Source organism: Myotis daubentonii, chromosome 3 (genome assembly GCF_963259705.1).
Source record: "Myotis daubentonii chromosome 3, mMyoDau2.1, whole genome shotgun sequence".
NCBI classification, from domain to species: Eukaryota; Metazoa; Chordata; class Mammalia; order Chiroptera; family Vespertilionidae; genus Myotis; species Myotis daubentonii.
The window spans coordinates 99,041,129-99,113,217 of NC_081842.1; positions in this window are offsets into that span (position 1 = coordinate 99,041,129).

Genomic DNA, 72,089 nt, shown 5'->3' on the forward strand with positions numbered 1-72,089 from the left:
AGGAGAGAGAAAGGGAAACACCGATCTGCTGGGATGGAGCCCACAACCTGGTCATGTGCCTTGCTCTGAAATAGAACCAGCAAATTTTGAGTGCATGGAGGACACCCAAAGAACTGAGCCTCACTAACCAGGGTTATGTTGTTATTTTTTTATACCCACCTAAACTCAAAGAATGCTGGAATGGAGTCCTTGTGTCCAATACATACTTTCATTTTTACAGAGTGTATTAATTGAGAACACAACACTGCTACTAGTGATACCCAGAACAGAGCTTAGGATTTGAAAGGCAAAGCAAGGTTTTTTATCCTAGGGTCATGTCCTGCAAAGCTGAAGAATGATATCTTAGACCAGAAGATTTAAGCAACAGTGTGTACAATCTATACTAATAAAAGGGTAATATGCTAATTAGAGAGGACATCCTTCCAGACAAAGCCACAGTGGGTTTTAATCCAGACCCTAGTACAAAGTAGCTTTGGACTCAGAGCAAATACAAAAAATTTCCATTGCCAATGGTTCATGACATGTAATATGAGATAATAATTGTACCTATTAAATTTTTTGGAGGTTCAGGTGACCAAAAAACATGAATTTCCTCCTGCCTTTGTCAATATAAGAAATGTTCAAACCTGTAGATAATTGTTATAGGTTTATTTGAGCCAGATTGACAAAAATTGTGGGGAAGCCTATGTCTGTGGGTTATGCATATATGCATACAAGTTCTTTGGTTGATCTCTTCCTACCCACCAATGCTCCCCCACCTTCTCTCAGAGATTCCCCAGTCTGTTCTATGCTTCTATGTCTCTGGGTCTATTTTGTTCATCAGCTTATTTTGTTCATTAGATTTCACATATGAGTGAGATCATGTGATACTTGTCTTTTTCTGACTTATTTCGCTTAGCATAATACTCTCTAGGTCCCTCCATACTGTCTCAAAGGGTAAGGGATCCTTCTTTTTTACCACTGCATAGTATTCCATGGTGTAAATGCATCACAGCTTTTTTATCCACTCCTCTACTGATGGGGACTTGGGCTGTTCACAGATATTAGCTATTGCAAATTGTGTTGCTACAAACATAGAGGTGCATACATTCTTTCTGATTGGTGTACAGGTTATTTAAGATATATTTCTAGAAGTGGGGTCTGCCAAATGGCAGTTCCATATTTAATTTTTTGAGGAAACTCCATACTGTTTTCCAGAATGGTTGCACCAGTCTTCATTTCACCAGCAGTGTACTAGGGTTCCCTTTTCTCCACATCCTTGCCAGCACTTGTCATTTATTGATTTGTTGATGGTAGCCATTCTGATAGGTGTGAGGTGATTCTTCATTGCTGTTTTAATTTGCATCTCTCTCATGATCGGTGACTTCGAGCATTTTTTCATATGTCTCAACCATCTGAAGGTCTGCTTTGGAGAAATGTCTATTTAGGTCCTTTGCCCATTTTTTAATTGGATTGTTTGTCTTCCTTTTGTTAAGTTGTATGATTTCCCTGTAAATTTTGGAGATTAAACCCTTATCTGAGATAACATTGGCAAATATGTTCTCCCATGCAGTGGGCTTTCTTGTTGTTTTGTTGATGGTTTCTTTGGCTGTGCAGAAGCTTTTTATTTTGATGTAGTCCCATTTGTTTATTTTCTCCTTAGTTTCTTCTGCCCTCATAGATGTATCCATAAACATATTGCTATGAGAGATGTCTGAGATTTTGCTGCCTATGGTTTCTTCTAGGATTTTTATGATTTCATGACTTACATTTAAGTCTTTTGTCCATTTTGAGTTTATTGCTTTGTATGTTGTAAGTTGGTGGCCTTGTTTCATTTTTTTGCATGTATCTGCCAATTTTCCCAACAGCATTTATTGAAGAGACTGTCTTGACTCCATTGTATGCTCTTGCCTCCTTTGTCAAATATCAATTGAGCATAATGACTTGGGTAGATTTCTGGGTTTCTGATCTATTCCATTGATTTATATACCTGTTCTTGTGCCAGTACCAAGATGTTTTGAGTATAGTGGCTTTGTAGTATAACTTGATATCGGGTATTATGATCCCTCCAACTTTGTTCTTTTTTTCTCAAGATTACTATAGCTACTCTGGGTCTCTTTTGGTTCCATATAAACTTTTGGAGTATTTGCTCTAGATCTGTGAAATATGCTGTTGGTATTTTGATAAGTATTTCATTGAATCTATAGATTGCTTTGGGTAGTATGGAGATTTTAATGATGTTAAATCTATCAATCCATGAACAAGGTATATTCTTCTACTAGTCTGTATCATCCTCTATCTCTTTACTCAAAACTATAGGACTGTAGTTTTCTGAGTACAAGATTTTTACCTGCTTGGTTAAGTTTACTTCTAAGTATCTTAATTATTTTGTTCCAATGATAAATGAGATTATTTGTTTAGTTTCTCTTTCTGAGAATTTATTATTAGAGTATAAAAATGCCAATGATTTCTGGGTATTAATTTTGTGTCTTGCTACATTGCCAAATTCACTTATTAATTCTAGTAATTTGTGGTGGAGTCTTTAGAGTTTTCTATGTACAATATCATGTCATCTGTGAATAGTGACAGTTTTATTTCCTTCTTTCCAATTTGGATGCTTATTATTTTTATTTTTATTTTTTAAATGTATTTTTTATTGATTTCAGAGAGGAAGGGAAAAAGGAGAGAAAGAGAGAGAGAGAGAGAGAGAGAGAGAGAGAGAGAGAGAGAGAGAGATGATGATGAGAGAGAATCATTGATCAGCTGCCTCCTGCACACTCCCCACTGGGGATCAATCCTGCAACCCAGGTATGTGCCCTTGATCGGAATTGAACTTGTGACCCTTCAGTCTGCAGGCTGATGCTCTAGCCACTGAACCAAACCAGCCAGGGCTTGGATGCCTTTTATTTCTTCTTCTTGTTTGATTGCTGTGGCTAGGACTTCCAGTATTCTATTGAATAAGGGTGGTCTGAGCAGATATATTAGTCTTGTTCCTGTTCTTAGGGGAAATGGTTTTAGTTTTTGCCTATTGGATATCATGTTTGCTATAGGTTTGTCATCTACGGATTTTATTATGCTGATATATGATCCCTCTACTTCCACTTTGCTGAGAGTTGTTATCAAAAGGGGTGTTGTATTTTGTGGAATGCTTTTCTGTGTCTATTTATATAATTATGTGATTTTTGTCTTTCAATTTGTTTATGTGATGGATCTCATTTACTGGTTTGTTAATATTGTACCAGCCTTGCATCCCCCAAATACATCCCACTTAGTCATGGTATATGAGCTTTTTAATATATTGCTGGATCCGATTTGCTAATATTTTGTTAAGGATTTTAGCATCTGTGTTTATCAGGGATATTGGCCTGTAATTCTCTTTCTTTGTAGTGTCTTTATCTGGTTTTGGAATTAAGATAATGCTGGTCTCATAAGAAGAGCTCAGAAGTGTTCCTTCCTCTTGGATATTTTGGAATAGTTTGCGGAGGATAGGTGTTAGTTGTTTATGAGGTTTGGTAGAACTCCCCTGTGAAGCAGTCTGGATGAGGGCTTTTGTTTGCTGGAAGTTTTTTTTTTTTTCTCATTACTGCTTCTATTTCATCAGTTGTTATTCGACTATTCAGGTTTTCTGATTCTTCCTTATTCAGTTTTGGAATTCTGTTTTTCTGGGACTCTCAGTGGGAACCCCCTGCAGCTGAGATATCCCTCTGGACCTTCAGGTACTGTCTATGGGAGCCCAGCCAGCCTTTTCATGCCTCTGCCCTTCCTGCCAGTCTCTATGTGGTCTCTGCTTTCCATCCTTGTTTATCAGGGTTCTCTCCAACTAGTCTTCAGTTGATTTTTCATGGTGGTTTTCTGTATTTTACTTATATTTTCTGTTTGGTCTTGGGAGAGTGTCCGTGAAGCTTTCACTTACTACACTGCCATTTTTAATACCCGCCCCCCCAAGAACCCTTTTTAATTCAAAAATTTTAATTTCAGAGCATCATATGTGGTTACTTTAGGTCTCTGAGTTTGTAAGGCCACCATGCAGGCCTCCTCTGAGCTTGTCAGGTTTAGTATGTGGCCCCTTTTAGTACACATGTCCCTCTTTTTATCATAAACCCAACCTGTTGGTTGAATAAGAAGTTCCCATGTTTCTAGAAGGCTCGTTCCTAGGAAGTCTCAGTGTTAGCATTTGTCTTTCAGAACAGGATGTGCTGCTGGGATAGGGCAAGACCATAACCTTGGATTGAAGTCAAGGCCAAATTTTTATCAAAAATGAAAAGTAGGTAAATGGGAGGCAGTCAAGTCTTATGGGCCTTTATTAAGAAAAACACTCTGGATCATTTCTAACCCATAAACTACCATGATCCAATGAGGAGATAGGAGTGGCTGGGCCATTAGGGAGAGGACTATGGGAGGGGAATGTAAAGGAGAGGTGCAGCTGAACCTCATGAGCAGAAACCAGTTCATCAGCCGCACCCTGACCCATGTAAAGTCACAAGCACAAAAGGCCCCGATCCCAGGCTCAACACACAGGGTGGGGGAAATGAGCAGGAATCCTGAAGTTTGAAATGTACGGATATTGCTAAGGCAGAATCCTTTGAAAGGACTAATAAAGAGCTAGCAAGGCATTTATCTACCCCTAGACAAAGAAGCTTCCATATCAACCTGCTTGGGTCCCCTTTCTGCAGCTGGGAGATTTTCTGTAATAAACCTTTGCATTCACTCATCTCTTTTTCCATGAACTCATGCTTCAATATTGTGAGACAATGAACTTGGATCCAAACAGAAATTTTAGGCATCACCCAGTTTTGTTACCTGTCTCTTTTCTATATTTTGCATCTAGTATAACTATTAATTATAGTTCAAGGACTCATCATACACCTTTTCAGTTTTTATAATCTGACCACATGATGGATTACTATTTACTATGGTCCATCTACTTCTCATTGGAAACACTAAGCTACTGTTATTTATCTGATTCTCACTACTTGTATATTTAAAGCTGTAACCGTAAGTTTTAATCAGGGTCAAAGCTGTAAGAACATAGTAATACTATAAATTACAATTACTATTTAAATTTCCAGAGACCAGGAACACAATAAGAGTTTCATAAGTAAAATTTCCTGCATCTCAGTAGTAGTTATAGAGGGCAATTTTATCTTTTTGTTTTCCATTTTATAGTCATTTCAGCTTCTATCTGAATTAATATAGTTAGTAGTCTTTGTTGGGTTAGGGGGGAAGCACATTCCCATAATTAGGTTCTGGCATTTATATATATACAATTCCTTTCTTAATATATATATATATATATATATATATATATATATATATATATATATATATATATTTTACTATCTTCCTACAACTTTCCTTTTTCTTAGTTTGCCTTTTTGTTGTTGTTGTTGTTCAGAAATAACCAACTTATTAGGACAAACTACTTTCTTTTAACTTCTTTTAAATATACTAGAGGCCTAGTGCATGAAAATTAATGCACTGGAGGGGGGCGTCCCTCAGCCTGACCTGCCCCCTCTTACAGTCTGGGAGCCCTCAGGGGCAGGAGGTGACTCAGTGATCAGGGGAAGGCGACACCTCCATCACACCTCTGCTGCTGCCACTGCTGTCAGAGCAAGGCTCTGCCAGCCCTAGTTACCTTAGCCTTGGGCCAGCCCTGGGAGGCTGGGCAGCCGCCATCTGAGGCTTGCCGGCACCTCGGCTGGCCCTGGGTGGCTGGGAAGCTACCATTTGAGGCTTGCCTGTGCCTTGGGCCAGCCCTGGGCAGTGGCCCCCACCAGCTGCGGCTTGCCTGAACCTCAGTGAGTGGGGGGTGCAGGAGAGCCCGAGGCCCCACCAGGGCTGAAGGGACTGTGGTGGCAGATGCCCCCTGGTGGCTCTGAGGGGACTCTAGTGGCTGGCACCTCCTGACGGGGCTAAGGGGACTCCAGCGGCAGGTGTGAAGAGCTGCCAGCCCTGCCCCGCTATGGGCAACAACATCTTTGTGAGGTCATGATGGTCAATTTACATATTACCTCTTTATTATATAGAATATACATTCTTTTCTTTCCTTTTACAATTGCACTTCTAGTAAATTTCAAAAGAGAAAACATAAAAAGAGATACAAATTTATTCTATACCAATGATTAATAGTTGGGCTGTATGCACAAGTTTGAGAAAAACAAAAACAAAATACCCAAGCATAATTATTATAATACTAGAGGCCGGGTGCACAAAAATTTGTGCACTCAGGAGGCATCCCTCAGCCCAGCCTGCCCCCTCTAACAGTCTGGGAGCCCTCACAGGATGTCCTACTGATGTCCCTGTGGGGAGCGGGCCTAAGCCGCAGTCTGGCCTCCCTCTGTGGAAGGCAACTGGCCAATCAGGTATATAGATACTTTCTGAAGGCAGCACAGACTCCTTCCTTATTTCTTTCCTCTGTGGTTGGAGAATAGGGGACTAAAAGCTGGAGACAGAACTGTGGCTGGGCCTGGGGCTCTTGTAGGCAGCAGAAAGAACGAGAGGGCTGGGGAAAGTCTAGACATGGTTTTCTTCAATTGTCCTCCCTTCCTCTGGGCCCCTCGCTCTGTTCTTTCCTTGTGGTGGACACTTGGGCCTCGGACTGACAGGAGCCCAGCGACAGTGGAGTTCAGCCCCCTCACTTCTCAGCTGAACATACAACCGCCTCACATTCCGAGTGGAGCTGTTTTCAAGTGGCTAAAGTGCTGGTAATTCATGCCTTCTGGCCTTTCCCCTCTCAGGTTTCCTCCTTGGGTCAGTTGCAAACTTCACCAAGACACTGAAGCAACTCTGCCCTGGTAGTTCTGCATCTGCCCCTGCCTGGGCCCGGCCGGGCACTCTTCCTTGAGGTCTCTGGGTCCACAGTCTGAGCTCAGGGAGGTCACCCAGAGCCCGTTGCCCCGGACAGGTGGGGCAGGGGGGCTAGCTTGAAGAGCTGGAGGAAGATGGCAGAGTAAGAGTTGGTATGAACCAGCGCCTGCTTAGCCAGACTTCCTAAGCTCCCCACTGGGCCCAGGCTGGGCTCCTTCCCCACACCAGGAGGATCCCAGCTGAGGTCCCCTCCCTCACCCAGCACTCTCCTCCCTGTTCTACCACTGGGGGAAGGGAGCAGCTCACCTGCTCTGGACCCTGCCAACATGGCAGGCTGAGGCACAGGCAGTGCAGCCTCGGGTGCTGGTGCCTGAGAGCCTTCTCCACCTCTCTGAAGCGTGGGGCTGGGTTGCAGCACCTCACAGCTGCCCCTGGCACCATGCATGGAGACACCGCTCTGAACTGAGCCACTGTCCGCCCAGGACCTGTGGTGGTTGGGGTGGCCTCGGGCCCCCATTGGCCCCCTGAAGCCAGACTGGTCTTGGCCAGCCACCTCCGCCACCTGAGAGCTGCATGTGCCCCATGGGCCTCATCGCCCTCATGAATCGCTGTGGTCCAGCCATCCCATCCCAGGAAGTGGCCATCCCGATCACCACGGCTCACTCCCCAGTGCAGTTGGGCCTGCCCAGCAAGCATGTAGGCAGGAGCTGGGCCTCTGAGGGGAAGGAGCAGGGATGCGCGGGCCAGGGCAGAAGTGGGGAACTTGGCGGTATAAACACAACCCCGCCAAGTCGTGCTGGCTCCTCGTGCTGCATTTCCAAACCCCTGAGTGCCCCTGCCCAGCACTGTGCTCTCGGGGCTGGAGTGGGGGTGAGGGACCTGGAGTTGTGGCTTGAAGGCAGCCCTCACTGGCTTGGAATCGCAGTGGTCGATCAGGGAGAGATGCGGTGTGCCAAATTCTCTCTCTCTCTCTCTCTCTCTCTCTCTCTCTCTCTCTCTCTCTCTTCCAGAGAGGACCCCGTGTCTCCGGCTGGCAGGCAGGGGTTCAGGCGAGGCAATCAGCATCGCTTGCCTTCACCTGAGCCACCGCCCACCCCTGGGTTGCACACGGGAGTGGGCCCCGTGCCCGGCAGGTGGGCGGGGCTCAGGCGAAGGCAAGTGATGCAGATCACCTCGCCTGAGCCCCGGCCCCAGGTTGCACACGGGGGCTTGGATGGCGGCTCGTGCTGTCCTGCCCTGCCTGCAGTATGCAATTAGCCGCCATCTTTGTTGGCGGCTAATTTGCATATCGCTCTGATCAGCCAATGGGAGGCATAGTGAAGGTATAGTCAATTACCATGTTTGTCTATTATTAGGTAGGATTAATATTAGCAAAAAGATAAAGACAATCAAATAAATAAAGTTCAACATCAATTTGTATGTATACAGGCCTTGTAGAAGTCTTGGGATAGCTGTCTGTCTCTAATGTTAGCATCTTCTCATCTTCCAGAAGTCTTAGATCTCTGCTATAGGTGGAGGTAAGTGTCAGAGACAGGGGCAGATGTCCATTCACGGTTAAGCCCCTGATAAGGTCCCTCCCAACAACGTTGAAGAAAATCTTTAATGTATTTGCCAATGGACTAAAATCTCCTGGTTGTAAGTTGGTGTCTTTGAAGTCTTTGTCTCCTGAGATTGCATTGTGAAATGAATGTTACTGATTTCTAAGTACCTATAAGCTGGTTAATTAGCCCTTGATAATGCAGAATGTCTCCTTTAAGTTTTGCTTGTATTTGGAAAACAAAAATATAAAAAAATCAGCAATAATTTGAACAAAGTCATAAGAATAATAATTATCCTCAGATCAACCAGTCCCATAACCAATGTTTTTATCTTGATTATTTGCCACTATTTTTATGAATTCAATTATTTCTCAGAGTTTTATAAATCATCTAGTTCAAACATGTGACCTGCTTAGAAACCTATAATTTAGAGGAAGTCAGGGTCCTTGTCATGGATCTTTCTAAAGATGTAACATATTTGCAAATGCATTAGAGCAAGCATGTCAAACTCGCTGCCTACGGGCCGCATGCAGCCCACAATGAGTATTTTTGTGGCCCAGCCAATATAACAATATGTAAGAAACATGTTAATAAAAATTTTGTAACTTAATTTTTACAATATCTTGTTATACATAATTATTAATAACGAATTGCACTGTTCACTAATGACTGATTTCTATAATCTTGTTGCATTCATTTTCCTTATGAGTCTTACGCGCAGGCGCACCATTTCTCTCCACTAATACTAGCAGTGAATATTTTAGCAGCCGATTGCCACATCATTACTCTTGAACTGACTTGTTTGATGTGTGCAACAGGAAAGATTTCACTTTTAGAGAATAAGAAAAATAGGTTTATTTTTGTTATGCTTATTAATTTGTGCAGTTATTCAGTGTCTGGTAAGTTAATGTTCAAGAAAAAATTTTAATTTTTATTAAAATGTTCTATTATTTTATATTAATGATTACTCATTTATTTTAGCCCTTTGTATTCAGCATGTCTCTATCAAAATAAACGTTTCTATGAAAACTGAAGCTTTTTTTTTTTTTGCGGCCCACATAAACTTAAACCTTATTTATTTGGCCCATATTAGCCTTTGAGTTTGACATGCTTGCATTAGAGTAAAACAATGACTGTCTACAAATGACGAAATTTTAAATGCTGTGGATATTGGCCTAATTATAATTGATAAAAACAAAAAATAGCTTTGCTTTTCTGTAAGATATAATATTCCAAGATAACAATTTCTTGGTAAATAATAATTATTACAAAATGACATAAAATAACTATATAAAGCCCATATGTTTATATTTAATACACAATTCTAATATATGAAAAACAAATAATATGCAAGATTTTAAAACACTGCAAGTGGCTTCTTAGAAGTTTTCACTGAGCTTTGGAAACAATTCATAAACTCTAAATGTGTGAACCACAAGCACCCAGAGTGCCACTCTTGGATGCTCCTGAGGGAAACATCATTCTTGGTTTATCTGGTGACATTGACAGGAAACCTATTACCCCAGAGACCTTCCAGTTTGAACTTGGCTCTGGATCTTTGTAAGGTCCTCCCTTGAGCAGCCTGAAATCTCTAGAACATCAATTTTAATAAAAATATACAAATGGAACATAGTTATTATTTTTTTTAGGCAAAACTTTCTATGAAATTTCAAGCTTGTCAAAATAGGCCTTATTTGTTTTAAAATTTCTCTTTTTAAAGAGAGAGAACAAATCCTTGAGATATTCTAGGGGCATATTGGAGTAACTCAAAGCTAACTCTTGGTTTAAAAAGTTTTTCAAAATTTAAACTTTGGGAAGGTTGTCAAACATATTTAACCACAAGAACATGGCATAAACTTTTTGTATCCCAGGTAAAACAATACACTTTATAGTAATAACTCTGAAAGGTGTCAATCAAATTTATAACAGTTTTTATTTTTTAAATTTTATTTAATTGTTTAAAGTATTACAAATAGTAATACATATGTCTCCTTTTTCCCCCATTGACCTCTCCCTGGCTTCCCCTAACCCCCTCCCTCAGCCCCCACCCCCTCGCACATGCCCTCACCCCCCACCCCCCCACCGTCTTGCATCCATTGGTTATGCTTACTGGTATATGCATGCATACAAGTCCTTTGGCTGATTCCTTATCCTCCCCCAACCCTCCCCTGCCTTCCCACTGTAGTTTGACAGTCTGATGCTTCTCTGCCTCTGTATCTATTTTTGTTCATCAGTTTATAATGTTCTTTATATTCCACAAATGAGTGAGATCGTGTGCTATTAGTTTTTAATACCAAATATTCTGTTCAGACTACAAGATTCTGCTTAATATTTAACCTCTCTCGGCCAATAAAATATTACGCCCTAGTAATGCTACCCAGAGGCAAAAAACACCAAACATACTATACAGGTGAACACATGTTACATAAAGGCCATACACATAAATACAATACACATAATCTGAATTACTAATTTTTGTAGAGAAGGGACCCAGTTTGCTGATATTTTCTTGAGGATTTTAGCACCTATGTTCATCAGGAATATTGGCCTATAATTTTCATTCTTTGTAGTGTCTTTATCTTGTTTTGGAATTAGGATAATTCTGGCCTCATAAAATAATCTTGGGAGTCATACTACCTCATGAGTTTTTTGGAATAGTTTGAGAAGAATAGATGTTAGTTCTTCTTTGAATGTTTGGTAAAATACACCTGTGAAGCCATAAGGTCTGGGATTTTGGTTTTTGGGAGTTTTTAGATTACTGCTTCAATTTCATTAGTTGTAATCTGTCTACTCAGATTTTCTGATTCTTCCTGATATAGTCTTGGAAGATTATATGTTTCAAGGAATTTATCTATTTTGTCCAGATAGTCCTATTAGTTGGCATATAGTTGTTTGTAAATCTTCCTTTAATCCTTTGTATATCTTTTTTTCCTTGATAAGTCAGGTAAAGAATTTTCAATCTTGTTTATCTTTTCACAGAACCAGCTTTGGGTTAAATTGATCTTTTGTATTATTTTAGACTCTATTTCATTTTTATTTATGCTTTGATCTTTGTTATTTCTTTATTTTCATCACTTTGTGCATTGTTTGTTATTCTTTTTCATGGTTTTAAGTGTAAAGTTAGATTGGGTATTTGACATTATCCTTGTTTATTGAGGTAGGTCTACCAGGCATATTGGTTAATGTGGATTTTGTAATCAAAGAAAACACAATAATTTCAAAAGAAACATCAAAAGTGCTTTATTCAAAGTAAAGTCCATTGCTAGCTACAGATTTCCCCCATCTTTCAGGTAATTTGTGGATACCATCCCAATAGAACTTTTCTTGTTTTGAGGCAAACCATTCAGAGACCCAATTTTCCACTTCTCGGTACATTTTAAAGTGCTGCTCAGAAAGTGCGTGTGCCATTGATCAGAACAAGTGGTAATCTAAAGGAGCAAGTTCTAGTGAATACAGCAGGTGGGTTAATACTTCCCAGGCAAAATCTTTTAATGTGTCTTTAACTGGTTTTGAAGTGTGTGATGGTGCGTTATCATGAAGCAAAATTACTTTGCGGTGTCTTCTGGCACATTCTGGTCGTTTTACAATGAAAGAATGGTTCAAATTGATTATTTGTTGTCGATAGTGATCAGTATTAAGGCTTTCACCTGGTTTTAGACGCTCATAATACACTACACCTTCCTGATCCCACCAAACGCAGAGCATTGTCTTCTTTCTGAAGCGATTTGGCCTTGCAGTCGATGTTGATTGTTGACCTGGATCAACCCATGATTTTGTGCATTTGGGATCCTCAAAATAAGTCCACTTTTCATCGCCAGTCACAATTCGATGCAAAAAAGGCTTTCTTTCATGCCGCTGAAGCACCATTTTACTGATGACTTTTTGGTTTTCTATTTGTCTTTCGTTCAGTTGATGTGGCACCCATTTTCCTTCCTTTAAAATCTTTCCCATTGCTTGTAAATGATTGGAAATTGTTTGCTGAACAACGTTTAATCTTCCTGAAAGTTGTTTTTGAGTTTGACATGCATCTTCATCCAATAATGCTTGTAATTGTTGGTCTTCAAACTTTTCGGTTGACCTGGACATTCTTTGTCTTTCACATGGAAATCTTCACTTTTAAAGCGTTTAAACCAGCGTTCACAAGTACCTTGAGATGGAGCATGTTCACCATAAGCTTCCCAAAGTATACGATAACTTTCAGCAGCACTTTTCTTCAAAATAAAGTAATGAATTAAAACTTCCCACAAGTGCTTCTTTTTTTTTGGCACAAAATTTGACATTTTTAAGTGTAAAAATATCTATGATGTTAACACCTTCAGCAAATTTGACATATGAAGTTTTGAAGCTTGTTGTCAATACAATAAAATAGCATACATATCAAATCACATATATATCAACATATGTGTAACTACATCTATTGAAAAAAATCTGCATTATTAACCGGTACACCTGGTATAATGCTATGAATTTCCCTCTAAGAACTGCTTTTGCTGTGTCCGATAGATTTTGGGTTATTGTGTTCTCATTTTTATTTGTTTCAAGGTATCTTTTGATTTCTTCATTGATCTCTTTGTTAAACCATTCATTGTTTAATAGCATTATTTAGCCTCCATGTCTTTGTGTCTTTTTCAGTTTTTTTCTTGTGATTGATTTTTAGTTTCATATTATTATGGTCAAAGAGGAGTCTGGATCTGATTTCAATTTTCTTAAATTCATTGAGACTTGTTTTGTGTTCTAACATGTGGTCTATCTTAGAAAAAATGTTCCAAGTGCACTTGATGAGAATTTATATTCTGCTCCTTTGGAGTGAAATGCTTTCTAAGATAGCAATTAAATCCATCTGATCTTGTATGTCATTTTAGGCTGCTGTTTCCTTGCTGATTTTCTGTCTAGAAGATCTATTTATTGATGTCAATGGGGTTCTATAATTTCTTGTTAATCATCTATTAGTTTCAGTGTTATAGAAAATCAGAATTATTTCCCAGTTGGTGTGGCTCAGCGGTTAAGCATCAACCCAGGAACCAAGAGGTCACAGCTTCATTCTCTAACAGAGCACATGCCCAGGTTGTGGGACCAATACCTAGTAGGGGGTGTGCAGGAGGCAGCCAATCATGATGTTCCTCTCTCATCAATGATTCTCTGTGCCTTTCTCCCTTCCTTTCTAAAAGGTAAATAAAAAACATTTAAAAAAAGAAAATCGTAATTATTTGATCCAATAAATATGTATTATGTCATTTCCTATCTGAATGGGAAAGATTAAAACTAATATTTTTGATGTGCCAAGAATTTGATAATGCCAACTCATTTAATCTTTAGAACAATTCTATGAGGTAACAATAATAACACACACCATTTTGTGCGCATATGCCATGTCCTGACATTGTGCTAAGTACCTAATGCTCTGCAATTAATTTTCATAACAATGCTCTGAAGGACATCCTGCTTTCATTTCCACTTTATAGAGAAGGAACTAAGACTCTGAGAAGTTACATAATCAGTCCATGGTCTTATAAGCGGCAAGGGGGTAGGAGGGAGAGGATGCTGAAGCAGCAGAACCTGAATTTAAATTCAAGTTTGTCTGAGGGCAAATGACATACTTTTTTGCATACATCCTGCCTCCTTAGCTCCTAGCACCTGCACAAAGCCTGATTCGCACTAGCCAAACATAACTATTAGTGTCATAAGTAATTGCAAGAACCAGTGTGGTGTAAAAAGAACATGGGGTTTAATGTCAGAGAGCATTGGGTAGAAACCTTGCGTCACTGCTTTTTAAGTAACTGAAAATTTTGTTTCATCATTTCTGCAACTTGGTTTCCATTTCCCTAAAATGAACTTAACCATAGATATGTTATATTATGAGCATTGAGGTCTATTAACAATCCTTAACCTAGTGCCTCTATATTCTGTAGTATATACTAAATTGTAGTTTTCATTATCTATGTGTCTGAAGTATCAAATGCATTAAATATATTTTATATATTACCATAATTGATAAGTACTTCTGATAGTTTATATTTTATTATTAGGGGCCCAGTGTACAAATTCGTGCACCTTGAAAGGAACTGTGGGCTGCGGTGGGCACAGAGGTGGGTCTCGGCCCATTCTCTGTGCCCCCACCTGGTTCCCTTTCTGCCAGCAGCCCCACTCCCACTGACACCACTTCCATGTGCTGACAGCACTGGCCCCGCTCACACCTGCTGATGGTGCGGAGTGATTGGGGTTGTTGCCAGTAGTGGGTGCGAGCAGGGCCAGTGCCCTCAGTGGGTGTGAGCAGCAGCTGCTGCCCCAATTGCCCCTCAGGATCAGGGGGAGGTGGAAAAGCCCTCAGGGGGGATTGGGGCCAGCAGCTGCCACTTGCACCTGCTGATCGCACTGAGTAATCGGGACCTGTGCAGGGCACCTGCAGTGGGTGTGAGTGGGGTCAGCACTGGCAGTGGTTGCGAGTGCCAGGCGGGACCATGGTGTGTGAGAGCAAAGAATTTTCAGTAACCACCAGAGGCTTGTCCCGATGACAGCGACCGACGCCCTGACTTGGTCTGGCGCCCCCACTCACCTGCTCCACCATCTGCCATGGCCGATACCCGCCATGTTCTGTGCACCCCCTGGTGGTCAGCACATGTCATAGTGACCGGTTGTTCAGTTGTTCTGCCGTTCAGTCTATTTGCATATTAAGGTTTTATATATATAAATATCTTAATCACTGAGTTTTTGTTCTAAAGTCTTGTTATCCCATCCATTAAGTTCTTTAATTTCATTCAATCAAAGGAATTCTCCTTTGATTTTTTTTCTCTAATTAGAAGAGTCACAATTACTTGTACATAAAACATTACCAAATATGTCAAGTATACAAAATGTGCTTCAATGAGTTATTTTATGAGTAGGGGGTGTGAGCTTTCATGAAAACGTTTTAAGAAAAAAAATGTATTTATATTATAAATATATATGTGTATATTTAAATATATTTATAAATTAGAAGTTTTACAGATGCAGAGTATTTATGAAAGTATTTTCTAGGATTAATTATTCTGCCCAATTTGTAATAAATTTATTCAATAATCACTTAATTCTTATTTATAATATTTAGATTACAAATAGCTTGTAAATTCATACAGTATATCATATAATCATATATTTTCTTCCCTCATTTGAACTACTAATACTATTTATTGATTTAGCCAGCTAAAAATAAGTATTTCAGACCTCCAATATTTATTGGCATAGATCTTGATCTCATGTTGAAGTTGTGTAAAAGTGAAACATTCTGTTGAAGCACCTGGATGTGAGATAGCAATTCCAGAATAATGGGTATTTAAGTTAATTCTGATAGAAATATTTTTTTAGACAAGCACCTCATTCTTTTCCATAACATATGGATCAAAGTTTCTCTTTATAGCTCTGGCAATTCCAGCAAATGTTCTAAGCACCTACATTCATTTCTTACTATTTTCTGCTTCCCATTAGTGAATAGTTCTCAGTATGTTTAGTACTAGAAGATTTAGTACTGAGTAGTTCTTGTTACCATATCCTCTTAGGATTTTTTGACATTCAAAATGATGTTCAACTACAACACTGAAATCTTTTTTCTTTATGCCAAATTCCCAGTCTATAAGTTATACATCTAAAAATGAGTTATCCAACATGTTAGGGCACCATGCTTTATAGATATTTTGTAATGACAAAAAGGCTTTCAAGATACAATGTACAATGTCTGATAGGTATTGTCTTTCAGAAAATAAATGTCGGAGAAAATAATCTCATTCAGATCTGCTATGATATCTGATATTTTAAAAACCCTTTACTATAATTAGCCGAAACCGGTTTGGCTCAGTGGATAGAGCGTCGGCCTGCGGACTGAGGGGTCCCGGGTTCGATTCCGGTCAAGGGCATGTACCTGGGTTGCGGGCACATCCCCAGTGGGGGATGTGCAGGAAGCGGCTGGTCGATGTTTCTCTCTCATCGATGTTTCTGACTCTCTATCTCTCTCCCTTCCTCTCTGTAAAAAATCAATAAAATATATTTAAAAAAAAATAAATAAAAACCCTTTACTATAATTAAATGTTTTTTTCATGCTAAGTGTAATCTTCATTCACTTATTTGTACATTTATTTTCTGACTTAATTTATTTGTCCAAGGTTATTGATGGCATTAAATAACAACAACAGAATTCCCTCCTCTATATCATAACATTATTTTCTATACCTGTGGAGACATCAAACATTTTCATGGCTTCCATTATATAGCTGTTGGAATTTCTTTGTAAATGCTTCCATATATGATCTTAATTAATAAAATGTTATTCTGAAATTCTTTAAAAGTTTATCAGATTTCATTAGACCCTTGTTAAATAAATCTTGTATTTTTTACATACTTGTCATTTAGTGCACTTATTTCAGGGTTCTCAGGTCCAAGGACTTTCTTCCAGTGAAGCTGGAGATTAATAGAAGGATGGACACAGGAAACCACAACCTGTAACTAGCAAGTAAAAGAGGAGGGCAGGGTGGATGGGAGACATCTGTAATATTATCAACAATAATATATATATATTTAAAAAAAGAACAGAGAAGATGAAATATTTCTATGAATGAAGTTAATATAGTTAGAATTAAAGTCAAAGACATACTTTTGAATGTATATACATATAAAATTTATAAAATTTATATATATATATATAATTTTAGAACTGTTGTGACAAATTTCAATTTATAAAACTGATGCAGCAGATGAATTCCCAAGTAACAATGGTTTCATTAAGTTTTTAAAAGTAGAGTTTATCTATTAGAAAAGAATCAGTTTGATTTTGTAGTGTTTTGGCACTAGATTATTTTTCTTATGTACCTTTTCTATCTTTTCTCATTTTGCTTATCCACTAGTTTTCTTTTAGAAAACAGGTGGATGCTATTGACATACCTGTTTTATTAAGATATTTTTATATACTTTAAAAGTTGAAGCATGTAGAAAAATATAAACTGACATTTACCTAAATTCCCGACAAATAAGACCATAGAATTCGGCAAGGATATTCTCAACACTCTCAATATAAATTATTATAAAATTATTTTACAGAACTATAAAAAGGCATTATCTATTATGGTATTTATTAATATGCAATGATAATTTTAAGTAAACTTAAAATCATAAATGCTACATTAATCCTTTAATGCTTAAATTTTACTAATACAGAAGTTTAAGGTTCTGTGATGCTTTATGTCATAAGAGTTCATACAATGTTATTATCAGAAAAAGTTTATTATGTAGAATTAAGTATAATATTAGTCCAGAATGAGACAAGAAATGCTCTCTTCTAAATGTTTGAAATTAAACTCTAGCTTCCTTTTCACCAAACTTTGGTTGTGCATATTGTGTTCTCAATGAGTCATTTGGGTGATGATGAAATAATGGATTAAAAATATGTAGTATTTTATAAAAGAGAAATTCCACCAATCCCTTGTATCAAAATTATACACTGTTTGTAGAAACAAAATAAATATATTTTTCTTTAAGCATGCTTAGTAAAAACCATGAAGCTCAATTATTAAATTTTCTTGAGCATGTGTACAATTACTTCAACTCATATAAAAACTGTTACAGTCCAAGAAGTGGTTATCCACCATTTAAACTGTGTAACTGCTGCATGCCATTCCTTCTAGGCCTGCTTCCATTTTTATATTCTCACTTGCGTAATGGTATCACCAGAGAAATTAATTTCTATTTCCTCATTCTTGAAAATGGATCCTCATATCTACAACATAAAATCGTTCTGAGGATTAAATTGAACACTGCGTACCACATATTCAGGGCAATGCCTGTCATATAATAGGATAGAATGAATGGTAGATTTTATCCTCTGTCCACCTACTACATTTCAATACATAATGCTATCATATTTTTTATTAAGAATATGTGAGAGACATTCTTTTTGCAATCTAAAAATTTCCTTCTTTATAAAGATAAAAACATTATGATTCTGTACAGATGTATAGTAGCTTTTAAATAAGAGTGAACATTTTGATAGGGCTTGGGAAGCAGGACATTAACTTCTGGGGATCTGATCAGTTCTTTACATTAAAATAGCAGCATCATAAATAGCAACTGCTTTTCAGAATTGGACTAGGATGTGCTTCTTGCATTGTCAATTAAGACATGTACGCTATAGTAGCACAGCTTGTGTTATTTTTGCATTTTCTAAAAAAGGATTTTTTCAAAAGTAGCATTTCAATAATATTTTAAAAGTAGATTCTTGTTTCTTATGAAATTTAATTTTTCATTGCCACGAAGTTGTAATATTGGGAACATTGAAAATTAAATCCAGATTCTGGGAAATCAGTTATATCAGTACCAGTACTAGTAATGATATCTTGATTTAACTTCAGATCAGATATCATATAAGACAAATCAGGGATTGTATAATGGCATCAAGGTGGCTAATCATCATTATTAAATTGAGGGCAGATGAGTCAAGTGTGTGAAATGAATGCGTGGACTCATTCCAATTCCTTTGCGAAAGACCCTATAATTGGCATAAATTAGTCCTCTTCTTGGCAGTTTTAGTAAACCATCTGAAATTTAATAAACAGAAACTAAAATGCATTTGCAATGAAAGACAGTCATCTTGGGCATTGATGAGAGTTGATTAGCAAATTGGCAGCTGGTATTCACTCTCCCTTGGCAAATATTGACTTTGTTGACTTAATGCTTTCCCCTCCTTTATCAGCATAAGACTTCATTTTTAGCTTTTTCAAAAATAAATTGTCCTAAATAAATATTCATGTGACAGTTTTACTTTGACTCCCTTGAATATACACTGATATTAATGCATGTGCTACAGAGAAGTTAGGAAACCTCAGGGTACCACTTGCTGCATTGATGTCATACACATTAAACAAAACTATGACCTTAAACAGTTGATGCATTATCTCAAATGCTTAATTTAGTTATGGGGAGTTGGGTTACTCACAGAGATTCTGAAGAGCATTTTCATTTTAAACTCACAACATTGTAAAATAGGAGATGGCATTTTTTCCCTAATTTATCTGTGAGGTAATATGAGGCACCAACCCCAAGAGAACTTAGTTCTAGAAAACACAGAAAATTATTTTGTTTTTAAATGTTCTTTTCTTTTCTTTTTTATTTTTTTTATTTTAAATATATTTTATTGATTTTTCACAGAGAGGAAGGGAGAGAGATAGAAAGTTAAAAACATCAATCAGCTGCCTCCTGCACATCTCCCACTGGGGATGTGCCCTCAACCCAGGTACATGCCCTTGACCGGAATCAAACCCGGGACCCTTGAGTCCGCAGGCCGACGCTCTATCCACTGAGCCAAACCGGTTTCGGCTCTTTTCATTTTTAACTTCACAACCACCCCGTCTATGTTTTCAAACTTGACTAAGGTCCTTAAATTTAGCATTAAGGATATATACCTATGCATGTTATCAGTTATAGAAGAATCATAATATGGGGGTATGTAGAAAAATATTAAGGAAAATAGTAAGACAGCTCACCTGTCATGTTTTGTCATTTCATAATGTTAAGATAATTTGAAAAGTTTTCTCTTTTGACCATTAAACAAGTTTCTTTTAGTAAATGTATTTGTTTATGATTTTGTACATGTTTTGTTTTAGATACCTAAAAAGTATATTCTCTTTTTCTCTCTAGCAAGTACAAATGTCAATTTCACATCTGTAAAAATTCATATTTAATATTCGCTTTTAAAATATCTACTAAACAATGTAATGAATACTGAAAAAAATATGGCACAATGTGAACTATTTTAGGATTCATCTAATTCATATTCTTCTAATAAGACATAATGCTGTCCATTAGTGGATAACATTTATCTAAGTCTATTTTACACATAGCATTTAGAGATTTGTATTTATACTAACCATATTCTGGAAAATTCTTCAGTTTGCTGACTTGGCATTGCAATGAGACCCAGGATTCAGAACATGGGCGTTGAAGTTGAGTTTAGAAGCTGCCTTTTTTTCAGTGGAGATGAGCCACTGCTCACTTGCACTTTGGCATGTAGTATAGTGACTCTAAACAAAGTGGGGTTCATGTAAACCAGAAAGTAGGATAAAATGTGTTAAAACTTTATAGAGTGATGTAAATCTTCATGAAGCTTTTAGAGTGAAACCTTACATATTACGTGAAGTCATCTTATGACACTTGAATAAAATGGGCTGGGCCCACTTTCCTACTACTGTGAGAAGGGCCTCCCAAAATATATGTGATTTCTAGTGGTGTGCAATCACAAACACCCTCTGACTCTTTTACTTCCATCTCATACTTCAGGCTGTTCTCACTTCTTTGCTCCGAAAGAATGCAGATGTGGTAGGTCAACTTTGCTTTGATTCAGCCCAAGTACTTGGCCACATCTTTAAATCTCCCAAACCTTTTTTTCTGGCATCTTATCCATTTTATTTATTTACTTAGGCCCGGTGCATGAATTTGTGCACACTGAAAGGAAATTAATTAGAAGAAACATTTTAATATTGCTATTTGCCCTTTCTCTATAATAGAAGTGTCAACCAAATTCACGATCAACAATGACAGATGGAAACACATGTGTGTGATTGGTGGCAGTGAGATCTTTATATGTATCGCACATGTGCGAGTCAACTTAGCCTTTTATAGATATAGAATAAACTTGTTTAGTTAGACCTGCTTTCTGATTTAGCTAACCTTTTTCCAGCCCAGTGAAGCACCCCAACTTCTCTTTCAGGTAACTGTCAGCAATACAGCAGTAAATATCAACACAAAGCAGATTATTATTGTAGATCACACAGGGAGAACACAGGGTAAAATATTTAACTGCAGCAGTGTTTGACTATATTCTGTGCAATGAAAAAACCTGAAGTCATTTTCAAGGTCCACCATTTCTTACTTCTTTTCAGTCAGGTCAAGTTTCTAAGCTTTCTAAATCTCCATTTTCCAGCTAATGAAAAGAAAATAGTAGTGCACCAAGTCTCTTATCTACCTACTCCAGGACTTCTGTGAGGATCAAATGAGATGAGGCACAGGAAAATGCTTCACAGACATTTGGTTAAAGTGTAAAATGTTTCCACCTGGCTATAAAGCAAGTCATGTTTCTGGGCTGAAGAAACTACAAGGAGATTAGTCATTGCTAGGGAGAGGAAGCTGGGCATTGCTACGTGATGTCATTACCCAGTGCCCACAGTCACCGTTTCCAGGCTAGACTGGGCTGTGGGCGCATTTTGCACCATGGAGTCTTGGCAGTGTTGGCTGCAATTTGGTGAGCTGTTGCTCCGGGGTGATGGTGGGTACTGTGTCCCACATGGAGGAAGCCGAGTGTTGCTTTGTTGGTGCCAGGTCCATGGTGCCATTTCTCTGTAAATGTGCACATCACGGTAGCTCCTGCATTGAGCATCTTCCCCTTGGTGGTCAGTGCGCATCATAGTGACCAGTCGGACCGTTGGACACTTAGCATATTATTAGCTACTAGGGGCCCGGTGCACGAAATTCGTGCACTGGGGGTGTGTGTGTGTGGGGGGGGGAGTGTCCCTCAGCCCAGCCTGCCCCCTCTCACATACTGGGAGCCCTCAGGTGTTGACCCCCATCATCCTCCAATCGCAGGATCGGCCCCTTGCCCAGGCCTGACGCCTCTGACAGAGGCGTAGACCCCCATCACCCTCTGATCACCTGATCGGCCCCTTGCCCAGGCCTGATGCCTCCGCCAGAGGTGTCAGGCTTGGACAGGGGACCCCATCTCCCCCCGATCACTGGCTCTGGCCCCCGCCCAGGCCTGAGGCCTCTGGCCCAGGAATCATGCCTGGGCAGGGGACCCCCATCTCCCTCTGATCGCTTGCTCCACCCCCTGCCCAAGCCTGATGCCTCTGACCCAGGCTTCAGGCCTGGGCAAGGGGACCATCATATCCCCCCAATCCCTGGCTCCGCCCCCCACCCAGGCCTGATGCCTCGGCCAGAGGAGTTGACCCTCATCACCCTCCGATCACCAATCACCAGATCGGCCCCTTGACCAGGCCTGAGGCCTCCGGCAGAGGTGTCAGGCCTGGGCAGGGGACCCCCCAGCTCCCCGTGGTTGCAGGCTCCGCCCCTGCCCAGGCCTAACGCCTCTGGCCTAGGCGTCCGGCCCGGGCAGCGGGGACCTGCAGTTGCAGCGGCCCCGCGATCATGGGCTCCGCTTTAGGCCCAGGCAAGGGACCCCTAGCTCCCGGGACTGCCAGCTTCGACCGTGCCCAGCTCCCATCGCTGGCTCCACCCCTACTTCCTGCTATCACTGGCCAGGGCGGCAAAGGCGCCTGATTCTCTGATCATGGCTGGGGGGCAGGGCAAAGGCGGCCCCAGGGCCACCTTTGCCCTGTCCCCCAGCTCTTAGTTCCCCCCTGGGTTTCCGATCACTGTCAGTGGCAGGGGGCTTCTTCCTGCTTTCCCTTTCGCCTCCCTGCATTGTGCCTACATATGCAAATTAACCGCCATCTTGTTGGCAGTTAACTGCCAATCTTAGTTGGCAGTTAACTGCCAATCTTAGTTGGCAGTTAATTTGCATATAGCCCTGATTAGCCAATGAAAAGGGTAGCTCGTACGCCAATTACCATTTTTCTCTTTTATTAGATAGGATATATATATATATATATATATATATATATATATATATATTATTTTTAAGTATATGTTTTATTGATTTCAGAGAAGAAGGGAGAGGAAGAGAGAGATATAAACATCAATGATGAGAGAGAATCATCAACTGGCTGTCTCCTGCATGCTCCCTACTGGGGATCAAGCCTGCAACCTGGGCATGTGCCCTTGACCAGAATTGAACCTGGGACCCTTCAGTCAGCAGGTCGACACTCTATCCACTAAGCCAAACCAGCTAGGGCATGGCATATTATCCATTTTAATTTTGCTTTGCTTTCCCAGTGTATATAGACATAGGCTCACTGTTTTGCTCTGCTAAACTAAGAGGTCTCCTCCAGGGTCATTGTTTCTCAGAGAAGAAATGAAAATGTTGGTCTTTTCTTCCTTAATTTCTCTACTGGTCACTAAAAAATGGTACAAGAGAGAATTATAAGACAGACTTACCTTCACCAACTTTGGTTATAAATAGTGTTTTTGTCGTTTTGTTTTCAAAGATATCACATTGCTCTTCAGCATTTTTATCGCCCTACCACAGAGGTCAGATTTCATTATTATGGTACATTATCATCTCTGTTGAGAGCATAGCACCTTTTCAGACAACAAATTCAATGTTTCCCTGAAGCATTGTAGCTTCACTGAAAAGAACACACACACATGCACACACACAAATACACGCATATACACCCAAACAGATGGGTCTTAGTAGCTTCTACATGAGAGAAGAAATCCAAGGACAACTATGTCTATGACTTCAACCAGAAGTGGATCATAGAATGAAATCTGGAAAAAATAATTCTGACCTTGCATGGAAAAATAATTCCCAGTGTGTTTACTATTTATCTAGAAGTTCTGAGAGTAGTCAGATTTTTACAGAAGTAAAATATTCTAAAACCAAAGTATCCCAAACTAAATACAGTACTCTTTGTCCCTTTTCTGGATTTATCTCTGCAAACCCTGTTTAAAACCCCCTCCAGTATCTGTTCTACTGCAGATAATAGTTTCCTATTATGCCAGGACTTTCCTATTATGTCCTCAGCTAATAATGCTCAAGCATTTAGAGGGATTTTAGGAGAAAATTCTTAGAACTGAAAAACTATTCATAATTAAATGAGTGAATTGTAATGGAGGCTATTCAGGAAGTAAGAAAGACATTTTTGGACCAGAGCCCTATAGGCATTCATATCATGTCTATTTATATAAAATCCAAATCAATGTCTTACAACATTTATTATTATATTATATTAGTTATATTATATTTAAAACTAATAACACAGGTTAATATATACATATAAATTATGAAATTATTTTATCTGATAATATTTATAAAATCTTTAATACTGCTTGTCATTGTTTCACTTGTCTTTGGCCATCTTCCTCAGCAATCATTCTCAGCATTTCAACCTTTTCCTGAATCCCACCTCAACTGATGATCGTGCTTTCCAGCCCATAGAGAAAACTGAGGACATAGGCATGCCTTCAATTAAATCCATGCTCATCACCCACCCAAATTTCCCAACAGCCTTTTTTATCTCCAGAATCATAGAATGATTTAAAGAATCATTCATAGAATGAGTTATTTTTCTTTCCATTCTAAGACAATCTTTTTATCCACCTGCCCTCTTCATTCCATTTTTTCTCACTTTCTCCAGACTCTTTCTCGCTCTATTATCTCTTGCTTTCCTTTTAGCTTCAATCTCTCCTTATCTACTGTCTTCCTGCTTTTAACCTATATAAATCTGATAAACTTCTTCTATTGTAAAAATAAAGACAAAGCGAATCAAAAAATATCCCTTGAATTTATATTCTCAGTCTACTATGTACCCCTTCCTCTTCTCATTCAAAATTTTTAATGTAATAATCTTCTATCATAGGTTCCCTTACCATTGGATGAGTGCCCAACCAGGTCCTGTCCTGTTTTTGTCTCTTAATTCTGCTTAATCCTGTTAGTGAGATGACCCGTAGATAGATTTTTGCTGATTTGTCTTTATCTTAAATTAAGCAATTTAAGAAATTGCTAGTCCATCAGGCACATCTCATGAAAAGTTTTGGAAACACTGGATCATGATTGTAGCCTGGGAAGTACTGGGAACAAGATGGCCACTGGTTCTCCATTTCCTAGAGTTTGTGTCATATGGAAACGGAGATACTGTTATTCCTCCAGGGCTAGTCCCTTGGTTATATAGCCATGTCTTAGGCCCACTGCTTTCTTTTTTTTTTAATTTTTATTTTTTTATTGCTTAAAGTATTACAAAGGGTATTACATATGTGTCCATTTTATCCCCCCGCCCTAGACAGTCCCCTAGCCTCCCCTATTCCCCAGTGTCTTATGCCCATTGGTTATGCTTATATGCATGCATACAAGTCCTTTGGTTGATCTCTTACCACCCTACCTCCTGCCCCCCAACCCTCCCCGGCCTTCCCGCTGCAGTTTGACAATCTGTTTGAGGCAGCTCTGCCTCTGTATCTATTATTGTTAAAAAGTTTATAATGGTCTCTATTGTCCATGAATGAGTGAGATCATGTGGTACTTTTCCTTCATTGACTGGCTTATTTCACTTAGCATAATGCTCTCCAGTTCCATCCATGACGTTGCAAATGGTAAGCGTTCCTTCCTTTTTACAGCAGCATAGTATTCCATCGTGTAGATGTACCACAGTTTTCTAATCCATTCATCTACTGATGGGCACTTAGGCTGTTTCCAGATCTTAGCTATGGTGAATTGTGCTGCTATGAACATAGGGGTGAATGCTTTCTAATCTATAGTTTTCATTCTCCATTCCCACCCCGCCCCTCATAATCTGCTTGAGTCCCTTCTTTTGAAACCAGGCTTCCTGTCACTACTTGAGCCAATTATGCAGAGACAGAGTTGAATAATAAGAGCTTTTCTATTTTCCAATGTTGCCGTCAGCAAGTCATCCACAAATATCTGCTCTTCACCACCACCCTCCCCAACCCAAGACAGCTGCTTATATCAGGTAGAAGAACAAAGATAATATGAGGAAATAGGCCAAAGGAATAAGAATGGGTATAATGGTTACAGGTTACAGGCAATGGGGCTTAGAGTTGCACAGGGCAGGTGTCTCTGGGACTCCATTGTTTCTGCAACAAGGCTGTTCATCTTTCCATGATGATAGGCAGTCCTTGGATAAGAAGAATGGACCACATTTCAAGGTTAACTCCTAGGTCCCTGGGCTTATAACTCCTAGCCAGATTAGAATGTGCTCTTTTGCATCAGAAAAAAACAATCATCACAGAACTTGAGTGATATTCCTTATAACTGTAGCTTATCCCCACGATTCTATTCTCCCTCTTGCCCTAACACTTTGTCTCCATATCTCTTGCTCTTCTCTCTAGAAATACTTCTCTTGCTCCTGTGGGGTCTTCTTCAGAAACATGAGCTTTTTTTTTCTGTTTCTGAACGCATTCCATTTCCTCCTTCTGCTTCATTCTTTCTCTTCTGCCAGCCTTTGCAGTTGTCATTTATTCTGTCTTACTTAGTTTTTAGTCAACAGGATTTTTCCTCCTTGGGAGTCCTCTCTTCAGCAACCTTTGAGCCACTTTTCCTCTCTTTTTTCTTGTGAGTTTTTCCCTCTGCCTTCTTTCTCATTCCTTCTTGGCTGCCCTCCTTTCAGCTAGCAGTCTTGTGTCCCTGCAGAGGGCTTAGTAGAAGTAGGGACAGGAAAATTATATTGTCAGCATAGGTAGCTAGTTATTAATATAAAGAAGAAAGCAAAATGGAACTAAATAATAAGCTTAGTAACCTGGGACGCTGAAACAAGTATCAGTGTGCTGCGAAACCAGATGGAATAGTGTAAACAGACTCATTCACAAACTCCAGGGATTTGCCACAAACGAGACTTAATCCTGCAAACAAGAACAGAAAGGAACTCTTGCTGGTGTGTTCAGTGGTTAGAGTGTCTGCCCACAGCCTGAAGGGTCACAGGTTCGATTCCTGATCAAGGGCACCTGGGTTGCAAGTTCGATCCCCAGCCCTGATCAGGGTGTATATGGGAGGCAACCAATAGATGTATCTCTCTCACCTCTCTCTCTCTCTCTCTCTCTCTCTCTCTCTCTTTCTTTCTATCCCTTCCACTCTCTGGAAAAAATACCATTGGGTGAGGATTAATAACAACAAAAGAGAACAGGGATGTTGCTGGCCCAGTAGCAAATTCCCAGAGGAGGGAGGAAGGGGAATTCCTCTGCTGAGCACATGCACAGTAGAAACCAGATGACCATATGGGATTTCCCCCTAGCCTGGGAGAAAACTAGAAAGGTAATTGGGTCGGATAGAGGTCATAGAATCCCAATAGGTCCAAGAAAAGGACTTGCTGACTCAGGCCTGGGAAAATTCAGAAAGTTGGGTTGGATAGTTTCAATGGTAGTTTGTTCTTTATATGAACCAAGAAAGTGGAGGATTAATAGGAGCCTTGTAGCATGCTTCTAGAGCAGTGGTTCTCAACCTGTGGGTCGTGACCCCTTTGGGGGTCAAACGACCCTTTCACAGGGGTAGCCTAAGACCATCAGAAAACACATATACAATTACGTATTGTTTTTGTGATTCATCACTATGCTTTAATTATGTTCAATTTGTAACAATAAAATTGGGGGTCACCACGACATGAGGAACTGTATTAAAGGGTCGCGGCATTAGGAAGGTTGAGAACCATTGTTCTAGAGCCTACCCAACCTCTATGTCCCTGAGGCTGTATTAATTCCCTTAAGCCAAAATAAAATCTTTCCAACACGTTAAACTTCTCCACACATGAGCCTTTGAAATTATTTTCTCATGACCCTGCAAAAGAACTTGTTTTCACTGGTAACAATATGACCAGGCTGTGACCAAGACTGGGGCTGTGGCTGTGGCTAGAATAGCAGGATTAGCTTTGGTTGACCACTCTTCACTTTGGGTTTCTTCTGCCTTCACTAAAGCTACTCTGCCCTTTAGAAAGGGCTTACTGGCACCCTGACAGTGTGGTTCCGTGGTTGAGCATTGACCTATGAACCAGGAGGTCATGGTTTGATTCCTGGTCAGGGCACGTGCCAGGATTGTGGGCTTGATCCCCAGTAGGGGCGTGCAGGAGGCAACCGATCAATGATTCTCTCTCATCACTGATGTTTCTGTCTCTATCTCTCCCCCTCTTCCTTCCTCTCTGAAATCAATAAAAACATATTAAAAAAATAAAAAGAAAGGTTCACTGGCAATTTCTTTCTCTCAGTTTTCTTTCTCAGACAATGGATCTGACTTCTCTCTTTGCAGGGAAGATACCTGGGGCTGGAGCCAGGCCTAAGGAGCTCAGGGCCAGAAGAAAGACAGGAAGGAGTTTATCTGGGTATGCCAGGCATTGAGGAAAAGACTTGGATAGAAGCCAGAGATGGGAGGGCCCAGGTGATTTACCTTTGGGATTAGGTGGGATTTAATAGAGTCCATCTGAAGCCAAATGTAAGGCACAATAGAAGGGCACATATATTCTCTCTCTCTCTCTCTCTCTCTCTCTCTCTCTCTCTCGTTCTCTTGCTCACAGAGCCCTCTGGTGCTTTACAAATAATTTATTCATTTTGTAGGACATAATGTTAATATCACTGTGAAATGCTGCATCTTTGGACAAGGCCACTGTGCATTTATTTCTGGTTAGGAACCAATATGAGAACATCAGGAATATATTAAACCAAAGAGGGAATGTGTGGGGTCAAGGAGTCAGAAGTGATCCTGGGAAGGATTGCAGCATTGCACAGCAGCTGGTGATTCTTTTCTAATCCCTCCTGTTTGAAAATTAGCCTGTAATTTGAGTTAGGAGCTCCATCACGGAACGAATTAAACTCGTAAGTCAAGGCCCCACTGTGTGTGTGTATATATATATTTTATTGATTTTTTTACAGAGAGGAAGGGAGAAGGATAGAGAATTAGAAACATTGATGAGAGAGAAACATCAATCAGCTGCAGCTGCCTCCTGCACACCCCCTACTGGGGATGTGCCCGCAACCAAGGTACATGCCCTTGACTGGAATCGAACCTGGGACCTTTCAGTCCGCAGGCTGATGCTCTATCCACCGAGCCAAACCGGTTAGGGCTGCTATTTAGCCTTTTTATTAAGTACTAGTGCCCCAGTGTGTGAAATTGCACAGCCCCGCCCACCAGTGCGCACCGGGCCCACCCCCAACTTCCCTGCCTTAAAACCTCTACACCCAGCCCTAACTGGTTTGGCTCAGTAGATAGACCGTAGGCCTGTGGACTGAAGGGTCCCAGAATCCATTCCGGTCAAGGGCATGTACCTGGGTTGCGGGCACATCCCCAGTAGGGGGTGTGCAGGAGGCAGCTGATTGATGTTTCTCTCTCATCGATGTTTCTAACTCTCTATCCCTCTCCCTTCCTCTCTGTAAAAGATCAACAAAATATACAAAAAAACTCCCCAAAAAACAAAAAAAAACCTTTCCACCCAGAGCTCAAGTGTGCCTGGCCCCGCCCTCTGTCCCTCGAATCTCCTCAGGATGGTTCTGTCTCCTCCAGGTGCCTCCCCGCTTCCGCCATGTCCTCAGAGCAATGCAGCAGCTCTGCCCCATCATGGCACCAGCTGGAGAGTTTCAGGCGCCGCTTCCCAGCCGCGCACGGGCTGCACTCCTTCCCCTGGCAGGTGGACTGGGCAAGGTGCTCTGAGAGCGAGCGGTGGGAGGTGAAGGACTGGTGATGGTGGTGCTATGGGCTCTCACCCCTGCCCTCCCTGCCACGGGGTGGTCCCGCCTTCTCCGGGTGCCTCCTAGCTTCTGTCTCCGGAGCAATGCGGCGGCTCTGCCCCGCCACAAACGCAGCCTCCTGCTGAATGGTCATTACAGAATGAGGGCATCATGACCATTAGCATATTAGCTCTTTATTATATAGGATTATGCCGGGAGCCAGTTCATCCTTGCTGTTTCAAGGGACCTGGCATATATGGCATACTGTTCTTAATATGTTTGCTCACCTTCTTGGCGCTGTGTTTTAACCAAGGTCACCTCTCCGAGAAAGGTTGAATCCCCAGGTAGGGATTTTCCCCTGAAGTTAGGGAGGGAATAAAACCCCTCAAGTAAGTGCCAGGCGGGTAACTAATCCCTTTAACTACGAACAATCATGCTTAAACTACATAAACTTTTCTCCCTGGAATGGAGATAAGAAACGCCCTAACCTTTGTAATAGAGATTGATAGGATTGAATCAACTGGTATAAATACAGTTGTAACAAGACAGAAACACTCAGAACTCAGAACACAGAACTAAGGACACAGGGCTTGGAAGACAGGACCAAGAGAGACAGAGCCTAGGCACAGAACCTACACAGAACGTTCTCTAGAGACAGAAGAACTTCGTTGGCGAGAGCATGCCGGAGGATCCTGGACAGGGACTGGCCTCGGAGCCTGGAGGCGGAGCCTGGTGAGAGAGCATGGCAGGGATCCTGGACTGAACCTGACTGCGGAGATTGGCAAGAGAACCTGACCAGGACCTGGCCACAGAACCTGGCTGGAGATCCGAAGCAGAACCTCTCTGGAGATCGAGACCATTCCTTCTTCACCGACTCTGTCCACACCTTTGGGGACCCCTGGACCTGCTGGGGCTGGACCCCGGCAGGATTACATTAAAGAACTGGTTTGGATGCAACAAGCATGCTTATAACTTGGCAAATATTTGCTTTTTTGCCTTGTATGTAGCTTAAAACATAGTTACTGTTACTTGTAAAATGGAGTACAAATTGAGTCCATATGATTTTATACTGAAAATAAGTGTATCATTTGCCCTTTATCTCAAGACATGGCAGTGAGCACTTTGTTATAAAATAAATAACCCCATATTAAATATTAAACTATCATTTTTGCTTTTTGACTGCATTAGAGCATTTACAGACTGAATCCTCCCAATAGTAAAACATTAACAATAGAAACCCTTGTTATTGAGATAATGGATAGAGTATGGTAGAAGACACATATTCTATTTTTTTTAATTAAGAATGTATGTTATTTATTATTTGCATCCTTAAGGTCTTCTTTTTGGTGAAAGCTATAAGTGGAGCAAACAAAACTCCAGGTAGCGCTGACTCCCAAAGATTTTACAATTCATTTGTGATCTTCTTCTGGGCTGCAGAGCAGATCCAGGCTGAAGCCTACAAAAGTGCACCACATAGTTCTCATCCTCAGAGGGTCGGGCAGAGCAATAAGGACCATGAGCATGTTTTAAAACTGCATCAGGCTAGAGGAGAAAGCAGTGGCCATCACATCTTTTATAAGGATTTTTAACAATTTTTCACCCCGTATGCAATTAGCACATACGTCATACATCTGCTATGACTAAGCCATGAACTCCAGGCAAAGGGAAGAACTCCTCAAGTCTGGATGCTGATTGTAGTGCTACTATAAAACTGATCATGTTAACTAAAGAAAACCTGCTAACTTACGGCAAAATCTCAATTTCCATCCAGATTGTAAGTAAAATGCTGAGTGTGACCTAGAAGATAATCTGTCCAGTTTTGAAATGCAAGTGTTTGGACTCCCATCAGGGGAAGTAATAACTCTAAGTAATCAGCAATGTAGATGTTTTGTTTTCCCAGCAGGGTAAACATGACATTGTTTAGCAAGTTAGCTAAAAGCAGTTCTTATTTTACAAAAGGTTGAGTAAATTTATAAAGAGAAAGACACACACACACACCAATTAAAAAGTTCTTGACCAGGTGGTTTAGGAATTTTCAACTAAAGATATGAATAAACTCCCATCTCTTTTCAGATTCAAATCAATAGGTTCTTTGGCTAAGGCTATGAGTGAAAGTACTCAGACATGTTTTTCAATAAAGTTCGTTTCATGCTCAACACTTAACCAATAATACACTTTTATTCATTAATTTATTAATTCAAGCATATATCTTAAAGGTCTGCAACATAGGTGTTAAGGCACAGATTCTGGGGCCTCACTCTAAGTTCAGATCCCAGCTCTTCCATGTCTAGTTGTATGAACTTAACCAAATTCTTTAACCTCTCTGTGCCCCAGGTTTCTTACATCTAAGAAGTTAGTAATATCTATTTTATACAAAAATTATATAAATGAATGATGCAGTGAGCACTTCTGTTAGTTATTATTAGTAACATGTGCTAGACATTAATTAGATGTAGGGCAAAATGGTTGACTTCATAGAGATAACATTCAAATAAAGACACATTAAACAATTAAACACTAGTAAAATGCAGGTTATGATAATTGCCCTAAAGAAAAATTAAATGGGGATAAGTATATAATGTTTGTGTTATTGGGGTGGAGGGAAAGGTATGGGACTAAGTTATTTAGACTAGGGATTGCAGGCCATTCTGGAAAAATAACATTTGCAAGAGACATACTAGGTGTACCAGTTAATAATGCGGATTTTTTTCAATATATGGAGTTAGATATATGTTGATATATATGCGATTTGATATGTATGCTATTTTGTTGTATTGATAGCAAGCTTCAAAACTTCATATGTCAAACTTGCTGAAAGTGTTAATATCATTAATATTTTTATGCTTAAAAATGTCAAATTTAGTGCCCCCAAAAAGAGAATATGTGGAAAGTTTTAATTCATTACTTTATTTTGAAGAAAAAATTATCATATACTTTGGGAAGCTTATGGTGAACATGCTCCATCTCAAGATACGTGTGAATGATGGTTTAAATGCTTTAAAAGTGATGATTTCAATGTGAAAGACAAAGAACGTCCAGGTCAACCAAAAATGTTTGAAGACCAACATTTATAAGCATTACTGGATGAAGATGCATGTCAAACTGAAAAACAACTTGCAGAAAGATTAAATGTTGCTCAGCAAACAATTTCTGATCCTTTTTAAGCAATGGGAAAATTTTTAAAGAAAGGAAAATGGGTGCCACATCAACTGAACGAAAGACAAATGGAAAACTGAAAAGTCATCAGTAAAATGTTGCTTCAATGACATGAAAGTGTTTTTTGCATCGAATTGTGACTGGCGATGGAAAGTGGACTTATTTTTAGAATCCCAAATGCACAAAATCATGGGTTGATCCAGGTCAACCATCAACATTGACTGCAAGGCCAAATCACTTTGGAAAGAAGACAATGCTCTGCGTTTGGTGGGATAAGGAAGGTGTGGTGTATTATGAGCTTCTAAAACCAGGTGAAACCATTAATATTGATCGCTACTGACAACAAATAATCAATTTGAACCATTATTTGATCGTGAAACAACCACCATGTGCCAAAAGACATGGCAAAGTAATTTTGTTTCATGATAACGCACTATCACACACTTCAAAACCAGTTAAAGACACATTAAAAGATCTTGCCTGGGAAGTATTAACCCACCTGCTGTATTCACCAGTACTTGCTCCTTCAGATTACCACTTGTTCTGATCAATGGCACACGTATTTTCTAAGCAGCACTTCAAAATATACGGAGAAGTGAAAAATTGTGTCTCTGAATGGTTTGCCTCAAAACAAGAAAAGTTCTATTGGGATAGTATCCACAAATTACCTGAAAGATGGGGAAATGTGTAGCTAGCGATGGACATTACTTTGAATAAAGCATTTTTGATGTTTCTCTTGAAATTATTGTGTTTTCTTTGATTATAAAATCTGCATTATTAACCAGTACACCTAGTAAACAGGGAAAATAAGTTTTATAAATACTCAGGTAAGAATATTCCTTTATTTCCCCTTTGCCTGATTTTTGCCTACCTTATACAATATTTTTTAAAAGATTGATTTATCAGTTGAGTAATATCATAAATTGAGTAATGTTTCATAGGTTTCAATTGAATATGCACAAATTATATTTGAAAACTCAACAGAGGAGAGATGTGAACTTTGTCATGTAATAGTAATGGAGAGCCAACACATTCTTGATATCACAGGTATAAAATCATTGAAACATATTGAGTAATATCTGTTTATAGAATTTCACCAAAAGTTTACAGGAATTGTGAAGACATACTGATGGAAGGAGAGCTCATTAGAGCTGGAATGGTGATCCAGTTTCTATGGGAGGGACATGAGTAACAGTTTTATATAGTAAAGTGTACTGGTCATGAAGACCTGGATTCTGTGAGTCTTAATTGTTGTGAAAATTAAGTAGAATTAAAATTGTAAAAGTATTTTACAAATCATAACATGTTCCGTGTAGAAGTTATTTTTTCAAAAAAGATGATCAATTATTCTCACTTGTAAAATGAAGGGGAAACAGCAGCTAGAAACATTTTCATTTCATGCACCATTCAAGCTTAAGATAAATTATCATAATGCCCTGCAGGTGGAGAAAATGTATAGTTTTGTATAAAATGTAAAATAGATATCTCTTTTGTGTTCCTTCTCTTGGCTGGAAAAGAAATTACAAATCAAAGGAGTAGAATGCTCCCTGTAATCATCCTCTTTCCTCTCTGAACTATTTTTGTTTAACTCCTAGATCCTAGATAAAGCTGTAACCACGTCAGGATATATTAGCCACTGAAGTCTGAACAGAAGGGCAATTCCTAATCAAATTGGTACTAATTTCTCTCAATACAAATTATCATCATTCACAGCAAATTTGCTTTCCGTAAGCTGTGCCAACTTGAGGAATGGTTCTCAGCATTTTCCTCTTCACCCATCAATAAACAGATCAAATCATTTTTAATAGCTATGTCTCTCCCTCCCCCACTTATTCCAACTCTCTTCCACTTAAAAGAAAAGTACCATAAGTGGATCTGTTTTTCTTTATAATATTTCTTATTGCAATAAATTTGGGTAAAATGAAAATTTTTAAATGCATTTTGCAAATGTTGTACTAATATTAAGAAATATGTCTGATTACTTATCTATTGGGTACTTTTAATATTATATAGCCTAATACTTTATAATCAAGAAGATGTATGTGTGTGTCAGACTACATATTTGTGTTTCCAACTGTTATGCTACTTTATAAAAATTGTACAGACTTTCAGGTGTCATCATAATATTTATATATAGTTCTCTTATTCTTCATCATTTACAGTTGCAGTTTGCTGTGCCATCTGCTCAAAATATACATTTTTATAGGTTTATGCTAATGTCATCATTTAAATTGTTTGCCAAATTGCAAATATTTCTAAAATATTCCAGAAAGATAAAAACCATAGGCAGTGGTCTATGGTTCTGCAGTCTTATACTCCCCTGCATTTAATTAACTTTTGATGTTGCTTAGGTGCAGAGCTGTACTGTGCAAACTTGTGGCTAGCAAATTATGGCTTTATTATTTTAGTTCTGTAGTATGAACCACAACAAGATAAAAGAGTTCATATGAATATAACCATCTTTACCAGTACAAAGTATTAATTATAACATAAATGATGTCAGTGACAATATTGGAAAATTTCAGGTTTAATTAAGAATACTACAAAAATAGAACTGTCATAAAACTTGGCATTTTGGCAGTTTTAATTCCTGTGTGAGTTTTCCTATTTAAAAGGATCACATATAGAGAGTGAGAAAATGAACATGTCATTTTGAACATATTCTTCAAGTGTGTACCCAAGCTGAAGTATAATATCCACTCACAATATGTTATAGTGACAAAATGTTTTCAACCACAGTTTCCACAGAGAAATATATTCATTTCTTATGTATTGCCACTTTTTCTTTCCCTTTCCTTAGATATGATCAGAGTCTATGCCTATCTAGATAAAAAACAGTTCCTCAGATATATTTTGAAGAATTGTGCCTTTCATATATTACTTATCTAAGTTCAATAATCTTGAGTCTTGGAAATAATCATAACCAGAAGAGTAGGATATATTGTAAGTCCAGTGGAATCACAGAAGCAAAACCTCATATGCAGGAGAGTACTCTTCCTGCAAATAATAAGATCTTAATTGCTATAATTAAAAAAGAGTCACATTTTATTAAAAATTGAACCCCCATTGTCGATATCATTCTAATAACTTTGTATAACACTCAGAAATTCATAATACCTAAGGATAATACAAAATGTAACTTTCCCTGACTACTTGTAACTGTAAATATGTGGTTTTCAGTGACAATTTTAAATAATCAAATGGAGATATTAATTTGTAAGTTGAATAATAAAAGCCCCACATAAAGATTAAGAAAAAGGAGAAATTGGAATATGATTGTATATTTTAAAAGTATCAGAATTTATTTTGCTTTTATTTCTAACAACAAAACAATTTTATAAAAAAAAATTTTTGTATGGCTGTCACTCCCAAAACTCAGCATTCAACAGGAGCCATGCCAACAATTAAATGAAGAACCAGCAGGATTCCACAAACAAAGCCAATGAAGTGATTAAAAAAAAAAGGTCTTATTTGTGACATGGAATCTATGTCTTCATGATACAAAAGGGAATAAAATGTTGCATATGGATCCTGGTGATAGTCCTCAACTCTAAAATGCCTTGTATAATAATGAGTCAGCCTTGGAAAAAATAGGTGTTAACAGCCTAAACAAGTAGGAATAAGTTCTTAAGGTGGTTATGTGTCTTTATCCAAATTCTGATACAGGCATTGCTTTAGCTTAAAATATTCAGCCCCCTTTTGTTCTCTTCCACTGCTAATTTATAGTTTCTTCTTCATCTTTGCTTTGAACACAAAATAATTACATTTTCAGGAGAAAAAGTAGCCACATTTTCCCAAAAATGACTAAGAGAAATCCTTTATATTTTCATCAGAATGAGGCAGAAGTTGCCCTCCTCTTCTTACCAACTAATACTTCTGAATAAGAAGGCTTTGGGGCATAGGGATGAGGAGAGACACATTTGAGTCTGGATTACCTGCTTTGAGGGGAGTGAATTGTTAAAGGCAGAAGTCTATAACCTCTCTGACCCCTACACTTTCAAACTCAGGTTTGGCTGCCTACCACAAACGAAAGCCAAACTCGTGAGATAGCTGCTTGTGAAAAAGGAAAGAGGTTTATTCAAGTGCTGGCATCTTGAAAAGATGGGGGCCTTTTCCCAGTCCTCAAAAACCCAACTTAACAACTCAGTGCAGATATTTTTATTAAGAAGGAGAAAGAAAGGAATGCAAAGAGGTCAGGGGGAAGGGACTATGGACATGCAGGCAGTGTCCTTGCTGGTCTCAATATGGATTTTCAAGGTCAGCATCCTTGAGTTGGCCATTTTGTTTGTGTCTGGGGGCCTTGAGGTCAGGCAGCTCTTTAGGTTCACACAAGAATTGAAATTGCTAATCTAGTAAAATCACTTAAAAAAGAAATTTTTAACATGTAAGCTAAAGTTTTGAGAGGAAAAGTCAGATTAGAAAAACAAAATGGGTTTAACATTTATTAAGATTAATATAGGTAGCTTCATATACGTATAGTGTATTCATTCCCTGTTACAAGGAGAAGTTATGCTCCAAAAAAATCGCTAAGCAAAATTAGAAAACCCTGAAAAAAGAGGGGACTAGACTTTTGACCTCAGACTAGATGCTTTTTGGGGTTGCAGTCTACAAGGTTACTCAAATTACAGCAGAGAGGAATAGGATGAAGAAATTCTTGAACAGGTTTGATAGTTCTCCTTAGAATTTAGGGATGTGTGCAAATTTAGAGAATGGTTCATATTTCTTACCAGGAAACTTCAAAGCTGAGAGGGTTTCAGAAAAATATTTTTCCCCAGTTGTTTTTAACTTGGTGTAGAGTACCAGGAAAGAAAAAAACAAAAAGCCTTTCCCACATTATATTTTTTTCTTTTTAAAAAATTCTTTATTGTTTAAAGTATTACATATAACTCCTTTTACCCCATTGACCTCTCCCTGGCCACTCCCACCCCCAGCACATGCTCTCACCCCACTACTGTCTGTGTCCATTGGTTATGCTTATGTGCATGCATACAAGTCCTTTGGTTGATCTCTCAACCCTCCTCCCCTGCCTTCCCTCTGAGGTTTGATGGTCTGTTCCATGCTTCTATGTCTCTGGAGCTATTTTAATTTATCACTTGATTTGGCTCATTAGATTCCACATATGAGTGAGATCATTTGATACTAACCTTTTTCTAACTGGCTTATTTGGCTTAGCATAATGCTCTCCATGTCCATCCTTGATGTTATGGATGGTAAGAGTTCTTTCTTTTTTACAGCAGAGTTGTATTCCACTGTGTAGATGTACCACTTTTTTTTTTTTTAACACACTCATCTGCTGATGGGCACTTAGTCTTTTTCTAAATCTTAACTACTGTAAATTGTGCTTCTATAAACATAGGGATGCATATGTCCTTTCTTATTGGTGTTTCTGATTTTTTAAGATAAATTCCTAGAAATGTGATTACTGTGTCAAATGGGAGTTCCATTTTTAATTTTTTGAGGAAACACCATACTGTTTTCCACTGTGGCTGTACCAGTCTGCATTCCCACCAACAGTGCATGGGGGTTTCTTTTTCTCCATATCCACACAAGCACTTATTTATTGATTTGTTGATGAAATACATTCTAACAGGTGTGAGATGGTACCTCATTGTCATTTTGATTTGCATCTCTCAGATGATTAGTGGCGTTGAGCATGTTTTCATATGTCTCTTGGTCTTCTGTATGTCTTCTTTTGAAAAGTATCTATTTAGGTCCTTTGCCCATTTTTTTTTATTTTATTTTTTTTTATTGCTTAAAGTATTACAAAGGGTATTACATATGTATCCATTTTATCCCCCCGCCCTAGACAGTCCCCTAGCCTCCCCTATCCCCCAGTGTCTTATGTCCATTGGTTATGCTTATATGCATGCATACAAGTCCTTTAGTTGATCTCTTACCCCCCTACCTCCTGCCCCCCAGCCCTCCCCGGCTTTCCCGCTGCAGTTTGACAATCTGTTTGAGGCAGCTCTGCCTCTGTATCTATTATTGTTCAAAAGTTTATAATGGTCTTTATTGTCCATGAATGAGTGAGATCATGTGGTATTTTTCCTTTATTGACTGGCTTATTTCACTTAGCATAATGCTCTCCAGTTCCATCCATGCCGTTGCAAATGGTAAGAGTTCCTTCCTTTTTACAGCAGCATAGTATTCCATCGTGTAGATGTACCACTGTTTTCTAATCCATTCATCTACTGATGGGCACTTAGGCTGTTTCCAGATCTTAGCTATGGTGAATTGTGCTGCTATGAACATAGGGGTGCATATATCCTTTCTGATTGGTGTTTCTGGTTTCTTGGGATATATTCCTAGAAGAGGGATCACAGGGTCAAATGGGAGTTCCATTTTCAGTTTTTTAAGGAAACTCCATACTGTCTTCCATAGTGGCTGCACCAGTCTGCATTCCCACCAGCAGTGCACAAGTGTTCCTTTTTCTCCACATCCTCTCCAGCACTTGTCGTTTGTTGATTTGTTGATGATAGCCAGTCTGACAGGTGTGAGATGGTACCTCATTGCTGTTTTGATTTGCATCTCTCGGATGATTAGTGACTTTGAGCATGTTTTCATATGTCTCTTGGCTTTCTGAATGTCCTCTTTTGAAAGGTGTCTATTTAGGTCCTTTGCCCATTTTTTGATTGGATTGTTTATCTTCCTTTTGTTAAGTTGTATGAGTTCCCTATAAATTTTGGAGATTAGGCCCTTATCAGATATGTCATTGGCAAATATGTTTTCCCACACAGTGGGTTTTCTCGTTGTTTTGTTGATGATTTCTTTTGCTGTGCAGAAGCTTTTTATTTTGATGTAGTCCCATTTGTTCATTTTTTCTTTAGTTTCAAGTGCCCTAGGAGCTGTATCAGTGAAGAAATTGCTTCGGCATATGTCTGAGATTTTGTTGCCTTTGGATTCTTCTAGAATTTTTATGGTTTCCCGTCGTACATTTAAGTCCTTTATCCATTTTGAGTTTATTTTTGTGTATGGTGTAAGTTGGTGGTCTAGTTTCATTTTCTTGCATATCTGTCCAATTTTCCCAACACCATTTATTGAAGAGACTGTCTTGGCTCCATTGTATGTTCTTGCCTCCTTTGTCAAATATTAATTGAGCATATTGGTTCGGGCCAATTTCTGGGGTCTCTATTCTATTCCATTGATCTATATGCCTATTCTTGTGCCAGTACCAGGCAGTTTTGAGAACAGTGGCTTTGTAATACAACTTGATATCTGGTATTGAGATCCCACCTACTTTGTTCTTTTTCAGGATTGCTGCAGCTATTCGGGGTCTTTTTTTATTCCAGATGAATTTTTGGAGAGTTCGTTCTAGATCTCTGAAGTATGCCGTTGGTATTTTAATGGGAAGTGCATTGAATTTATAGATTGCTTTGGGTAGTATGGACATTTTAATGATGTTGATTCTACCAATCCATGAACACGGTATGTTCTTCCATCTGTTTATGTCTTCCTCTATATCTTTTTTTAACGTCCTGTAGTTTTCTGAGTAGAGGTCTTTTACCTCTTTAGTTAAGTTTATTCCTAGGTAGCTTAATTTTTTTGGTGCAATGGTAAACGACTTTGCCCATTTTTTAAAGTGGATTGTTTATCTTCATTTTGTTAAGATGTATGAGTTCCCTATAAATTTTAGAGATTAAACCTTTATTGGATATAACATTGGCAGATATGTTCTCCCATGCATTGGGCTTTCTTATTGTTTTGTTGATGGTTTCTTTTGTTGTGCAGAGCTTTTTGTTTTGATGTAGTCCCATTTGTTTATTTTATCCTTAGTTTACTTTGTTCTAGGAGCTGTACTGGTAAGGATATTGCGACATCATATGTCTGATATTGTGCTGCCTATGGATTTTTCTAAGACTTTTTATGATTTCATGTCTTACGTTTAAGTTTTTTTTTATCGATTTTGAGTTTATTTTTGTGAATGGTATAAGTTGGTGGTCTAGTTTCATTGTTTGCATGTATCTGTCCAATTTTACCAACACCATTTTTGAAGAGACTGTCTGGACTGCATTGGGTGCTCTTGCCTCCTTTGTCCAATATTAATTGGGCATAATGGCTTGGGTCGATTTCTGGGTTCTCAATTCTGTTCCGTTGATCTACTTGTCTGTTCTAGTGCCAGTACCAGGCAGTTTTGAGCACAGTGACTTTGTAATATAACTTGATATCTGGTATTGTGATTCCTCCAACTCTGTTCTTCTTTCTCAGGATTGCTGCAGCTATTCGGGGTCTTTTTCTATTCCATATAACAATTTGGAAAGTTTGTTCTAGGTCAGTGAAATATGCCGTTGGGTTCTCCTAATATAGTTGGGTCTTGAATGTTATTGTTTCATTCGTGGATGAAGTCTCCTTTCAGGGTGTTTGGTTATGTGACTCGCTTGCTACTATGTCATCCCAACCATTGTGTAGGCACTGACTGAACAGCACAAAATACAGCATGCTAAGACATGACACAGAAGGAAAAGAAGGTACATAGGATACCGACAACCCCAATAAAGGTGACCACCGGAGAAAAGAGAATTAGGAAAGAGAACAAGAATGTTATTGAGAAAAAAAAAGGAGAAAGAAAATAGAAATGAAAGACTATGGGGAGAAAACACAATAATAATAATAATAATAAAAAACACCAGAAAACACAAACTAAAAACACCCAGAAATAAAAGGGAGGGGGGCAAAATCTGTAGATGCAAAGCTTAAATAGAGAAAATAAGTTTGAGGCATTGGATGAATAGGGGAAGGACCATGGTTTGGAATAGAGGAGGGAGAAAAATGAGAAGAAGAAAAGATTTAAAAATATTTAAAAAATTAAAAAATATATATATATATTTTGAAAAGGACAGTAGAGGAGAGAGAAGATAGGTCTAAATTTAGGAAGTGAAACAAGTTAAAAATTAGAAGAAAAGAGCAAGAGGAGGGAACAAAACATATTGAGTAGCGAAGAGAAAGGGAAGAGGAGAAATGGCGTAGGATCAGGGAAGAGGAAATTAGTTATATGAAAAAACCAACAGAGACTAGAATAATAACACATCAATAAAGCAGATAAAGAAGATCCATTTTTAAAATGGGGAAAACAGAAAGGAAATATAAAAACTAAAATGGGGAAAGGAGAAGAAAAATGTGATGAAAGAAAGAAATGTGGAAGAAATAAGTGCAAAAAAAGAAAAAAAAATACAACAAAACAAGATAAAATGAAAAATTAAAAATAAAAAAATAAAAAAGTGAGGTTAACTGTTGCCTGCTTTAGCCGAGTGTTTATGCCCCATGAGAGCTGGTTTAGGATCCCACTCTTCTGTCTGCTAATTCTGGGCTTCCTGTTAGGTACTTAGGTGCTGGCCACTGTCAAGTACTGTCTTTTAGCACCCTGCTTGAAGCTCCAAGTGATCCACAGATCCTCTGCTTGTGTTTATCTCCACAGGCCTTGGCTGAAAGCTGGCAGGGCCAATCTGCCCTGTTTGTCTTTCTGCCAGCTGTCAATCTCAATCATTCAAGAGTCTGTTTCTGACAGGGATTTAGGTGGGGTTGGTGCTGTTTCACTTTCAGGAAGCAAGATGGCTGTTTTTTTCCTGACCCATAGCTACTCTTCTTCGAATGGCCCAAAATATTACTCTGATCTTGGTTGGTGAGAGGTCCTTGTATGGAGACCAATGAGGTTGTCTGGAAATCTGGAATTATTATCAGTCTGGTTCCCAGAATAGTGGGGCGGACCATCCCCTTTTCAAATCCAGTTACTTATGTCTCTTTGGGCCTATTAGGGTCCATGAACTTGGCCTCTGCCTTTGTTTCCTTTGTATAGCTCCAACTGCAGGCATAGTGCGGCAGGATGTATTACCTGTCTTGAGGCTACTTGGAGGGGCTAGCTCTTCTGGGAAGAAATGGCCACTTAGATGTGGAAGCTTAAGAATGTCCCAGTGCAGGATTCCTGGTCATGTCTCCTTGCCTGCTTACCTCCTGAGCCTCTTCTCAGGCCCCTCAAGTCTGTGCCTCTCTCCCTGCACCAAAGCCTCGGGTGAGTGTTTGCAATTGAAAATTCCTGTGTTCTGGGTTTAGCAAATAAAAGCAAGGGCAAAAGAAAAGCAAAATATCCATGAAACTGCTAGTTTCCCACCAGTACCATGCTGCTCCGGCTGCCTTTCGCAGTGCAGCCTGCTTGTGGCTGTGGTCTTATGTCCAGATTCCCAGGCTGGCAGCATCCCTGTGGTTTTTCCTTTCCCCATTGGATGTCACCCCTATCATCAAAGGATGTGACTTTGGTACAATGCAATTTTCTCCTCACCCTCTCGGCCCACTGGCTGGCTGTACCTCTCAAGCCCAGATCCCTGTTCCTACTGTTCTCCAGGTGTCCTCTGCCCTTCCTTGTTGTAAATGGCCTCCTAAGCTGTGTCTGATTTGTTATTCTGGGTGGATGTTCTCTGATTTAGTTGTTTTGCCAGTCTGTCCCTGGGATGAGGTGCATGACACGTCTGCCTATTTGGCCACCATTTTCTCTCCTCCACACTATATTTTAAAAAGAACTTAAAAACTGTCATGTTTCTACATGTATATTCCATAGTGTTTGAGTGAAATATTCTGAAGATACCAATTAATTCCACCTGATCTAGTGAGTCATTTAGGATTGCTGTTCCTTGTTCATTTTTTGTTTAGAAGATCTATCCAGTGATGTCACTATCAAAGTCCCCTACTATGATTGTATTGCTATCGATCTCTCCCTTGATATCCTCCTGAAGTATATATATATATACTAGTATATATATATATATATATATATATATATATATATATATATATATATACTAGAGGCCTGGTGCACAAAAATTTGTACACTCGGGGAGGGGTCCCCTCAGCCCGGCCTGTGCCCTCTCGCAGTCTGGGACCCCTCGGGGGATGTCCACCTGCTATCTTAGACCCCCTCCCTGGCAGTCTAGGAGCTCTCGGGGGATGTCCACTTGCCTGCAGGGACCAGGCCTAAGCTGCAGTCAGACATCCTTAGCACTGCTGAGGAGGCGGGAGAGGCTCCCACCACCATCGCTGTGCTGGCAGCCATGAGCCTGGCTTGTGGCTGAGCAGAGCTCCCCCTGTGGGAGCTCACTGACCACCAGGGGGCAGCTCCTGCATTGAGCATCTGCCCCCTAGTGGTCAGTGTGTGTCATAGTGACCAGTCATTCCCAGTGGTTCTGCTGTTAGGGTCAATTTGCATATTACCCTTTTATTATATAGGAGATATATATATATATATATATTTATTTATTATATATTTCAATGCTCCTGTATTGGGTACATATATGTTATTGCCACTTGTATTTTTAAGTGGCTTTCGTATCTCTTTTTGTAGCCTTCACTTTGAGGTCTATTTTTCAGGCATACATGTTGCTATCCCAGTTTTTGTTTAGTTTCCATTTGCCTGGAACATTTTTCCTATCCCTTCACTTTCAGTCTGTGTGATTCCTTTCTTTGGAGGTGGATCTCTTGTAGACAGCACATATATGTGTCATGTTTTCTTAACCATTCTTACCTTATGTCTTTTGATTGCAGCATTTAATCCATTTACATTTAAGGTTATTATTGAGAGGTGCTTGTTTGTTGCCATTTTTATTCTTTACTAGAGGCTGGTGCATGAAATTCATGCACGGGGGTGGGGGGGGTGTGTGTCCCTCAGCCCAGCCTATACTCTCTCCAATCTGGGAACCCTCAGATATTTCTCTCGCAATCAGGGACTGCTGGATCCTAACCGCTCACCTGCCTGCCTGCCTGATTGTCCCTAACCACTCTGTCTGCTTGCCTGATCACCCCTAACCACTCTGCCTGCCAGCCTGGTCACCCCTAACTGCTCTCCCCTGCCAGCCTGATCTCCCTAACGGTTAGGGCCTAACAGTTAGAGCCTAACTGTTCTCTGCTGGCCTGATCCTCCTAACTGCTCTCCCCTTCTGGCCTCATCGCTCCTAACTGCCTCTGCCTTGGCCCCGCCACCTTGGCTTTGTCTGGAAGGACATCAGGGAGGATACCTGAAAGATGTCCAGTCTAATTAGCATATTACCCTTTTATTAGTATAGATGCCTATGTTCCTTTCTCCCTTTCTATTGCTTCTTTTTACAGCAGTCCCTTTAGCATTTATTGCATTGCTGGTTTGGTGGTAATAAACTCCCTTAGTCTTTTTTTTTTTTTTTTCTGCAAAGCTCCTGAATTCTCCTTCAATTTTGAATGATAGCCTTGCTGGTTAGAGTATTCTTGGATTCAGTTCCTTGCTTTTCATCACTTTGTGTACTTCATGCCATTCTCTTGTGGCCTGCTATGTTTCTATAGAGAAATAAGTTGATGTTCTAACAGGAGAGGTCTTGTAAGGTAACTTTCTGTCTCTCTCTGGCAGCCTTTAAGATTCTTTTTTTGTCTTTTACATTTGCCAATTTTATTATGATGTGTCTTGGTGTAAGTCTTTAGGATTCGTCTTGATTGGGACTCCCTGTGCTTACTGGACTTGTGTGATTTTTTATTCCCAAAGTCAGAAGTTTTCTGTCATAATTTCATCAAACAGGTTTTCTATTCCTTGCTCAGATTCCTCTCTTCTGCCACCCCCATTATGTGGATGTTTCATTTCATATTGTCCCAAAGCTTCCTTAAACACTCCTTCTGCTTTTTAATAGTTTTTTTTTTTTCCAGTTGCTGCTCTGCTTAGGTGCTTTTTTTCTAACTTGTCTTCTAACTTGGCCTTATAATTCTCATTGAGTTGCTTGTAATTCTCATTCAGCTGTTTGAGCATCCTTATAACCATTAATCTGAATTCTTTCTCTCACAAAGTACTTGCCACCTCTATTTAATTTAGTTTCTTTACTGGTGATTCCTTCCTTCCTTTCATTTTTTTTGTCTCCCCATTTTTGATATTCTTTTGTATTTGTCCCTATGTTTTAGATCAAACTGCTATGCCACCCAGAAATTTTGGGTTGGTCTTATGTAGTAGATGTTTTATGGGACCTAGTGGTGCAGTCTCTCAGGTCTCCTGGGCTAGGTGTTCTAGGGAGGCCCCCTACTTGAGATATTTGGGTTCTTCTGTTGTAGTTGGGTCTTGGGTGTTATTGTTCCATTTGTGGATGGAGTCTCCTTTCAGGGTGTTGGATTATGTGGCTCAGTCCCTACCACATCATGCCAGACATTGTGGAGGTGCTGACCAAACAGCATAAAATACAAGACAAGACATGACACAGAAGGAACAGAACAAGAATGTACACAAGACCTTTATAGTTGCCCCAAAAGTGACCACCAGAAAAATGAGAATTAGAAAAGAGAAAAAAGGGCCAGAATGATAGAAAAAAAGAAAGGAAAAATATGGGAGAAAACACAACAAAACAAACAAATAAATAAACCAAAATGCATAAACAAAAAATACCCAGAAAAGTGGGGGTGGGGGGAGGGCAGAATCTGTAGATGCAGAACTTAAATTAAAAAAAAAAAGGTTAAAGAATTAGAGGAATATGGAAAGGACCACAGTTTAGAATAAAGGAGGGAGAAAATAAATGAGAAGATCAGAAAAATAAATTAAAAAGGAGAATAGAGGAGAGAGTAAATAGGTTTAAATTTAGGAAGTAAAACAATTTAAGGAATTGGGAGAAGAAAAGAGAAAGAGAAAAGAGAAAAAAATGAGTAGTGAAAAAAAAGAAAAGAAAAAAGAAAGGGAAATGGAGTAGGAGCAGGGAAGAGGAAATTAGATATATAAACAAAATAACAGAGACTAGAATAATATCAAATCAATAAAGCAGATATATAAAGAAGATCAATTTTTTAAAAAGGGAAACAAAGAAATGAAAGAGAAAAACTAAAAAGGATAAAGAAAAAGAAAAAGGATAGGACAAAAAGAGAAGAGAGGAAGAAAAAGGTGCTAAAAATAAATAAATAAAAAATCAAAAAGTGAAGGTAAATACTGTTCACTTCAGACGAATTTTAAAGCCTCATGGGAACTGGATTAGGACACAATTTGTCTGTTCTGTCTGCCAATTCTGGGCTTCCTATTAGCTACTTATGTGCTAACCATTGTTGGGACCATCTTTTGGCTTTTAGATTTCTGCTTGAAGCACCAGTCCACTGTTTGTGTCTGTCTCCACAGGCATTGGCTGGAAGCATGAGGGGCCAATTTGCCCTTTGCCTATCAGCCAGCTATCAATCTTAATTACTGAAGATTCTGTTTCTGATAGGGCTTTAGGTAGGGTTGGTGCTATTTCCCTTTCAGGGAATATGATGCTTGTTTTTCCCTGTCCCAGAGCCACTCCTCCATGAGTGTCCCAAAATATTCCTCTGCCCTTGGCTGGACAAAAATCATTGTATGGGGATCCATGGGGTCAACTGGGACCCTGGAGTTTTTATCAGACTGATTCCTAGAATAGTGGGGCTGATGGCCTCTCCTCCAATCTGGTCACTGAAGGCTCCTTGACATTGTTCAGATTTATAAGCTTGGCCTCTGCCTTTGCTTCCTCAGTAAAGCTCAAAATGTAAGGTGTGGCAGGCTCTATCACCTAGGGCAGGGTTTTTTCCTTTACCTGCCCTCTGGTCTTGGGAGCAGGTAGCTCCTCCCAGGGACAATGGCCATTTTGGTTTGGAAGCATATGAACAACCCAATGCAGGATTCCTGGTTACTGCTTTTCCAAGTCTCCCTGCCCTGCTTCCCATCCCCGCCTCTCCTCATCCACCTCAATTCCGTGCCTCCCTTTCTGCACCAATGCCTTGGGTGTGTAGTTGCAAATGAAAACTCCTGTGCTCGGGGTTTAGAGATTTTAAAAAAATTGAAAAATAAAAAGGCAATGGAAACTGCAGCGCTCTCCCACACTGACCCTGGTCTGCTTGGTCTACTCTGCTGCCACCAGCCATCTTGCTGCCTTTTGTAGCTGCTTGGATGATAGGGGCATTGTGGGTCATGCCATTGCAGGTCATGCCTCTGCGGGCAAGTGTGTGGAGCCGGGCCTGTGCTCCTGTAACAGTTCTACCTATAGCTCACCTCCTTCCTTTCCAGGCTCCCCACCTCTCACAACCTTGCCCTTCCTACCAGTCTCCAGGTGCCTTATGTTCTTCCTTGTTATAAGTCACCTCCTCAGATGGACTAAATTGGAAATTTAGTGAATGTTCTCCAATTGAGTTTATTTCCAGCCTGGCCCTGGAATGAGGTCCCAGACAGGTCTGCCTATTCAGCTGCCGTTTTCCCTCCCTGACAAATTGTTCCTTTTTAATTCTGTGATTATGCAAGAGATTTTAGAGGTCAAGAAACATTTGTATGCTTAAAGACATCGGCACAGCTGAGAAAGGGACAAAGACAAAGTGTCATTGGAAACCATTAAGGATTATTAATTCTTTTTTTGGTTGAGATAATGAGACCCTCTTAGGAATCTAAATGAATATGCATGAAACATTTTAGGTTATGAGGGAAACATTATCTGTTTCGGAAAAGTTCTTACCCCAAATACAACCAAAATTAGTAAATTTTGTTAATAATAAAAGGTTTCTAATTTTACATTCTAACTTTTCATATTTAGATTTATTCTTTAATATCAGATTAATAGTTACATTCCAGATTTTTTTTTGTTCATGATTAAATTTCTTCTTCTGTTTCATTAAAAGAATTTCCATGTTTCAGCAAAAGTTCTTTTTAAATAATCTGAATCACATATCCTCAAACAAAAATGTATGAGCAATTTTCAAAATAACAAGCATGTATCATATACAGTCTTTTGATTTTTCTTTGTTTTAATATATATACTCAACCTGGTAGAAATTGTTGAAGTATAGATGATTCACAAATTACTGACTATGTTTTGAGCCCTAACCTATGCCAGATTCTTTGGCATAAGAAAACGACAGTAAGTTCAACAGATGGATATTGATCACATAATTAGAGTGCAAACTGGTAAGTGTGGTAATGAGTCATGTGCAGAGAGCTAGCGACACACAAACTTCAGCTGAATCAAACTGCCAACATATTTAACAAAAATTCTGTTCTTTCTATAAATATAAAAGTAAATAGTTTAGTAGATTTAATAATTAGCCTAATCAGTTTGTTTTTATTGAATAGAGAATTGTGTGTAAAAACCGCAATTCCTTTAAAAATGTGCAAAAACTTGAAAATAAACAATTGATTCCAAGTATTCCCTTAATTGATTTAATGCTTTGGTCAGTCTGAATAACTTTCTGCTCAATATTTGACTGAAAACAGAAAGAAAGAAGTCAAAGCTCTTATTGCCCTAAATAATGATGCTTAATATAGCAGATTCCAGATTATAGTGTGTGCGTAAAGACAATATCTATATATGATCCAGGTATTCACTTTTATAGAATGCTATCTTATTGCAGCTATATCTGAAAAATGTTATTTATGTTACTATTAATTTTGACTTTCTGCACATCCATAAGTTGTGTAATTTGTAAAATAACTTTTCTTGTTATATATCCTCACAGATTTTTTTTTCTTAAGTCATCATTTAGGCTTTGTCAACATGATCTTTAATGGTAATTATTATATTCATGGAACAAAATCAGCACTTTTTTCTTTATTTATTGAATTTATTAGGGTGACATTGGTTAATAAAGTTATGTAGGTTTCAGGTGTGTAACTCTATAATACATCATCTGTATAGTGTAGTGTGCATTCTCCAGCTAAGGTCAGATCTCCTTCCATCACTGTTATCCCCCTTTACCCTTCTCTACCTCCTCCTACCACCCCTTTTCTCTGGTAATCACCCTACTGTTGTCTGTGTCTATGAGTTTTTGTTTGTTTGTTTTTGCTTAATCCCTTCTCCTTTTTCTCCCAGCTCCCCAATCCCCTTTACCTTTGACAACTGTCAGCCTGTTCTCCATATCTATGAGTCTGTTTTTATTTCGATTGTTTATTTTGTTCATTAGAGTCGACATACAAGTGAAATCATATTTACCTTGCTTAGACTGCCTTATTTCACTTAGCATAATACTCTCTAGGTCCATCTATGTTTTTGCAAATACTTTTTTTCCCCTCTTTTTGCAGCCAAGCAGCATTTTATTGTGTAAATTACCACAGCTTTTTTATTCATTCTTCTACTGATAGGTACTTGGGTTGCTGCTTCCAAATCTTGGCTATTTTAAATAACACTGCAATGAACATAGAGGTACATATATACGTAGAATCAGTGTTTGAGGATTCTTCAGATATATTCTCAGAAGCCAAATGGCTGGGTCATATGGCACTTCGTTTTCTAATTTTTTGAGGTAACTCCATACTGCTTTCAACAGTGGCTGCACCAATATCCATCCCACCAACAGTTGATTTATTGATGAGTACCATGCTGACAGGTGTAAGATGATGTCTCATTGTGGTTTTTTTCCCAATAAAATGAAGATTTTGTATTGTTGACACTATTACAGATGACCCCCTCTCCTTCTGCCCCCTCCACCAGGCCATCCCTGGCATTCACCACACTGTGGTCTTTGTCCATGGGCTATGCATATGTGTTCTTTGGCTATTAATTTGTATTACTCTGATGATTAGTTAAGAGTGACATTGAGCATCTTTTCATATGTCTATTGGCCATCTGTATGTCCTCTTTAGAGAAGTGTCTATTCAGGTCCTTTGTCCATTTTTAATTGGATTGTTTTTTTTTATTGTTGAGTTATGTATGTTCTTTATAAATTTTGCATATTAACTCCTTATCAGATGTATCATTTGTGAATATATTTTCCCATTCAGTGGGCTGTCTTTTCATTTTGTTGATAGTTTCCTTTTCTGTGCAAAACTTTTTAGTTTGATGTAGTCCCATTTGTTTATTTTTTTATTTTCTTTCCCTTGTCTGAGGAAATATATCAGAAAAAAATATTGCTAAGAGAAATGTCTGAGGTTTTACTATTTTTTCTTCTATCCTTTTATAGTTTTGACTCTAACTTTTTATCTATTTTTAGTTTATTCTTATATATGGTGTAAGAAGGTGGTCTAGTTTCATTTTTTTTTGCATGTATCTGTCCAATTTTCCCAACACCATTGTATGTTCTTGGCTCCTTTGCTAAATTTTAATTCACCATAAAGACATGAGTTTATTTCTGGGCTCTCTATCCTGTTACATTGATCTTTATAAGTGTTTTTATTCCGGTACCATGCTGTATTGATTACTATGTCCTTGAAGTATAGTTTGATATAAGGTAGTGTGATTCCTCCAAATTATTCTTCTGTCTCAAGATTGCTGTGGCTATTTGGGCTCTTTTGTGATTCCATATAAATTTTTGGAATATTTTGTTCTAGTTCTGTGAAATATGTCATTGGTATCTTGATAGGAATTGCATTAAATCTATAGATTGCTTTGGGTAGTATAGACATTTTAATGATGTTGATTCTTCTAATCCATGAAAATTGTATATGCTGCCACTTATTTGCATGTTCTTCATTTCTTCAGTTTCTTATAATTTTCTGAGTACAGGTCTTTTACATCTTTGTTAAATTTATTCCTAGGTATTTTTTATGTAATTGTAAATAGAATTATTTTCTTAGTGTCTTTTTCTGATAGTTCATTATTGGTATGCAAAAATGCAACTGACTTCTGAATATTTGTTTTATATCCTGCTTCTTTGCTGAATTCATTTATCAGTGCTAGTATTTTTTATTTGGTGGGATCTTTTGGGTTCTATACCTATAGTATCATGTTTTCTGCAAATAATGAGAGTTTTACTTTTTCTCTCTCTAATTTATATACATTTTATTTCTTCTTCTTGTCTAATTGCTATGGGTAGGACTTTCAGTACTATGTTAAATAAGAGTAGTGAAAGTGGACATGGCTATCTTGTTTCCAATCTTAAGGGAAATACTTGTAGTTTTTGCCCACTGAGTATGATGTTGGCTGTGGGTTTGCCATAAATCATCTTTATTATATTGCAGTATGATCTCTCTATTCCCACTTCAGTGAATTTTTATGCTAAGTGTGTGCTGGATTTGTAAAAATGCATTTTTTAATCTATTGATATGATTATATGGTTTTCATCCTCTATTTTTTATGTGGTGTATCACATTTAATGATTTGCAAATATTGTACCAACCTTGCATCCCCAGAATAAATCCCACTTGATTACGGTGTATGAACTTTTCAATGTATTTTTTTATTTTTAATTTATTTTAGAGAGGACGGGAGAGGGAGAGATATAAACATCAATGAGAAAGAAACATCAGTTGACTGCCTTCTGCCAGCCCAGTAGGTATTGAACCTGCAACCCCAGCATGTACCCTGACCGGGAATCAAACCAGTGGCCTCTTCGTTCCTGGGTCGACGCTCAACCACTGAGTCACACCAGGACAGTTTATTTATATTTTGTTAAGGATTTTAGCATCTGCCTTTGTCAGGAATATTGGCTTATAATTTTCTTTAATTGTAGTGTTTTTATCTGGTTTTAGAATTAAGGTAATGCTGGCCTCGTAAAATGACCTTGGGGATCTTCCCTCCTCTTGACATTTTTGGAATACTTTGAAAGGATAGGTGTTAGCTCATCTTTGAACATTTGTAAAAATCACCTGTGAAGCCATTCGTTATAGGACTTTTGTTTGTTGAGATTTTTAAAAATATTTTATTACTGCTTCAATTTCATTAGTTGTAATCTGTCTATTCAGGTTTTGTGATACTTCCTGATTCAGTTTTGGAAGATTGTATATTTCTAGGAATTGTATCTATTTTGTCCAGATTTTCCAATTAGTTGGCATATAGTTATTCATTGTATTTCCTTACAGTACACTATAGATTTTTGGGGTCAGGTGTTACTTCTCCTCTTTAATTTCTGATTTTATTTATTTGTGTTCTCTTTTTTTCTCAATGAGTCTTGTTAAAATTTATCAATCATATTTATCTTCACAAAGAACCAGGTCTTGGTTTCATTAATCATTTGTATTGTTTTTTTAGACTATATTTTTAAAAATAATGTATGCCCTGATCTTTATTATTTCCTTTCGTATACTCACTTTGGGCATTGTTTGTTATTCTCTGTCTAGTTCCTTTAAGTGTAAAGTTAGGTTGTTTATTTGAATTTTTCTTATTTCTTGAGGTAGGCCTATAATACTATGATTTCCCTCTTATAACTGCTTTTGCTATGTTCCACAGACTTTGGGTTGTTTTATTCTAATTGTCCATTTGTTGCAAGGTATCTTTTAAGTTTTCTCTTGATCTCATAGTTAACCCATTCATTATTTAGTAACATGATATTTAGCCTCTATGTCTTTGTGTGTTTTTATTTTTTTCTTGTGATAGATTTCTAGTTTCACATCATTATAACCAGAGAAGATGCTTGATATGATTTCAGTCTTCTTACATTTATTGAGACTTATTTCATGTATTAATATGTGGTGTACTCTGGAAAATGTTCTATGTGCACTTGAAAATAATGTATATTCTTCTTCTTTAGGGTGAAATGTTTTGAAGATATCTGTTAAATCCATTTGATATATTCTGTCACTTAAGGCCACTGTTGTCTTGTCTTCCAAAATGCTGATTGATTTTCTGCTTCATCCAACCTACTATTTATGCCTCCTAGTATATTACTCATTTAAGATATTGTATTCTTCATTTCTGATTTTTTAAATGTCTTTTTTCATGCTGTTGTAGTTCTCAACAAGTTCCTTGAGCATCCTTATAACCATTTTTTTTAACTCTATATCTGTAAATTGCTTACTCCATTTCATTTAGCTCTTTATCTGGAGATTTCTCCTGTTCTTTCATTTGGGGTATGTTTCTTTGTCTCCCCATTTTGGTTGCCTCTTTATGTTTGTTTCTATGTATTAGGCAGGTCTGCTATAACATCCAGTCTTGATAGACCAAGTGGTGCACTCTTCTTCATCACCTGAGCTGGGTGCTCCAGGAATGCCCGTGTGTGTTATGTGGGCTTTCCTGTTCTTACTGAGTCTTGATTTCTATTGGCCTGTTCATTTGAGGGGTCAACCCTCAGGCTGACTGATTGTATCAACCCTGACCAGAGTGTACAAGCTGCTGTGCAGATGCTGACCACCTAGAGCATAATTCATCTCAATAGGGTGAGGTGCCTGCCAAGATCTCCCTTGCCAAGTTAATTGGATCCTGCTCTAATGTTGTCTAACCTTGGCCACTGAGTGTGCTGGTTATTGGGCCTCTTGGGAGCAACTTTGGTGCAGGCTAAAGTCAGATGCTGCTTGTGACTGGCCCTGGGCAGCCTGTTTAGAGTTACAAAGTGATCAGCAGTTTGCGGCTGCCTCCACTGGGTCTGGGTGTGTGTGTTTAGGACCAAGCTATGCACCAAGGCTAGCTTTTACCAGCACGAGGCTTGGGGCAGGTCAGCAAAAGTCCCAAGACACACTAAGATCCATATTCATCTGCCTCTGCCTGTTGGCTGTCCATTAGGCTCAGCCACTGAAAAAACCTCTCATGGTAGTTAAGTTGCATAATATAGGTTCTCAGTGAGTCAACAGGTAGGAGCAAGTGGTGTTTAGCAGACTGATACTAGTTCAAGCCATTGCCAGTGCTATGTCTGAGGCCTCTCAGCAAATGTCCCAGGGGATACTAAGTCTAGCCACCACTTACTCAGTGCTTACATACCTCAGGAAGTTATCATGGTGAGGCCAGCAGAGTTTATCAGGCCCACACAGACCAAGGTTTGGCTGTGAGAAGGGAGGGGCTCTGCACCAGTCAGGTGTGCAAGGGAAAAATGCCCTCGTCCTAGGGCTACATACCTCAGTCTTTCTCGGATTCTGCCTGGAGTCTGGTCTCAGCAGGGTAGGCCACCAGGGGTCAGGAGGATGGGGTCAGTGGCTCTCCTATAAGGGGGATGTTCCTGTCAGACTTGAGGGAAGGTGGAGGGAGTGGCCCCCACCCTAAAGCTACACCATTCAGTCTATCCTAGATTCTGCCTAGACATTGGCAGGGCAGGGTGGAGACATCAGTAGATGGGAGGGTTGGGCCTCCGGAAGCCCTGTGTGGGAGTGGTGCCAGTCAGTTTTACAGGAAAGTGAGGGAAATGGCCTTTTCCCCAAAACTTGACTTGGTCATGACACCCCCTGATTCTTCCTAGACTCCTGTCCCTCAGCTTAGGTAGTTGAAACCTCAGCAGGGCTCTAGCTCTGCAGGATGGGGTGTCAGGGAGTTCAAAGGGTTAGGCTACTGCATGCCCCCAGGCTGATGCCCTATGAAGGGGTGTGCTTCACCTAAGAAAGCTGGCCTGTGTGGTTTGGGAGAGAAACTCAGCTCAGGGATCCTGGTGGTTGTCCCTTCAGCTCTCTTCCCAGAGCCACAAACCCCAGTCTCTCCTTATGTGATTCTAGTCTGCTCTGCCCTCCCTCCATTTGTTGTGAATAAATTTTATGCATTGGCCCTTTAAGAGGGTACATGTGTCTTTAGAAGACTCCTTTCTCTCCCTGGCAATCAGAATCCCCAATGATTTTCTTAGCCAGATGTTATGTGGGCACCTCTTCCTGGCTCTGATGCTCTGTGCTGTGGAACCCAGCTTGGCGTTGAGATCCCACACTTTTCAAGGGAAACATTTGCAGCTGAGATATCCCTCTGGAATTTCAGCTGCCATCCATGGGAATGGAGTCAACCCTTTTTGCGTCTGTGCCCTTCCTACCTGTCTCAATATGGCATCTTCTGTACACCTTTGGTTATAAGATTTCTTTTAGCTATTCTTCAGTTGGTTATTCAGGTAGATTGTTCTATATTTTAGTTGAAGTTCCAGTTTGGTCCTGGAGGAGATGAGTGTATCATCCACTTAGTCCATTGCCATCTTGGATGCCCTAGCATTTTCTTATTTTGAAAATAATAGCCCTTTGCTTCCATGCATTTTGAATTGTTTCCTTAATAAAAATGCCTTTCTTGGTTTTGGGGATTTTAAGTGAAACAAAGAGAATCAGAGAGGGCTGACAGATAAACTGGAAAGATCTTCACTAAACTCAGCAGTTTCTGCTCTGTAAATGAACTGGAAATTGCAGACATCCCTTACTGCCGGGGTTCTTGTTCCAGCATTAAGAAGAGTTCAACAGTCTGTAAAAGGGGCTGGTGTAACTTAAGTAAGAGTCCAGAGACGAAATATAATTTGAAAAGCATTTGGGAGTCAGAAGAGCCTAGCTTAAGAAACTAAGATCTCCTCATCTCAGGACCCCATGCTTGTTATTAACACAAACTGTCCTGAGGAGAGGCAGAGATATATAATTCAAAGGGTAGGGTTTTGTATACAGAGTCCATTGTCAGATTGGAAGAATTAGCCTAGGGCTGTTCAGGTGTTTGGCCAGTAGGAGCAGTAGAAGGCAATAACACTTAGATTAAGATGCCCTGAGCTGTCTGGCAGCAAACAACCATCCCTTTTCAGGTTTGGGGAAATGCCTGTAGCTATTCCCAACAGATGACAACATATGTGACTCAGCCCTTGTTGAATCCCCAAGTTCGATAAACCTTTTGATGAAACTCTTGCAATTATGACATGCTGAAATTGGCTTCCGGCACCTTACACTGTAAACAGCAATTCTACAGTGGGTTTAAATAAAATGAAATGTGAAGAGATGACATTTGGGCTGCTCTGCAGAAAATAAATGATGCAACTATGTTGGCTTCTGCTAACAGGACCCTATAACCTTTAGAAAAGACTCTGATGTTTGCTTAGAACAATAGACAGCAAAGAACAATCCTATATAATAAAAGGGTAATATGCAAATCTACCGAATGGAGGAATCACTGGAATACCCACGGCCCCTCACCCAGGCTGGCCCCACCCCCAACTGGTCACCCCCCACCCTGATCAGGGTGGGATCAGCTGGCAATCTGCCCACAGCCCCTCACCCCAGCCAGCTCCACCCACGGTCCTCTGCCTCAGCCAGCCCACCCCTGATGGCCCCCATTGGGGTGGGCTGGCTGGACCCCACCAGTGCACAAATTCATGCACTGGGCCTCTAGTACAATATAAGGGCAAAATTATTGGTGAGTATGCTAAAAATGAAAGTTCAGTGAAAATCTGTAAAAAAAAAAGAAGTTTATACTTCTAAGGAACCAGCACTGTAGAGTTTTCTAGGAATGATGGAATTGGTTGTGATAATAATGACAGTAATATTGTTGATTACTAATTACTTACTATGTACCAGTCCAAGGCACTCTGCTAAGAATTTTATATGTGTTGTGTCATTTAATTCTCATAACAATCTTTTATGATTGTTGTTATTATTGTTTTTTAAAAAATAATGGTAAAAAATAAAAACTAGGTTGTAAGAGATTAAGTAACTTACCCACAATAATATTAGTAATTCAGGTCAAAACTAGATTTAAAATCCAGAGTGGATTCTAAAACCTGTGGTCTTAATAGTAGACAATAACTTAAAATTTAGGGGCTAGGTATAAAAACCTTTATTAAACAGGAAGTTCCAATAAAAGGATTCAGTTTCCAGAAATTAATGATTCACAACTGGAATGGTTTTAACCCCCTTCCAGAGAACATATAGCAATGTCTGAAGACGTTTTTGGTTGCCACAATTGAAAGGAGGTGCTATTGGCATCTAGTAGGCTTAGGTTATGGATATTTCAATAAACCCTACAACTCAGAGGACAATAACTCACAGCTAATAATTATCTGGCCCAAAATGTCAAGTGCTGAAATGGAGTAATCTTTAACTAAAGTATCAGGGCCAATTGCATAGTTTGTGGGGCCCAGGACAAAATAAAAATGCAGGCATCAGGCCCCAAAGCAGAAATAAAAGTTTTGTTTTTTCCTTTTTTCCTCCCCTAATTAATGCTGTTTCCTTGGACAGATTAGTGACTGAGCAACTGCAGATCCCCAGAGACATCCAGGGCTCCACCCTGAAACTGAGCCCTGACTTTGAGTCTATTTGCCCACCATAGGCTCTGCCAAGGGAGAAGGGTGGCACAGGCTTCTGGGCAGAGATGAGGGAGTAGGTAGCAGAGAACCCACCCTAGGGAGGCAGGGAAGCATCAGGAGTCAAGTGCACAGTGAGCCAAGGCTCTATGCCAGCCGTGGGCAAACTACGGCCCGCGGGCCGGATCTGGCCCATTTGAAATGAATAAAACTAAAAATAAAAAGACCGTACCCTTTTATGTAATGATGTTTACTTTGAATTTATATTAGTTCACACAGACACTCCATCCATGCTTTTGTTCCGGCCCTCCGGTCCAGTTTAAGAACCCATTGTGGCCCTCGAGTCAAAAAGTTTGCCCACCCCTGCTAAGCCATTGAAGTGTATGCTTCAATTGTTCTAGCAGACTTTACTAACAAAACATAAGTTCAGAGATGGTTATTCAAATTTTCAAGAAGGCTACCACACAACATTACACACCTAGCGCTCCCCCTCTGAGTCCAGGTCCCTGTGTGTGACTGCATTGGTTCATCACCCATGAAGTTGGCTCTGTAGACTTATAATGACACCTGGAAGTGATGAAAGGAGGTGACTGCATGGCTGGTGCAGAAATCTTAAGAGAGAAAGTTTAAAGGATCATATAGGAATTGCTTTTTAAATCCAATGGTTTAGAAACCACAGCAGGAAATCAAAATTTGACTGTCAAAGTCTGTCCTCATTAGGGACATCAGAGAGCAGCAATCTCTTGTAGTGACCAAAGATCAATGGAGAGGAGAGCAACAATAACAAAGTTAAACTAGGGTGTTAACAAGGTAGGATAGAAGGTGGCAGTCCCTGGAATACATTCAGTGACAAGCTGAGAGTCTGAGCAGAGATAGTAGCGATTCAGAATAGGCCCAGGCAGGAATGGAGGCTTTGGAAGATCTAATCTGAAAGATGGTGCCGCGATGGCTTTATAAGCCTGGATAATGATACTTTGGGTCATTCCCGGATGCCATTGGAAGCAGGAAAAGGGGCAGAAGTATTTGATTTCTTTGGCTTGATTTGATGCTACCATAAATAAAATGTTAGTGTTAGTCAGAAACATATTGTGATAGACACAATGATGCCCCTCCTCCTAAATGCCCACACTTTGTGAATATGTTACCGTACATGGTGACGAGGGTATTGCAGGTGCGATTAAGGTAACAGTCATTGAAATCAAAAGATTATCCTGGATTATCCAGATGTGCCCAATCTGATCACATGAGTACTTAAAAGTGGAGAACCTTTTTTGTTTGGCTACAGTGGCCAAAGAGATGCAAAGAGAGAAGGATTTGCCCATGAACCAAGGGATCAGGTTCCCTTAAAATTTGGAAAGTTTAAGAAAACAGATTCTCCCCTGGAATTTCCAGAAAATGCACAGCTCAGCTGACACCATGATTTTAACCCAAATGGAACTATGTCAGACTCTGCTCTACAGAACTCTAAGATAATAAATTTGTCTTGTTTATAGCCATTTAATTTGTTTTGGCAATAATAGGAAACTCATACACATGTACTCAGCTTTCATGGTAGACTGAGAACTGTGAGAACATATGGAATCTTAGAAAATTAGAGCTGGGGTGATCATTGAGATAATTAAATCTAACACTCTCATCTTATAAGAAAGCTGTTGTTTAAAGGAGGTCATCGGTGTGCCAAAGGTCACACAGCCAGATCCCTGTCAGCCAAATCCTTGCCCTTTTTACTGTACTATGTATTTTCTGATAACAAGGTTCTTGGGCAGGAGGGCAAGCATAGATGTATATAGATGCAGAACTCGCATTATCAAGAGAAAAGCTATAAAAGTCAGGGAGAGCATAAAAAGAAATGAGGGAAAGAAAAGAACCAAGTGAGAAGTAAATCTTATTGGTTCAAAGACAAGTTCCAGTTAGAACTGGAAACACTTAAAACATAGCATGCAGGGGGAAAAAGATGAATGGGCCCCTAGAAACAGAGTAAAGCATGAAAAATGTTCAAATGAGACGGGAGGGAGAAGCCCTCGCCTGTGTTTCTGCACCATCTAAATCAGAGTAGCTTCCTTTTTGTAGTTGCTCCCAGAGTTAACGTCTCCTTGATAAACTAGGTGGTGAGTCTGCGAGGTGGCTGGTGTTGCGGACCTGCATATCTCATTAGTCCTGTGAAGGGCAACAGGGGAAGATGTACTTTCCCTCAGAGAAACAGTGCTGCCCTGGAAGAGTAATATACACCGCCCCCCCACCATGGCTGACCCCAAAATAGACCTTTTCCTCTAATACCAAGTCTCAAAGGAGAGCTGCCTTTCTCACGACATTCTTTATGAGCTTTCTCTTGGTTAGAAATTAAAGAAAAATATGTCAAATACAGAATCTAGGAACAAAGTATAAAACATGACTCTCATAGATTACTAATAGTGATAGTGCCATTGGAAATACCCAGAAAAGAGCAAATTGTCAGGATTTAAAAGGTCACTGGTATCTTCCATCATGAATGTCTTGCTCTTATTAGCAATTTAATTTCTTTTGTAGTAAAGCACACCTGAAAAATCCAGTGGCAGACATTTTTTCAGTGCAGATTCACTTTGAAATAGAATCACATTCCTATCCATGCAATTGGTTTTCCACCTCTTATGATTAAACAGCCATAGCATTGGTATGAAGAAACGTATAGCATAAGTAGAAAAGTAATCAGAATTACTATGTTAGAAGATTATTTTGGTGACATATAATAATTGTGAAAGTCAATATGCAGACTTTTAAAATACAAAATATTTATCTTTGCACATTTCTATCTTGTCACGTCCCCATTCAGGTACCTCATTTGCCATACGCCCATGCCTTCCTTTTACTCTCTTTTGTAGCTTCTCAATAGGATGCTTCTCTAGATTTTCCTCCCATCCCACCCAAGGGTAGCAGCAGAGACCAGGTACTAGTCAAAACTCATTCTTCAATTGTAATACAACATCTAGAAAAATCTGTGCCATCTACTTGGAGAATAAAAGCTTTCTTCTGAAAGGCCCACCCCCATTTTGCCCAACACCAAACACACCTATTCACAGCCCAGAGCTGACACATCTTATTGTGATGTTGTCAACTATTAATTAGATGACAAGTGACTCATCTAATCTCTATTGAATTCTAGGAATCAGATTTGATATAAAAGTATAAATCTTCCTTTTTCTTCCCCTAATCAGCTTCTCCCTAGATTTCTACTAACTCTCTTGTCTCAGGTTATCTGTGATACAAGTATGGAAATGACATAAACTCTTATTCAAAGTTGTTTCTTTTTGCGTGTTTGGTAGTTGATTATAGGTCTCCTATATATTGTTGAACTAGGTGAAGATGTCTTTTATTATTATTACCCTTAATCAAAATATGTGTTGTTTTTAAGTTGTAGTTTTGTTTTCAGATGCTAATTTACCTCTGAGATTGATTTTAGGACAGTGTACTTAATAAAGGTTAAAAATTGTTTAACTGTGTTTTCAAGGAATCAATTAATTTTGTACTCTAAATTTGCTCTCAATCTTACTCAGAAAGTGACTAAATCCATATCATTTAGTTATAGTATTTACCAGACACCATGTCTTTGTCTTAGTATAAGGGAGAAAGCTAGGTATGGAGAGGTTAATAAATTTATCCGTGATAAAGTAGAATCATCCTTCAAATACATGTCCATCGGAATAGAAAGCTCATGCACTTAACCATTTTACTACATAGCTCACAGTCATCCTTTATAAAAACTTAGGATCTTGCCCTTAACATGTTTAGATATAACACATACATTTTGAGACTGGTACCAAAACCAGATAAATAGCCAAGAGTAAAGAAACAAAAATGATGTGATAAAAGAGAAAATAATATGTATTTTTATGATTTAAAGATAAATTCAGCTCATATCCGTTCTCAAGTTTCACTCTATCACTTGTTCATGTCTATTGATGAAGAGACTATTAGGAGAAACTCTGCTATCCCTGCTCAATGTGAAGGTGCATACATTTTTCCAGGTCATTGCAGGTGCCAAGGTCAGTTCAGGAACAAAGCTTTGACTCTCTTCCTTTACCCTTTCTTTAGGAATACAGTGTCAAAGAGAGTTCTCTCCACTTACTATGTATGACTTTGGAGCCAGGTAAATTCACTTACTACACACTAAAGCTTTACATGTCAACTTGACTGGCCATGGGGTGCTAGGATTAAACATTATTTCTGGGTGTGTTTGTGAGGGTGTTTCCAGATGAGATTAGCATTTGAATCAGTGGCCTCAGTAAAAGTAGATTGCCCTCCTCATTGTAAGGGGACATCAACTAATCTACTAAGGGCCTGGATAGTACCAAGGGCAGAGAAAGAGGTAGTGAAAAATATATTATATAAATATAAATATATATGATGAGGATTATATTATTATTACATTATTTTCTTAAATTTTAATATAAAATTAAGCATCACACTGGAAACAACCTAGGTGTCCATCAATATATAAATGAATAAAATGAATAAAATATATTATTCAGCAATAAATATGAATAAAATCTTGCTATTTGTAACAACATGGATGGACCAAGAGGGTATTATGCTAAGTGAAATAAATCAGAGAAAGACAAATACCATATGATTTTGCTTATATGTGAAATATAAAAAACAAAGCAAATGAACAAACAAAAATGCAGCAATAGTCTCATAGAAACAGAGAACTAGCTGATGGCTGCTAAAGGTAGGGTTAAGGGGGCAGGCTGGGAAGGGGTGATTGGGGGACAGCGGAATGGGTAAAAAAGTTAAGTGCCATGGAATTGAGTTTGATTCTTTACCCAACATTTTCAGTGAGGCACTTTTGACCATGGGAGCAAAAACGCAATGCCGGGAGCCGGTCCATGCTTGCTGTTTCAAGGGACCTGGCATATATGGCATACTGTTCTTGGCACTATGTGTTTTAACCAAGGTCTCTGAGAAAGGTGGTTTCCCCAGGTAGGGATTTCCCCCTGAAGTTAGGGAGGGAATAAAACCCCTCAACTAAGTGCCAGGCGGGTAATTAATCCCTTTAACTACGAACAGTCATGCTTAAACTACATAATCTTTTCTCCCTGGAATGGAGATAAGAAACGCCCTAACCTTTGTAATAGAGATTGATAGGATTGAATCAACTGGTATAAATACAGTTGTAACAAGACAGAAACACTCAGAACTCAGAACACAGAACTCATAAGACAGAAAGACACAGAGCTTAGAACAGAATTCAGAAGACAGAACCTACACGGAGCCTGGAGACAGAAGAACTTCGCTGGAGAGAACATGGCAAGGGATCCTGGACTGAACCTGACTACAGAGATTGGCAGGAGAACCTGACTGGAACCTGGACACTGAACCTGACTGGAGAGCCTGGACAGAACCTGGCTGGAGATCCTAAGCAGAACCTCTCTGGAGATCGAGACCAGAACTTGGCTGGAGATCCTGGCTAGGCTGCTGATCAACTGAACGCTGTCTCCGTGTCATTCCTTCTTTGCCGACTCCGTCTACGCCTTTGGGGACCCCTGGACCCGCTGGGGCTGGACCCCAGCAACGCAACAACAAAACAACAACAAAAAACCAACAGAGGTTGCATGCAGCTTTCACCTGGTTTTCCCAATGGTGTCATTTGGCATAGCTACAGTACAATAATATCACGGCAGAAAGTTGTGCAATCCACAGCTTGCTCAAATTTCACCAGAAAAAAAATTAAGCATTACACTTACTAATAGGAATGAAAGATAAATTGATGATCAAGATACTCTGGCACAAACTACTTTTCAGAATTACAAAGTAGGCATGATTTGTGGGAGAGGAAACAAATATTTTCCTGAGGAGAATGCCCCTAAGTAGTGATGGATTCTTTTTATAACTTCAATTATGTAGTAGCTCGCTTCAGGCTTCACATCTTTCTGGAAATCAGGAAACCTGAACTATATTGATGTATTGATCTAGCACTCGTCTTAGTAGCTATATTTAACATTTCCTTCCACAAGGAAGAAACTGTTTATATTTCTGCAGCATTTTGTGAATATATATACTGTGAAAACCCTGGCTAAACAACTGCTTTCTGTTTAGAAAGAGGAAATATGTTTTAACATGGGTTCAAAATGCCAAAGAGAAAGCTCTGAGTAAGAGTTCTCCAACAACACTTGTGCATTTTACATATTTATATTATAGTTTTTCTTGCACTTAAAGAAACACGTATTCCTCTTGTAAATTCCTCCATTTAAAAGATTAATATCATAGAATCACAATTTTTTAGGGAATATATTCTAATCTTGTTATTTTATAAGGAAAATGAGAAATATATTTATCCACCCATCTTCAAATTATTAGACAAGTAACTATGATAAGGACTCAGTGTTTATTACGTTTTGGTCTTAAGTTGAGGAGGAATATAGGGTGCAACCTGGGGGGATGCTAGCAATCTGAATCTGTGCCAGTATCCTAGTGTATGCTCCTTTTAGCCTATAATTAAGTCACTGCCCCTTTGGTCGGCAATAGTCTGTTTTCCTGGGTGGTCCCAATTTGCAGGGGCCACTGGGCTGGGAATTTGGCAGCTTGGCCAGAGGGGGCGGGGGTCGCTAGCATTTAGATACAATCTAACTTCACCATTCTAACTGACTCAGGAGGGGCTTTGAAAGCCCACCACAAAAGCCCAGTAGTTAGGAAACAGATAGGAAACAAAGAAATGTAGAGATATATATAAGGGGTGATCTCATTGTATTAGTTGTTCAGGCTTTGGATCTTCGAATCCCCCTGAGCCAGCAGCGCTGCTTTAAATAAAGGGTTTTTCCTGAATCTCCAAGTACTCGTGTATTTTCCAGTCCCTTGGTAAATTCTGCAACAAAGTCAGCCTTGTTAGCATGGAGCCTCTTTGGGAAACTGTAAGTTTTATCTGTATCTGATACTGAATTATATGCTTCACATGTAACTGAGGCCTAGGAAGAAAATTTCTTCAAGATGACATAGAAAGTGGAAAAGTCATCAACTGCAGCCCAAGCACTGGATGGCTTTTCCAGCCATGCCTCACATATTAACTGGTCATTCTGAGATTAACTCGCAGTTCCCAGGGAGTCTCTGGTCAGTCTCCTATCTGACCAGGGATGTGGTCAAGAACCCTATTCAGAGAGTTTGTTTTTCTCACAATATCACAAAATATATCCTGTGCAAAAACAGGAGCTTGCACACCATATTTTCAACTAAGAATTTGATAATAATTAGAGTCCAGAAAGACAGAATACTAATTCTGATTAATCTATTTGAGCATATAAGGTGGCCTAGAGCTGCAAACAGTAACTGGCCAAATGTATTCAGAAACAGTTCATAAATATGGATCCTGAAGGCATGTTGCAAACACTGATTCCACCACTGTCTAGCTCTTGCCTAATCTCTTTTGGAACTGAATATTGTTAGGTATTACTTAGAAATAATATGTATTTATGTAAAGTATAAAATGAGCACCAGTTTATTAACTGCAAACATGAATAATTTAACTCACCCTCTTGAGAACTTCAAGTTCAACCCACTTATATGTGATTTTCAGATCCATTGGATCACAGCACAGTCCAAAAAGTTATCTCTACAGTTTTTTTTCTTATCATATGTTCAAATTAACTGGATTTTTCTATACTTATTTTTCATATTTGAGGTATCTATGTGTCAAATAATTAAATATAGTTTTGATAACTGTCATGATCACAAATTCTATATGTCTATTGGGTAGTGCATAGAGGGCTGGCTATATCTAATTCATCAGTCATCTAGATTTAAAAAATTGTCTCTCTTTAAAAAATTGTCATATATGTGTGTGTGTGTGTGTGTATGTGTGTGTGTATACATTTATCTTATAATGAGATACAGTAGTTCCCCCTTATTCAAGATTCTGCTTCCTGCAATTTTAGTTAACTGTAGTCAACCACAGTCTCAAAATATTAAATGGAAAATTATAAAAATAAATAAATTTGCTAAGTTTTAAATTGCATGCCATTTTGAGTAGTGTGATGAAATCTCTCACCATCCCACTCTGTTTCACCTGAGACACGAATCGTCCCTTTGTCAGTGTATCCTCATTGCATGTCACCCGCAGCCCCTTCCTCACTTAGTAGACATCTTGGTTGTCAGAGCCACAGTCAAGGTATCCAGGTATCAGTGTGCTTGTGTCCAAGAGACCCTTCTTTGACTTAATAATGGCTCCAAAGCATGAGAGCAATGGTGCTGGCAATTTAGATGTGCCAAAGAGAAGCCTTAAAATGTTTCCTCTAAGAGAAAGGTATGAGTGTACAGGGGAAAAACATGGTGTATTCAGGGTTTAGTACTATTCACAGTTTCAGGCATCCACTGGGAGTCTTGGGACATATCCCCCACAGACAAGGGGCAATTGCAATGCAGTCAATTTATTGAAAACTATTGAACTGGTTGTTGTCTGTTTAGACACTTCTTTATTCTAACAATGGCAAGGTCAAATAAAATCAGTAGATAATAGCATGAGGAATGTTATACTGTATGATTTGAAAATCAAATTAACTTGCACCTATTGCAAATAATCTCATTGCTTGTCTCATTAAATAATTCTACATTCATGGGAGAAACACTGAAGGAAAAACTTGGATGTATGTTGGTATTTTCATCACAGTCATTCATCACCATAATGAGTAACCAAAGGCCCTTTGAAAAGAATATATCTGGCATTGCATAGATTCCAAAGCATTTACTTCTTGTGTAACACACTTTGAGAGGCATAAATATGAATGTTATGCTAATTTGTCTGCTTTTGACCTAGAGTTTATTTTAAATCCTAGAGGATTTTTAAGAGGCTATTGCTTCATTAAATTAACTTGCAAAGCAAAGCTAACTTCAGGCTTTTATTAGGATGAATTAATCTAAAAAATTATTTGAAGAGTGAATCAATACAAGGTCTTCAAAAAGTATCGCTCAATTTAAGCATTAGTTGTGAGCTGCAGTAGTGGCTTAAAGCTAGAGTCAAACAGTCCTTAATTTAATTCGCTACTTAACTTCTTACTGGCTGTATGTCCTTCAGTATGTTATTTACACTGTTTTAGTCCTGAGTATACTCAGTAGTAAATTTCAGTAAGTGATAATACCTATCTGCCTGATTGTTTTTAGGATTAATATAATAATTATTCAAAGATTTAAGAACGTCTCTGCCCTTCACCAATCTCTTTACTAGCTTCCATAACAAATTAATTAGAGAACATCATGGTACTTTGGTTTTACTTTACAGTACCTACAACTTACTGAAAAGTTTCATTACACATAATCTTCTTCCTTTTCTGCCACATCTCCATGTTGGAGGCTAGATCTCTGTGCACTCCTCCTTCCCAACACACACACACACACACACACACACACACACACACACACACACACACACCTTGGCTCTGCTAGTTCCTTCCTCTTTGCTTCTTATCTTTTCTACCCTTCCTTTCCCCAAAACATCCATATTCTCTTCCCTTTTCAAACAGAATATTCTTCCCTAGGTTTGCAAGTGCCAGTTTGACCCAGAGGATGTCAGTTCCATTTTACAGTTTTCATAGCATTTTCTAAACAAAGGCTGCCTTCTCTCTTCTCCTAAGATTCTTGCATTTGTTACAAAAAGGCAAATATTTCCTCTGAATTAGTTTATAAATACAAACCGGCATTCAACTGCTATTAAAATGGATAAGTGAAAAGATAAAAATATTTATTAGAAGTTAAGTCAAAAACAGTTATGGAACAATGTATAGATTCCCTTTTTGGTAGAATACACATATACTCACAAAACATCTCACAGCAATTACAGAAAATACTAATTTATCATTATGAGAAAGATATGAAGGGACTTTCTCTTATTATTCACACTCCTAAATTATGTTGAATTTTTATAATAGGTATATATTAATTTATGGTAGAAAATGACAATGTTTTCATTTGAAAAACAGAGTACATACATTGAATTTTTCAAAACGAATCTGACAAAGCAAATGTGGTATGCACTTATATCTTGAGCAAATTATAAAAACACTCCATTGTATTAAGTATACTAGAAGCCCAGTGAATGAAATTTATGCACTGGGATGGAGGGGGGTCCCTTAGCCAAGCCTGCACCCTCTCATAGTCCAGGAGCCCTCACAGGAGTGGGCCTAAACTGGCAGTTGGACATCCTCCCTCCACCACTACTGCACTCACCAGCTGTGAGCCCGGATCAGGGCTTCTGGATGAGTGGCGCTCCCCCTGTGGGAGTGCACTGACCACCAGGGGCAGCTCCTGCATTGAGTGTCTGATGTTATTGAGTGTATGATGTTATTACACTGTGTATAATAACATCATATCAGAGTCAGGAGCTGTTCCACTGAGTATGTGACACATAATTTGTGGCCTAAATATGACCTAGGACTTATTTTGTAAACAAGTCAGACTAATAGTTATGGCAGAGGAATACCTCAAAAAAGGAGGCATGAAGAAGCTTGACTCATCAAGAGAATGTCAAGAGTAGTTTGGAGTAGTGGTAGGGAATGAAGTTAGTTGAGAACAAATTCATGAAGACCTTTGAGGAACATGCAAAAATTTTAAATTATGTCCAAAATAAACCTTTCCTTCATTTTTATAAAACTGTCACTACTATTTATCCAGATGATGAAGAAGGAAAAACGTGAGATAAATTTTTTCCTTCACCCCAAACTGGCCCTATACTCATTACCAAATTCTGTCAATGATCCTACCTTCAGCAAGTTTTCAAGATATTTTCTCAATCTTCATTGATAAGATCTTACTTTAAGACATTATCTTCTTCTGGAAACTAAAATGAAACTACCTTAATAGTTTTTCTTTTTTTCTCCAGCTTCCGGCCCTTGTGATCTGAGTTTATGTAACGAAGGAAAGGAGCTAGCAAGAAAAGAAAAGATGACAAAATAGGGAGAAAAATAATAAAAAGTGAAGTAGCAGGAGATGAAATTTAGAACAGAGAGAGACAAATTTGTCGGATATGGAAGCTCCCTATTCTCTGAAATGACTGGAGAACAATATGGATGAGTTCAGAGGTGCAGTCAGTTCTCTACAACATGACATGTATGTTCCTAAAAATCAGTGGATGTATTTATTAGAGTTCTCCAGAGAAACAGAAGCAATAGGATGTATATCTATTTGTACTTTATCTCTATTTCTATTCTTATCTCTCTATCTATCTAGAGAGGAGAGGAGAGGGGAGAAGAGATAGATACTGGTTTATTTTAAGGAATTGGCTCAGAATAATGGAGGCTGGCAAGTCCAAAATCTGTAAGTCAGACTGGCAGCCAGAGACCCTAGGGAGAGGTGATGTCACAGCTCAAGTCCAAAGATGGTCTGAAGGCAGTTTTACCTCTTTTTCAGGGGACCTCAGCTTGTCTTCTTTTAAGATCTTCAACTGATTTATGAAGACCCAACTATATTATAGAGGATAATCTGCTTTACTAAAAATCTACTAATTTAAATGCTAATCTCATCTAAAAGATACTTTTACTGCAACATCCAGACTAGTGTTTGACCAAATATCTGGGACCATACTCTAGCCAAGTTGACACAAAATTAGCCATCCCACAAGACTATGCAAAGTCATATAATCAAAACCATGGGAATTATGGAAAAAGTGGGATTGAGAGTTTAACATTCAAAATTCATCAATGACACAAAAATATGCATACTTTTAATGGTTAAGAAACATATACATACTACAATAAATATGACACTTTACCTTAAAACCTGGTTTATTTATGGAAGTGGATGTGGGAAGGGTTTCAGTTTGTGAGTCATTGTGAAGTGATGGAAGGAGGGTTAGGTAAAATTGCCCAGAAATTAGTAGTGCCAGATGTGGATGGGTGTGTTTATAACACACAGTGGGGAACTAAGCTGGTAGATGGTTGAGGTAGATCTTTGTAGGTGCCTTTTGTTTATTACTCTGCTGCTCAGTTCACTTTGGTGCTGCTTTCTGTGTTTATTTAGTGGATGAAATCAGAAATCATAAAATTTGAGTTATATTTAAATTGTGTCTTAATTTATTAATTGTATTGGAACAAATTCCCATTTTTTAAAAACAGAAAAAACTTTATTTAAATATATGGTAAGAGGTAGCAGGATGGACAGAATTAGCAGAATTCATGTTATCATCAGTGTTCTTTACAAAGAAGTATAATTCATCTGCTGAAAAGGAAAGTGATGGGCAGGAGAATCTGATAACATATAGAGATCTGCATTAAACACGTTACGTGCTGAGTAAGTGTCAGTAAGGATATATTGAAAGAGAGAATAAATGAGTAAGTAAAGGAATGTTATGGTAAATGAAAATCAGAGCAATTTTTGCATGAGGCAGTGGAATTCTAAATTGGCATTGATTGTCTACCTGAGTTAAAAGAGAGATCTTTGCATTGATTCAAGGTGGGGAATCATGAATATCCTGGACAGAGAGAGAGTTGGTGCACTGTATGGATCCAGTTGGACAAGAAAGAACGTAAAGCTGGAAGAAGAATAACAACAGAAAGAGAGAGAGAGAGAGAGAGAGAGAGAGAGAGAGAGAGAGAGAGAGAGAGAAGGCAGGAAGGCAGGGAGGGAGAGAATATGGAATAAGAGGTGTGAAGACAACAGACATCCTAATGAGGACACAAGAAGATTGAGTGGAGATAAAAGCATGGCAAGCTGAAAGGGTTTGAATGTGTGGCCTAGGATAGCTAGGATTCATCTCGCAGGCTTACTGTACATCTCAGTCATAGCTCTAAGACTAGTGTTAGACCCTCTGGTGGGAACCGTGGCTGCTAGTATAATTCCTGCGTTTTGGGCAGTATTGTCTGGGAAATTGGGTGGGAATAAACTTGTGGTGGAAATACTCTATCTGAGATGTGATGGGGGAATTAGCATTTTTTTTATTTACCATGAGAGTACCATGAAAATCATAAGCAATCAGGTTTAGGTTAATATAACAAAGCACTTTCCAATACTTTGAACTATAAGACAATGTAATGGTCTGCGTTGTGATGTATTGATACCATTAATAACCTGGTTATTATTAATGAAAAGGGAGCAAAGGGGAGACTACATAATATAGGCATGCCATTTATACAGCTTTTCCAGAAAGCTACAATTTAACACCCTATAAGTCTATTACCAGCAACTCAATGAGGAAAAGGAATGGATGAAGGCAGTTTAGACACATGCCCAGTAAGGTCTGAGTGACTTGGGAAGATGCTTACCTGTCAGTCACACCTGAGAGAGAGTCAGTGGCCAGAATAGGTGTGGCTACTGCCAGCACACAAAATCTGAGCTGGTTAACTCCTGAATAAAGAAGGTTCTCTCTCTAGCTCTCTTGCTGCTCAACCCTGACTGCTGGCTTGTAGGACTGCCACGCTCTGCACTCGCGCACATGGCCCAGAGCCCCGTGGATTCCACATAATGGACTAATGGATTTTAACTAGCCTGATGCTTCATAGGACCTGGCTCTACCATGGAATGCAAACTCTGGACCTGGCTTTGCTTTCAGCTTTGCTAAAGCCTCAGCTGCACCTTTTTTCAGGACTGGTTTAAAGACAGTGGGACTTTGCAAGCCAAGGGATGTAACTCTATACAAATAAAAATCATCTACTCTCCCATGTGAGTCTTAGAAAATTCTTTTCCTGAAGATATCACAAGAGTCCCACTCCCACTAGTGACAGAGAAACTCCACCCAGCCAATCCGCTGACAGCAGTATGATATGCATTTGTCTTATAAGACTAGGGAACTCATTAGTGCTACTTTTGTTATTCTTGTTATTAATGCTTACTAACAATGAGATGTTGTCAAAAGTATTCGTCAATTACCGGAGAAATTGGGTTAGAAGAAGTCAAATGATCTGATTTTTACATTTTGTGGTGTTATTAAATAGTTGGATCACAATCAATTAAATCATTCATATATTTTTATTTTTTCTTACTTGGATATATATATATATATATTACTACTACTGGGGGCCCAGTGCACAAATTTGTGCACCTTGAAAGAAACTGTGGACCACGAGGCTATGGTGGGCACAGGGGTGGGTCTTGGCCCATCCTCTGTGCCCCCGCCCAGCCCCTCCCACCATGGACCTTCCTCCCCTGGCTGGCAGCCTCGCTCCTGCTGCCACTGCTCCCATGCGCTGATGGTGCTGAACCCTGCTCACACCCACTGACAGTGCAGAGTGATTGGGGCTGGCGCCAGCAGCGGGTGCAGGTGGGGTTGGCACCATCAGTGAGTGCGAGTGGCTGCTGCTGCCCCAATTGCCCTTTAGGAGCAGGGGGCGGGGGTGGAGAGACCCTTACGGGTGATCAGGTCCAGCAGCCGCAAGTCGCACCAGAGTGATCGAGACCCGTGCCAGGCGCCAGCAGCCGGTTCGAGCAGTGGCTCCGGCTGAGGGTGTGAGTGGAGTTGGGGCTGGCAGTGGGTGTGAGCAGTGGCTCTGGTGCTGGCAGTGGGTGCAAGTGCACCTTTGCTGGCAGCAGGTGCGAGTGCTGGGTGGAACCGCAGCAGGCGGGAGCAAAGAATTTTCAGTACCACCAGAG